The sequence below is a fragment of the Patiria miniata genome, unplaced genomic scaffold (assembly GCF_015706575.1).
Source record: "Patiria miniata isolate m_02_andy unplaced genomic scaffold, ASM1570657v1 HiC_scaffold_29, whole genome shotgun sequence".
NCBI lineage: Eukaryota > Metazoa > Echinodermata > Asteroidea > Valvatida > Asterinidae > Patiria > Patiria miniata.
In genome coordinates this window covers 8,142,871-8,200,370 of record NW_024037068.1, presented here as the reverse complement: position 1 = coordinate 8,200,370, position 57,500 = coordinate 8,142,871, and the positions used below count along the sequence as shown (strand labels likewise).

The 57,500-nt window shown below is 40.6% G+C and overlaps 3 protein-coding genes across 7 annotated transcripts in view; all 3 read right to left on the bottom strand.

Annotated features, from left to right (window-relative positions):
- The window catches only part of LOC119735576 (periodic tryptophan protein 1 homolog), a 21,581-nt gene extending 18,991 nt beyond the window's left edge, over positions 1 to 2,590 (bottom strand). Inside the window, exons 1-2 of the mRNA XM_038209337.1 lie at positions 2,462 to 2,590; positions 158 to 243 (exon numbers count right to left, since the gene is read on the bottom strand). Coding sequence (XP_038065265.1) covers positions 158 to 226 — 69 coding nt within the window. The 5' untranslated portion in view covers positions 227 to 243; positions 2,462 to 2,590. The remainder of the gene's footprint in view (positions 1 to 157; positions 244 to 2,461) is intronic.
- A 3,588-nt stretch (positions 2,591 to 6,178) lies between these two features.
- LOC119735712 (protein PTHB1-like) lies at positions 6,179 to 37,597 on the bottom strand. Of its 5 annotated transcripts, XM_038209600.1 has the most exons (24): positions 37,388 to 37,597; positions 34,465 to 34,621; positions 33,230 to 33,377; positions 31,548 to 31,612; positions 29,115 to 29,228; positions 27,546 to 27,799; positions 27,128 to 27,215; positions 26,052 to 26,147; positions 24,212 to 24,341; positions 22,949 to 23,130; positions 21,563 to 21,639; positions 21,006 to 21,035; positions 18,064 to 18,120; positions 17,420 to 17,522; positions 16,498 to 16,605; positions 15,601 to 15,741; positions 14,687 to 14,782; positions 13,135 to 13,307; positions 12,124 to 12,276; positions 11,095 to 11,277; positions 8,595 to 8,790; positions 8,130 to 8,226; positions 7,366 to 7,631; positions 6,179 to 6,494 (listed from the first exon to the last, which is right to left on the bottom strand). In XM_038209600.1, the coding sequence occupies exons 2-24, from the start codon at positions 34,574 to 34,576 to the stop codon at positions 6,337 to 6,339; spliced, it is 3,027 nt and encodes a 1,008-aa protein (XP_038065528.1). In that variant the 5' UTR covers positions 34,577 to 34,621; positions 37,388 to 37,597; the 3' UTR covers positions 6,179 to 6,336. The 5 variants fall into 5 exon arrangements, with proteins under 5 accessions (XP_038065528.1, XP_038065526.1, XP_038065523.1 ...); XM_038209598.1 differs by lacking the exon at positions 6,179 to 6,494 and having other exon boundaries at positions 7,299 to 7,631; positions 8,130 to 8,229; positions 34,465 to 34,627; XM_038209595.1 differs by lacking the exon at positions 6,179 to 6,494 and having other exon boundaries at positions 7,299 to 7,631; positions 8,130 to 8,229.
- Positions 37,598 to 42,995: 5,398 nt separating this feature from the next.
- On the bottom strand, positions 42,996 to 55,071 carry LOC119735144. The gene is made up of 4 exons (XM_038208845.1): positions 54,715 to 55,071; positions 46,208 to 46,279; positions 44,981 to 45,052; positions 42,996 to 43,669 (listed from the first exon to the last, which is right to left on the bottom strand). The coding sequence occupies exons 1-4, from the start codon at positions 55,069 to 55,071 to the stop codon at positions 43,283 to 43,285; spliced, it is 888 nt and encodes a 295-aa protein (XP_038064773.1). The 3' UTR covers positions 42,996 to 43,282.
- Between the last annotated feature and the right edge of the window lie 2,429 nt (positions 55,072 to 57,500).

The following is a 57,500-nucleotide window of genomic DNA, read 5'->3' as shown; positions in this document are numbered from 1 at the left end:
AGTTTGGCGGTTTTGAGACATCATCTTTCATTGAAAAAAAAAACTTTTTCATTTGGCCGACGCGCATGGCTACGGCGACGCGCGCGCATACCAGAAACCGGAGACTTTTTTGGGGGACCTAAACAAACCATTTTTCCCCAGCCTTATAAGTACACACCTTGTCTGGATTCTCCTTGGCTACACCGTGTGGCACCCATGCCAGGCATGTAATGATGCTGCTGGTCATGATTTCAGTACTGCAATCTATAAAAAACAAAAACAAAGATTGCTATAATGGGTAAATTACCCATAACAATTAAAATGCACTTCTTTTTTTTAAGGTAATGGCAGCAATTGCAAATATTCAAAAACGAAATACCACAACATTATGAGATATCCTACTTGATTGTAAGTACATGTAACTACTAGGAACAAGCATCCGGTGAAAATTAAATCATTGCCCCAAGAATAATGTCATTTTCAAGAAATGGGTCCGCCGCACACTTCAAAATAAAAATCAGAAAATCATGTCAAAGTATCTTCCTTTCATAACTTTGTAAAAAACAATCTGATGTTTTTGTTGGCAAATGGTTGGGTGGTTAGTTATTTAAAATGCCATGTCCAACATTAGCAATCGACTCGGACCCTACTATTGCCAGATCATGTCCCAATGTTTAAAAAGGGTTATTTGTAGGGTCCAAGTTACCAATACTCGGACTAGGCTAATTGCAGAATATTTCATCTTTTCTTGGGTCTGGAGGATTTTTTTGAAAGGGAAATAAAATCTGATATTGCAATGGGTCCTTCCCCTCTTCTCATGCTCCTACAAAGTCACATGATAATCATGATAATGTAAGCACAGAACCAGATGAAGATCCGCGATGGTAAAACAAGTCCAAGTTCCAAAAAACACTCACTGCGCATGTAACTTCAGTGCAGTGCCAGTTCAACGAAAACAATTGGGGACAGGTTCGCGGTCAAATACTGCACTGCCTTAAAATTCATATATAAATAACTAGGAAAAAATGTTGCCACCTGATGCCAAGTCATCTCAATGAAGGTCACTCAGTCATTGCAAAAATGATGAAAAGACATGAATCTGGGACTGAGAAACATTTCCAATTCTGTTAGGAAATACTTAAGTTATAACACCATTTTCTTGACTCTCCATAATCCATAAAGACTTTAAAGTCTTTGTACACAACCTCTGAAGTGGTGTCAGGTTGCAACATTTTTTCATATTTTATTTTTAAAACCTTGGAACATTATTGGGCTTGCCGGTACGAGTTTGCCATGTTTGCTAGTAGGTATGGTGTATGAGCATGACGAGTTGGTACGCGTACGATGTTGACCAAGCTGCGTATGAATTGGCGCTAGTTTTTGTTTCGTGTCAAATCAAATTAAACTTGAAAGTACAGTCGTTTTCCTAGTTCCGGATAGCAAACATCATTCAGGCTGCTTTCGGCTCAACTACTCCACGAATTCAAGTGACATTGATTAAAAAGTTTACCTTGAGTGACATGGAGGAGAGCTCTTTTTATTTTTATTTTACGACGTCAAAAGTACCGATGTCACTTTTCCTAGTTCCGGATCGGTTCAATCAGTTCCGAATCGATCAAAACTGCTTTACGCGGAAAAAAAAATCACGCGAGAAAATCTTTTTTTTTCAGCCAGAACCAACCAAATCAAGCATATTTTCTGATATTTTGGAAAATGAAATAATACTTTATCAGTGATAAAGTATTATTTCATTTTCCAAAAAAAGTTCATTCAAGAGAATTCCAGCAAATTTTAAAAAGAGAAACAAACGTAAATGAATTTGAAACTTTTGTCTGCAGCGCAACGGCTCAAACTCACGCACAGACCAAAAATCTTTGAGCCTGCCCAGCACAGAATACGTCATACAAAATCGATTAACGCGCGTGTAGTTGGGTCGTAAGTGCACGCGCTATCCGGAACTAGGCAAAAGCATACGGTCATTCGTTGACGAATTTTCAAAAATTAGAGCCTTTACAACTTATTTTGATTCAACAAGCATTTGATGGAAGAGTTTATACGACTGTAGTGTATGAACAAAATATTCTAAATCACACTGTCATGACTGTACAAGTGATATACTGAGGAGAAAATTTATCGTCGATTCGCAGCTCCCGCGATTTTCTACAAACATGACAAACCGTCCAAACATGTCCAAGTGCGAGTCAGAAATCTGGCCAAAATTCCTCTTATCGGAAAAATCTTTGTGTATCAAGGAGCTTACATTTTTCTTTTCAAAATGCACATCGTCAGAAAAAAAAATTATTGGAGACTAATCCAAAAGAGTTAGGTTTTTATTTGAAGCTATCCGGAACTAGGAAAAATCCGTAACTAAGAAAACGACTGTACAACATACAGAATACATTAGTCCGGAAATTGGGCAACCATTTACTAGCAAGAATAGGTTAAAAAGGAAATATATTTCATGATTATTCATAATACACACCGACTTATATGATCAATGAGGTTGCCATACACCACTTGACGGAAGATGTTCCTAAGTTTTCGGCACAATAAAGACAATTTCAGCTACCACGCAAGACACATCACGTCTCCACTCGTCGGGAAGTACAGGTCGTACAACACACGTGCAAACTATAGCTTACGAATCGATTATACTGGGTATTCCCGATTGACGACGAGTTTATCGAATTTTTTTTCGGTCAGCATTCATTTCTAGCGATTTCCAGTACCGAATTTACTTGCACGCGTCAAACAATCTAGAATCGATTCTATCGCTATGCAAAGTTTTTGGCAATCGGTTGTTTACCTCGTGTTCCTCGTGTAGCGCCCTCAATTTTCACAATTAAAAAATGACAGGCAAAAACATAACACAGAGAATAAATCTATGATTTTTACATTTCAGCAGCTGACGAATGTTATGATACTAGTAAAATAGGGCCACAAAAAATTATCGAATGCTAAAATTCCTACATTTATTCTCAAATTGCCTTAGAATGCAGAAGTATATAGCGTAGATTTCTGCAGGGCATGTCTTCGCGATCGACACACCTACACTCACCCCCCCCCTCTTTTCTCAAACCTAGATCCGCCCCTGTTTTATTCAAAGTAGTTCTTCATAGTAGTAACTTGTTGTAAATTCAGATTGGACTTGCTAACTAAATTGATGAAGATGAACAATCTGGGATGCTAAATTTTTTTCAACTGTTGCAGAGTGAACCCATGGCCAAAGGGGGATTAAGGGGGTGGGGGGGGGGGGGTTGGCAGCTGAGCAGATAGACAAAGTGTGTCCTCCGAATTTACATTTATTTTCAAAGTGATGTCTACAATCCAAATACTATGTACACACATCTTAAGTACTGCACACAATATAAACATTCAACAATTGTTCAAAAATTACCAAAGACAGTGTGCTCGGCCAAATAAAAGCTTTGAATGTGCTTAATGTTCAGAACACTGAGCTGAATGTAAGAATGCTGAAGAAAAAAATTATCCTTGTTACACCCCAACTATATTTTAGGGCGCAACTACAGCATCATTCCAAATATAGCATGGCCGGTCCGTAGTTTGGGTACAACACCCTTTAAAAATAAGAAAACAATAATCAATAGTTCTTATTTTGCTAATACGGTTGGAAAAGAAGATCATACTCAACAGAGCTGTAAAAGGTATTCGAATGCACTGAGAAAAATGTCAAATTTACCACACTAAGAACTGAATATAACAAATGTTGAGAGCAAGATTATGATATGCCACCAGCAAATGAATGCCTCAATTTTTCACAAGCTTAATTGTATTTTACACTTTATTCACTTACAAAGTACACTCCAAAACACAGCACAAGTGTGAAGGAAAATATCTTATTTTAAAGCCAGAGGAACGAAATTTGCTCTTTCCAACATTTCAATAAATTTCTTTTGAATGGACGGAAAAAAAGACAATTGCACACTCAGATTCTGGTGAACACGCACACAAATTATGTATCAAGGCAGAGGTATCTTCTTTTAAAGCAGCAACTTTATATGTTTGATACTGCAGAAATAGAGAAACAAAAAATACAAAAGCCCACTAGGTTAAGTTCCTTTCAGTCCCTTTCTGTTAGGTTGCAGCGGCTTATATAAACATTTTGTTCACATTAGAAACCATTTTTGCCAACTAGAAAATGTTTGAAGAACTTGACTCACCACAGTAAACACAAGCTAATACCATTGCAATTCATTTACCTGTTACGCAAGTCTTAGGATTTGTGACGAAAAGTACAAAACTTCCATTTTAAGAAAGAAGAAAAAAATGTCACTTCTAAAATCCAACAATCATATTTTCAAACCGTGTTCGAGAAATGTTGTTTTACTGTACACACACTAATAAAGACCAACAAATTTGGTCTCAAGATTTTAGAACTTGGTCCAAGTGATACCACCCCCCACCCCCATTTTCCAAGATTACTTTTGGCAACAGTACATTTTACACAACTTGGTATCATTTCAATGTTAGACTTTGCCCCTAACCGACGTATAAACACTGTATACTCAGTGTGTTACCCCCCCCCCCCTTCCCCCCACACACACACAAGTGAGAGTAAGAAAAAATCACTCAGGTGGGACTCGAACCCACGACCTCCTGCTTTCTAATGCAGATATCTTACCACTCGATCAGAGCTTGCCAGGATCGGCTGGCTGGTTGGAATCTGATGTGGGTACCGTAACATATTTTTAAAAAAATTCTTATAAAATCCCCCCCCCCCCCCCTGGACAGATGTGAAGATTTTGCCACACTCTGACACTAAACATGCAACAAATTTTGTAAAACCTAGAATAAATTTTACAACTGACACTGAATTTACTAAGTTATCACAATTATCAATGGAATACCTTTACATTGTGTTCACTGAATACGGTTTCTTCAAAGAATCATAAAACACTTTTCAAGTACTTTGTGAAATCACCTATTATGTACAAGCAGCAGGAAAAATATCCACTTTATACAGAATATATCTATCTCAACTTTATCATACATCTTCTACGATTTTCATCAAATTACAAACATCAAGGTTTTGATCAAAGAATGTGAAGTTATTTTGCTCTTTATACACATGCATAGATTAATGCATAAAACCACAGACATTTCAGCATGACAGAACCCTTCCTTATTCATATTGAGGACATCTTTCAAACACAGTTAGTCCTAACCCTGTGCATCCACAAAAATAGTCTCAGCATGCACCAAATCCTCTACTTTTGTGAAAGAGTTTGATGGGGATACAACACAAAAACACTGCCAAAACTGCAGTATGAGTCACTTGTGAGTATGTACCTTGCCTTGGTCAAGGCGTTCGTCAGTATTCGTCCGTACGCGGTAAACGATCGGCGGCATACCCTGGCTATACAGTGCATTAAAACTACAGCGCGAACAGCGACCTCATGCGGCCACTATTTTATGCAAATCATTTGGATCCTATTGAACGCCTTGGTCCAATCATCTGCGAAAGCTTATGTTTTTCTTTATTTTGTGCTAGATTTCCAGCGCACGACCTCATATGCGAATACAGGGAAGTGTAGGCGGGGCTAATATGTGGAGTGTCCAATCACACCTTGGTAAATCTCGACTTTATCAAAATCATTTGCAGCTATTTGCCCTCTGCGGACGTGTCAGAAACCACATTTTTTTGTGCATTGGTGCTGTGTGTAATGTGAGACATCGAAACACAACGTGGGTGTATGTATTATGTACAGTACATGTATAGTCGCCAGTACCGCTCGCTAACTATATGCAAGTTTCCATGCAACGATCGACCAATAAGAAAACATTTTTTAAGGTCAGCTTAGGCTATTAGCATAATGAGCACCACCCCCAAACCCTCACATGGATGATTGGAGCAAGGCGTTCGTCTGGATCCAAATGAGTTGCATAAAATAGTGGCTGCATGATGACATGAGGTCACTGTTCGCACTGTATTTTTAATGTACTGCATGCATAGCGAAGATATCCCGCCGATCGTTTACCTCGTACGAATAATGACAAATGCCTTGACCAAGGCTAGTAGCTACGTGAAAAATGTATCGTGCCAACAGTTCTACCACTCAGATATTTGAACGAAAATTGCTCAATGTTCTTCACTGGAAACTCTCAAAGATTAAACGCAGCACCCAAAGTAACAACTGTAGGTTTGCAGCTTCAAATTGAATCATTTCAAAATATGCTACAAAAAACTATGCTACTCACTTAACTGTGCATTTTAGATCAAAATACATCAAGATTTAAGATCAAAGTACATGAACTGTGCAAAGATGTGTACAAATTTTATTCTGAACCTGAAGTTTCTGTGATACGTCAAAGGAACCAGTTGTACTACTGATATGCTCACATCACTGACAAGGGCTCCGGGGAACCGGTTCCTCCAAAGAAGTTATCGTCTGGTTCCAGTTCCGGTTCCGGGTTCCTTGGGCTCTTGGTCTTCTTTTTCTTCTTTTTCTTGATTGGTTTCAGCTGCGGCAACGCTGCTGGGGATTCTAGTCCGTCTGAGGAAATTATTTAACAGAAAAAAGTGTTTATATTTTACTATTCATAAGATGGAACTTTGCGTCGGGGTGATGTAAATCAAATTAGGTTTTGCCCTTCACCGACGTATAAACACTGTATACTCAGTGTGTTACCTCCCGAGTGAAAGTTGGAAGTTGAAAGAGGTTTAGTTGAAAACATACTGCGCAAACTATTTTGTCAAAATTTGCCCTTAAATCGCTTGTAATTTGATACCTGATAACGTCATGATGACGTTACAAAGATTATAGCATCTTTGTAACATGGTACAAGTTCACACTAGGTTTTATGATCACAGCGTAAACCGTTTGGAAGAAATGTTGCTTTGTTTTGATTTCAGGCTAAAGTCTTCATTTTGAATTTACATAACTTTGACCTTCCGGTAGACCCGGAAGTAAAGGTCAAGCGAGTTCACATACATGACAAAAATGTTTATCAACTAATGGTCTATCTGATTACAAAGTTGGAATATAATTGATCACTTTGTCTAAGAGTTATAGGTGAAAATATTTGGCTACTTTTTCCTCTAAAATCGCTTGTAATTTGACACCCGATGACGTCATCATGATGTCAGAGTAATATTCACCACTTGGGATGAGGGTCAATAAATATTGAATGTTACAAGTTCATATCATAAACCATCTAGGAGAAAACCCGCGGAGAAGTATTGTCCGGAAAAAAAGAAGAAGAAAGAAAGAAAAATTAATCCTAACAACTCTAAAGAGTGGTCGGGTTGTGCCTGACCACTCAAAAAGCTTACTTTTCCCTTCTTGCACACTGTCATTTTAAAGAAAATAATGAAACAAAGTCATTTCATGTAGGTTATAGTGACAAATTTAAAACACAGCTTACCAGGTGCACCCAGTGGAGGTAACGATGTCCCCCTCACCCCTGGACCACCCAGAGAGGGCAGATCACCCAGCATCGTCCCACCGGCTGGCGATGATGGCACCTCCTCCTTGCTCAGGGTGCCATTTGTCTCGGCCCCCGGGCTGGGGAGGTCTTCTATCCCGGGAGGAAAGCTGACGGGTGGCTGGGAGTTACTGAGAGGGGCGGGGCTGGGGTTGGGTTCCGCGTCACCCAGGCCTGAGAGCTGGCTGCTCTTGCGGAAATCCAGTCTGAATGGGAAGGAATAAGGCTTGTGGGTTATTGTGAAGAGAGCATAAGAAAGTACAATAACACATCAACTAGAGCAGCTGGTGGTTGATTTGTGATGTAGCTTGTGTCGTCTGTGCACTAATATTACATGTTTCAATTCCTCCATACTAAGAAAAGTTGAAAACGGCAACATTCCTTCCTCTATTTACAGGCCATCTTCTTAATCAGCTGCATAACCAGTTCACGCTGGGAAAAGTTTGACAAGAATGGAACGAGGCGCGGGATTACTTTTCACTCGACCTCAATGCCAGGCAGGCTGAAGCCATCACCCTCGGGCAGCACAGACATAGTTCCGGCCTAGCTCGCTGCGAGCGGGTCTGTGACAGATATTTCTGGCCTCGCTCCCTGCATGTTTATCCGTCATCCGTTCCGAATACCGCAACACCTTTTTGCGTGTATACACATCATCCGGCGCGAACTGGTTAACAGAGAGGTAAACAATGTTTGAGAATGTTCACCTTTTGGACTTGTCTGGTGTAGTTGATTCAACACTGAAATCTCTTGAGGTTGATGATGATGGACGAACAACTCCTTCACTCTTCCCACTCCTTTTTTCTGCTTCAGAAGAAGTGGAAGAAAAAAAAACCTTTTGGTTTACTTTGGTATATGGAGTACATAATAGGGACAGGACGAAGATTTTTTAGAAAAAAATACTGACAACTTCTCTTCCATAAATTTAAAGTTTTTAAATGCTTATATTTTTTATAAAGACATTTCAGGAAATGTTTGTCAATCTGGTGTTGTTATTTTAAAATGGGCTATCTTTAGAGCACTTAAATTGATCAGCGAGCTTAAAAAGGACCTAAATTTTGGCCGAGTCCCCCAAGTAATGGGACTGAACTCTCCAGAAACCAAAGCCCAATCTGGAGATGAAAACGAAGCTTAGAAATTTCTCGCTGAAATTTTGATTTTGTTTGCCTGACCTGGTGCCTGTCCGTCCATGTAGAGTCTGGCTCCCTTACTGAGCCGCTCACACAGCTGTGAGATGTGCTTCTTGAGTCTGGTTGAATCAGACGGCATAATCAAGGGGGTCGGGTTAACGGCTTGGTCCAGGGCCTTCTTAGCCAGGCAGGTCCGCAGGAGGTTGCTGATGCTGGCATCCACTGCCTCCTCCCAACCCTGTGAGGAGGAAAAACCAGTGTTGTCAAGAGTTACTGAGTATTGTTACTCAAGTCGAGTCATTCTAAAAGCAGTGACTCAAGTCAAGTCGAGTCAGTAGGTTAACAAAGTAGAAATACATAACATATTTGCTCCAGTCAATTTGTGCCATTTTAGTGCCATCCTATTTAGTATTACAAACCGAGACTGGGTTCAGTTTCAGCATTTTCAATTAATTTCTGTTGTCAGGGATGATAAGAGTGACGGTGCGACGAGTTGCAAGCCCAAGTAAAGCTTACTATAAATGACACAAAGTAGTCATTACATTTCGCTGATTCTTGCCCAGTGGAGCATTTTTGGGAATATACAGGGAGGTTCATCACAAAAAAGCTTAGAGAGTAAGGATATATTATACAACGCCTAACTTGGTGGGTCGTTGATCACATGTCATTGAATTATTTGTCCCAACCCATGGCCCGGCTTCACCGCAAAAATAATAGTTCTATTCCACGGTAAATAGAAGTTCCATTGCACGGTCACAAAATTGGTGGCTCTGACCAATCAGATGACAAGGATTTCTTCAGGTGTTGTATAAAGCAAACAATGAATGTTTCACATTCTCGTGTATTTGTTCCTACCATTTCACTCATAAACATTCATTATTTGTATAATGGCAGTTTAGTCCTCTTTCACATATCTGAAATATGCAGGTACAAGTTCAGATGAAAATCCTAAAGGGGTGCTGAATGGGAAGACAGCAAGTGTTTCTCCTTGATTTTCTGTTACATGGGGACAATCTCAAGTAGTAATGACACAATAATGTTTGCTGAGAATGGGAACCTTTTTCATCAGCAAAAATGTAATACATCCATTGCCTGTACCTGCTTCCGAACTGGTTTTGCTTTTTTGAGCACATAAATCAAATTTTCACAATTCTTGGTTTTTACATTGAGATTTACAAAACACTGACATGAAATCTTTCTCTCTAAAATTAATTAATCTTAGCTTCAGTTAGTGTGACGCAGTTATACAGGTTTTCAAAAAAACGCCACAAAAAAAAAAGATTTCCCTTAGGCCAAAAAAAAAAGTCTCCGGTTTCTGGTATGGAGCTTGCCCCAAAAGTGGTGCGGCGACGCGGCTTTTTTTTTTTTTTTTACCTGTTTTTTTTTTTTTTTTTGGCTTCAAATGTCGGCTGATGACTGCAAATGGTGCCCGACTAAACTTAGTGCAAATATATGGGAGTCCAAAGAGGCCACATAAAGCTTATTCTCGATCATAACCCCATCTAAAAACACGTTAAAATTGTGCAGCAGCAGAATTCCAGTCGAACTAGTGAGTTTGGCGGTTTTGAGACATCATCTTGTATTGAAAAAAAAACTTTTTCATTTTGCCGACGCGCATGGCTACGGCGACGCGCGCGCATACCAGAAACCGGAGACTTTTTTTTTTGGCCTTAAATGAGTAGGTGAGAAATTTTTTCTCCAAAACTACTGTGTGAGGACGATGGCCACAGTTGTTTTCTAATCTAAAGTACACTAAGCTCTCAGCTACTGGTGGGAGAAATAAGATTTTTCAAAATCCGGTTATTCTAATTTTTTCATACACAATAACGGTTATCTGATTTTACTAGAAGCTCCCATTCAGTTCATAGTCACGCTAACAAAAAGTGACAAGTGAGGTGCCGCATGCAATGCCCTCCATGTTGAAAAAATGGGTGGGAACTCTCTAATCAGTTGAATGGGCAGGCTATTCATGAACCGAGAAGAGCTAGCCAGTGAATGCAGTTACAATCAGAGACTATATGGAGCAAATGGGCCTTTTGCACAAAGTGGCCATTTTTGTCGTGTTCCCTGAATGTATTTCACAAATTGTGAACTGCTGAATGAAATAGTGCCAGACTATTTATTCACTATTGCCTCACTTTCATTTTCTTTTTAAATGTGGCTTAAAACATTGGAGTTTGTTTAATCACAAATTCTAAATTATTCATCAGAGCAGACTGGTATTAATTTGTAACGTCATTGCTTTCATTTTTCTACACAAGTTCCAAAAATGAAGATTTTATCTCAATCTCAATCCAATATGGCCGACTCGTGAATAAGGTCCATTGGGGGATGTTCTAGTTGTTTTCTTTAGCTTGTGTCACAAAGACTGGAAGGCTTAAATTTTTAAAGGTTGGTTTCGAATATCCGGTTTCTCAGTAAAATCCAATTCGAATAGTGGAATTCAAACCGAATTTTTACAAAACCTGGATTTTTTTCCCAACACTAATCTGAGCCAAGTCACCACCATCTTATTAAACAAATTTAACTTTGATTGAGTTACCTGTTCGCCATCACAAGGCACGTGTGGCATAAGACTTGAATGGAGAATCTCCGACTCTTTATCGGTCATGTTATTGGCTAATTTGATGATGGTGACTATCATGTGGGTGGCACAGCTCAGGCCCAGTGAGCAACGCACCAAGGCCTTGTGGTTCTCCTCCACGCCGTCCGCTAACTTCAGGATCTGATACAAGAAAAATGCCAGGCACACATTTTACCAATAAGCCCAATCGGTATTCCAACTGTGCTTTTGCATAACAAGATTTGACAAGTGTTTTTTCTATTGGATAAATGCACACACGTCTATGATGACGTGGTAACCGAATCTGCATCCTGCAATTTTCTTTTATGTGATCGTAACGACAATGGAAACTTTCATTCGCACAAAGTTAAGGCCTTTAAAACTCATAAAACACTTATTGTCCAAACACTTTGTTCGGTCAGTGAAGTGTTTCAAGTTCATATTGGCACAACTCAACATGCACAAACCTGCCAATAACAAACACAACACTTTAACATGTGACTAAGCTGAAGACCGGAAGACTGAATCCAAACTGCAAGTTGAAACATTTTTAGACACTGTAGGACCCGAAACTGCCCTGCCTATTACTCACTGTAGCGCCCAAAACTGCTGAAGCACTCTATGGTTTTATTCATTCTTCAGTGAATAAACACAATGTAATACAATGTAGTACAGGTGCTCAAGGGTTAATGTACATTCAAAGTGTTGTACAAGACATACACACAAAATTAGAATCATACTCAAAGTTACCGGAGAAAATAATAAACAATGCCCAGGTAAAAGGCACACAAATCAAAGATCCCTTTTAGTTGAATGTCAAAATAAGTAAATTATCACATGAGAAAAATTCAAGACAGTGAAGTATCGCACAAGACAAACATGCACTTTTTCCCGAATAAATCCGCAACAGTCTCAGTCTCAATTTAGAGCATTGTAGGGCGACTCCTTGGTTGGAAGTCAATACAGCCAATCCTTCACAATTCCAATATTTTCTTTAAGGGTTCTTGCCTGTCTGTAGGTGCCGTCCAGCAGAGTGTCTAGGTTTGCCAGAGGTGACGGGGTCTTGTCCTTAAACCTGGTCAGTAAGCGACGCTGGATGGCCCGGAACTGACGAGCTCGCTGGTCCAGCAGCTCTTTGTATCGCTCGGCGTTTATCCTCAGCTGAATCAAGACAAGACAATGGTATTAGTTCAATTTACAACAGCGAAATATCCCAAATTCTGGCAACTTTTTGGTGCTGAAATAGCTGTAGCTTTTGAGGTTTCTGCCTGAAATGACGTCATACTTTGGCACATGAATATGGAAAATTGCATTAACATAAAAACCAAAAAGGCACCAAAATAGTCTTGAAAATGGCAAAATGAAAATTGAAAATAGGGATAAACAGGATTTTTACAAGGATTGCATTAAAGGTGGATTTTCAAGGATAATAATAAAAATAATACCAGAGTCTTATATAGCGCACGTATCTACCAACAATTGGGTACTCAAGGCACTGGTACTTATGTCTATTTTTGTAAAGACAGGTAAATGAAGTTTATGAGAAATATGAGACCAATTATGTAGCACCTTTTATAAAGGGTATACAAGGTGCTGCGGCGCATATTGCAGCCACTGCCAAAAGGCAGAAACACCGAGGTGAACCCCTTTTCTTAGCGATAAGTGTTACTGGGTTCTTTAACATGCATTACACAACACACGGGACCTGCGGCTTTACGTCCCATCCGAAGGACGAAGCAATAATGGTAAAGTGCCTTGCTCAAGAGCACAAGGACCATGTTCCCCGTCAGGATTCGAACCCGTGTACCACGGCACACGGGATTTCATTAAAAAAATTACATTGCATGGGCCCTTCAATGTTCTTCACATCAAATAAAGGCAAAGCTTTTATCATTGCACAGTGCCTGGCACAGGTGAACAGTAAACATTTAACAGAAAGGTTTTGGGAAGAAGTTTCCAATTTCGTCAAATTTCCCAAGTAGAGGCATTAAATCTTGTGAACAAAATGAGATGTCTGACCTCTAAGTGGGTATCGATGAGTTCAAAGTACTCCGTCAGAGGAACTATCCCGCCGTACGACAGCTGAAAGTCCTTGGCCCCGCCGCGACGCTGGAAGGACTGGATCCTGTCTAGGAATGACCTAATCACCAACCACATGGATTCAAAGACGTCAGACTGGAGACGATAGCGCTCTAAAGTAGGTCAACGAAAAAATTGAACAAGGAAACTTGAAACAAGATATAATACTCTTTTATCATGGGAATGTTCAGGGTAGGTCCAATTCAATTTTTTTTTCTTTACAATTTTGATACAGTTGTATTTAAGTCTTCAGTGAGCACACTTTCTCGGACCATGCTTTATCAGACTACACCACTTTTGCTCAGAGCATTTGTCATATATGACAAGTTGGGACTTTCTAAAAATTACTCAGACGTTGTACAAAATGGCATGCATATAGCGGTGCTGTTCTTGAAAGTTCTGTATCTGTAAGCTGTAAGATCAGGGCCCAATTTCATGGCTCTGCTAACCATAGCCCGACTGCGTCTGGCCGTACAGTACTATCGCAAGCTCTGTAGTACGGCCAGACGCCCGATGCTTCCACAGAGACTGAATTTTGTGGCCGCCGATGTAGCGATTTTGCTACATCTTTCGATCGCGATTATCTTTTCATCCAGGACACAAATTTCCAAAGTTAAGGTTCGTAGTCGTAGAGCAACTCATACCTTTTTGAAAAAACGTTGTTTGGTCTCAATATTTTCATCCATCTGGCCACAAGACGAATTTCAGTCATCAGATTCCACAAATATCGTCCCCCATGCGATCCCCCATGCGATTTCAAAATGGCGGCCGCGCTGTAATGTATGCAATATGCAGGCGCGCCCGCGCAAACTCATGAATATGCATAAACAGTCTGTGACGTATGACCTCGTGTTTTTGGACGTGCGTGCGGGGGGAAATTTGTGTCCTGGATGAAAAGATAATCGCGATCGAAAGATGTAGCAAAATCGCTACATCGGCGGCCAACAAAATTCAGTCTCTGTGGAAGCATCGGGCGTCTGGCCGTACTACAGAGCTTGCGATAGTACTGTACGGCCAGACGCAGTCGGGCTATGCTAACCACAGAGTTCCGCGCTTACGATCTCCATTTTGTGCTTACCGCGCTAGCAGAAAAATTCTGTGCTTACCCTATATTTAAAGCACAGAATCCTTAGTTACGGGATGTACACATGCACAGAAGCCAACATTCCTTGCTAACCCCTGAAATACACTTACTGTAAGAACAGAATTTCCTGCTGCAGTAAGCAGGTTTTTTTCGCTGACAGTAAGCAGAGCCAAGAAATTGGGCCAAGGTTGTAAAACCTTTTCTTGTGTTACTTAACAACACAAAGTTGAAAATGCTAGCCTCTGAAGCTACTTCTTTATTTTTCGGTTCAAGCCACTTCTCACCCTATGGGCACAGAAAGGTTGCACTATTAAACATCGTGTGAGTACAAGACAAGCGTCTTATAAAAAACTTACGATTACAAGAGGGGAAAAAACAGAAAAATGCAAGGAAAATTATTTGACTCACGGGATGACTTTGAAGCTAGAATGGTGACCTTAGGTCCGCCGATGATCTGAAATCCAAGGGCTTGGCCTGGCCCTCCTGCACTGGGACCAAGCAGATCTGCAGCCAAAAAAAGAGGTAAATTCAATAAATCTCAGACTTTCTGCTACAGTTTCAGGCTTGTGGAGCGCCGTGGCCTAGGGCCAAAAAAAATAATAGTCCTGCTTCCGGTTTCTCTACCTACCCTATTCTGACAGCCCCTACCCTAATTTTTTTATTGGAAAAATGAGAAAAAAAAACAACCCAAAACCATCAATTTCTACCTTTTACCCTTGACTACACGCAGACACCTCCATATGATCGTACACAAAAAAAATTGGCATGCCATGTAATCGGAAGCATAACTATTTTTTTTTTTTTTTGGCCTAGTTGTCTTCAGCATTGAATTTGTGGTTCTGCAGATTGTGGGTTTGAGTCCAGCCCGAGGTTATGGTGCATGTGCCCTTGAGCAAGGCGCTTTGTCACTCATTGCTCCTCTCCACCCAGGAGTAGATGGGTACCTGTGAGGGCAGAGTTGGTTACTGTGAGAGGTTGATTGCGGCCAAGAGCGGCGAAATGGCTGCAAACCAGCTGTGTATGCTCCCTGGGGAGTTGAGAAGGTTTCAGGAGTGTTGCTCGTTGAAACAGGGCAAAAAATAATTGTAAAGTGCTATATAAATGCCTGTTATTACTATTATTATTATTTAGGATTTGCCTTTTACAAACACCAAATCTTCATTCAAAGAAACATATACTCTAGTCGGAAATGGCAATGTTAAAGGGAAAGCTGATGAGCACTAGTGCTGGTTTTTGAATAAAAGACTGCTTTTGCTAAATAAATGGCGTCCTCGTTTTGGTTACGGTTTCATAAAGACATTTTCTCTGCAAGGAGGGCTTACCTGGAAAGACGTCATTCAAATTGGCAGCGTTCTTGTTGCTATCGATGGTGATTTTGTACGTTGCAGTTTTGACTGGAGGGCAGGGCTTCACGACTAGCTTCAAGGGGAGTTCAATCTTACTCCTGACGACCCGGGGTGCTCCTAATGGTGTCATGAGAAATATCCGTGTCAAACCTACGTTAGCAAATTGTTTTTTATCAAATTATGGGGGTGAGGGATGGGGGGTGGGGGTGGAAGAGGATAAAGGGGGAGGGGGAAGAAGGAAGGGGCAGGGGGAAGGGGCAGGGGGAAGGGGGAAGGGGGGAGGGGGAAGGGGGGAAGGGGGAAGGGGGTTGGCACAGTGGTACTTTCCTCCCTCTCCACACAAGCGACCAGGTTTCAAATCCCACCCACACTAACATGCGATTGTGTGGTTAAGGGCCCTGTTCCCTATAAGGGAACAAAACATCCACTTTTAGGTTAGGCAAAAAAAAAAAAAGTCGGTCTCTGGTCAGACCGAAGTTCCGGAATTGATACGGCGACGCGGTGGGTTTTTTTTTGGGGGGGGGGTGGGTATTATTTTGCTTTTTTGTGTCCTCATTATACATTGGTGTCCTCCATAATATGCCTTGGTGCCCTTTATCATTTGCCTTGGTGCAATTTCCCCATTCCTTGGTGCTCCTTGGTACAAAAATTTGAGGAGGTGCGGCAATAGGGGCCGCTGTTGTAGCTTCCGTGTTAATTTGAAGAAAAAAAGAAGGTTGACACGCATGATTAAAATCGACTCGCGCGCTCACCAGAGACCGAGTATTTTTTTTTTTTGGGCCTTATTGGACTTACCATACTAGTCTGTGACATTACAAACCAACAGGTATGCTGTAAATAGAGAGCAGGGTCTATATATATTTTTTTGCTCACCTTTTGATGTAGTGTATGTCGCCATTGCAGATGCTGTCAAACTGGCTGGGAGGGAGTTTCCTCGGAGGAAGAAAGACACGAGCACGCTTGTCGGAGCAGAGGAATCTCCTAGAAAAGACAAAAAGTCACGAGAGCAATGAGGAGGGTGATGTTACTTATTGTGCCAACAAGATTTTAATAAGGGAATAGTCATTCAATTGAGATATTTCATAACATTGCATTTTTATTTGATCGTATATCGAGGAAGAGGAGGAGGAGTCAACAAAGCAATAACAGAAGCTGTTATTTTAATGAAAAAAATCCTCCACATTCACTTTAACCAACACAGCAGCTACAAATGATTGTGAAGAAAGTTGAGGAAAGGATTAGCAAATAAAGACTGACACACAAAATATGTTATCAACAAGTCAGACCTTGTCTTTCTTTTCATGTAACTAATATTCAAATCAAATTAACACGACAGATTTGTGCACATCACAACTGACAACGGGTTGTGTGTATTCTACTGCATGCAACAAAACAACGCAGACACGTAATGTATCTTTCCCTGGTATTTACAAGTGTTTGCCTGAATTCAAAATTAAAGAGCAATTTGTTCTACTCAATACTGCTCCGAACTCAAGAAAGTTGACATGACTTCAGAAGGATGCAAGCCTGTCTATCCGGGGTAATTATAACAGTCTAATATTTGATTCTCTGTTTAAGTATACACAAACAGAAATACCCATTTTTTTAAGTGCAATCCCCATCATAAAAGTAACAACATGGGTTAACATATTAGCACCTGTACTTCATTGTACTACATTGTGTTTATCCACTGAAGTATCAATAAAACCATAGAGTGCCCTGTTTCAGGTGCTAAAGGGAGTAATTGGCAGGTTGGGCGCTACAGTTACTAAAGGAGTTAATATCTTTCACTCACCGATGAATGGGAATGTGAATGTACTCTGGTTGACAGATATCGGGTATGGACAGTGGATCAACAGACGCACGTTGGGTAAGCTGACGCTGGTCTTCAGAACCAACTACGGGAGGAAAAATAACCACTGGTGAGACAGCAAATCTCAATTTATGAATGCAAGCAATCACCATGATAAAAACACGGCAGCTTTTCTGTAACAAATACACCACAAGGGAAACCCTGACAAGATTCATTTCTAATCAATTTCTGGTTTGACCAAAGCAGGATTCGAGCCTGTAACCTGAGAACCAAACCAGTGCTGAAACACCTCAGTTATACAATCCACTGTTGGTAGCCAACACTTCATCAATTCCTTGGTAAAAAGGGGGGGGGGTGGTCAGGAACAAGTTAGAAGTTGTAAAACTCCATGCATGGAATCAAGCCCTATGTTCTGATGTCAGCAACCCTTTTCTTCACAAGAAATTTCCCATCTCTCTCTATTTTCAGTGTATAAAGACATAGAAAACCGGAGAGGTGACCAATGCTGTTTTCTCTATAGTAATGCAAATTCACCATTCTGACTAGGTACGTGGATCAAGTGGCCCACTGTTTGGTTGTCCCGTATTTCCCAATATTATGCAAATCTTTAGGCAAGCCACACCCACCTTGACAGTGATTGACGGGATCGGGTCATCATCCTCAACTTCAGTTTCCGTGGCACTCTAAGATTCAAACAAAGGAAGTGAATGGCAAAATGCGTTGAAGAATTGATGTGATAGAATATTATCTTAGGCAAGATATCACATTATATATTAACAAAACTTACAGTTTGAACAGGCTAGGGTAGAAATAAAAATGTATGTACCAATGAAAACAGTAAAACACAATAAATTGGAGAATCAAACAATGAATTCGGGCGATTCACAATGCAGGGCGCCACCAAGAGTTGCCCACGGAGAGTTCATTTTTCCCAGTGCATTGTGGGAGATGGTCGACAAATTCGCAGCGCAGGACATTTGAAATTGTTCATTTTTCCGGTCAGTAATTTCGTAAGCATATGATTTCAGTACCTGTTTGCCCATTTCTTTTTTGTTATCAATATGGTGTTTTTTGCAAGGCGGCAGAACACTATGCCCAAATCTATAACAAATTAGCTCATGTTTACTGACACTCATTCAAATTGGCCATGTTTTGTCGACCGTAAACTTAAAAACTGGACTCTCCACGGCAAGCTCTTGGTGGCGCACTGCATTGTGAATCGCCAGAATTGCAATGGTTCATGTGCACATACTTTGATATTATAATGAACAGTGAAGATATTGCTACACACAGGTACATGCCCTTAGAAATGTACAGTAGACTTCTGCTGAGCATTGTTGTGGGGTTCCATAAGTACTTGTGGCATTCAGTTGCGGCAACTCGGTTCGAATCCAAAACTTGTTCAGCAAGTGGATTGACCTTGCCAGTCCTATTGACCGCATCTGGGTAAATTTCCTAGAACCAACTTTCTTGGGTTTGCCTCCCATACAAAAACTGATATCTCCTTGTCTTCTCTTGATTGAGATTTGAAGGTTTGCATGGTGGAAAGATACTAAGACAAGATAAGTTTGCGGTAGCACCATGTGAATAAATCTCTTTTGTGAGTATGTGTGGTCCCTCCGTTTCTTTTCAGAACCACACATACTCACAAAAGAGATTTATTCACATGGTGCTACCGCAAACTTATCTTCTCTTGATTGATTCCTTCAAAGATTCCAGTGCGGTGGTAAAATTTACTTTCAATTTCTTCCTTCCCCGAATGCGAAGACTCGAGTTACATAAAGCATGATCGTTGCAGAGGGCTTCTAAAATGGTGGCAGGACAGCATGCATGACTGGCCAGCGTTTTCGGTACCAGTGCAGTGATTGTTTTGTTAACGTGGTGATGTGGTTGATGCTGAGGGGGAGTTGATGGTTGGTGGAGATTTCAAAAACTGAACAGAAACTGGCACTGCTTCTGTCATTACATCTAACTATGGAATAGTAGCAGCGTGGGTGTTAAGAAAGCACACACATGAAGTGCATCATGTACCCCTCCTCTTCTTGTGAGCATGTTTATTTCAGTTAATTGCTCATCACTGAGATTATAAGATGGAATTTTTGCATCGGGTGATATAAATCAAATTAGGTTTTGCCCTTCACCGACATTTAAATAGTTTATGCGGTACCTGCTGCTATGTACATCAGATTCGAACCAGCCAACCGATCCCGTTAGCTCGGTGGTCGAGTGGTAAGACATCTGCACTAGAAAGCAGGAGGTCGTGGGTTCGAGTCCCACCCGAGTGATTTTTTTTCCAACTTTCACTTGGGAGGTAACACACTGAGTATATAGTGTTTAAACGTCGGTGAGGGGCAAAACCTAATTTGATTCATCACTGAGAGTTGGTTTACATGACAGAAACCTGGATGCTCAAATAGGGAACTGTTTTCCGTTAATTCCCAAATTGCTGTGTAATGTACATTGCACACCAACAGAAGTGGCAAAAACACTTAACAATGCACACACAATATTGAGCTCTCCTTATAAGATATTACATTTTCAGATTTTTTTTTTTTCCTTCTTACTATAAAATATTCAAACAGCAAGGCTTGTTTATGTGATGAACTGTCAGTGAAATGCGTCAGTTTGCTGAATAATGTTGTGAATAATGTGAAATCCATGATTGGTGAGTTTGAGCAATTCACAATGCAGGGAAGTTGCCATGCATTTCTATCCACTGTCTTCATTGGCATTACTGTCAACATATTTCATTTAGCCCAATGTCATTCACCTTGCACTAGGTGACACGGATTCAGTAATCTTTGGATGCCCATGATTTACATGCAACTTGAATTTTTTTCTGTGAATAACCATTTCTCTATGAGATTTTCAAACACATATATGTGTTGTCAGCGCAATGACAACAATGAATGACAGCTGATAAACTGCAGGACAACGGTTGCAAGAAGTTGCCTTTTTGAGGCAAACTCTTTTTAACCACTTCACACCCGGACTATTTTTGCCGAAAATTTTGATTTTCGCAAAAGGCAAAATTTTGCAGCCAACTTCTGATATACAGCCAAACGCCACGAATACTGATTTGCAAGAGTAATTTCAACAGTATTTGAACAATATTTCTTGCCAACACCTCATATGTGTCAATACTCCGGGGTGTGCACTGGAGCGTATATTGTACAACAATAGGCCGTGCACAACAGCAAATTCAAGACCAACACACGGTCCGCCTCCACAGACTTCACAGACTTTGTGTGTGTGTGTACAAAAGACATGAGGGATTAGCGTGTTAAGACGTCACCCGAAGGCGAGTCGAGGCAATCTTGACGTCTTAACCCGTAAGCTGTGCCTATGCATAGAAACAGCCAGTGTGTGTTATCACGTCCTCCGACGCTAACTGGTTAAAAACACTGTGCTGTGAATCCCCCAAATAGTGTGTTTGTTGTGGCAGATAAAGCACCGACTGATTCTAGTTATATTTCATTTCCAGTATGATATCATGAATGTACAACCACATCAAACCGTGCAAAGTGGACATATCTTCCACTGGTGAACATGCTGTGCCATGCCTTACCCTCGCTCCCTCTGTAAAATACTTGTACACCTTTTGTTGCAGGCACATGAAAAAAGAAAGGAATTTACTAACAAAATGCAACACCAACAATAAAAACATTGAGAAGAGCCATTGAAGTAAAAGGAATAAAATCAGGCTAAAGTAAAACACAATTGACCTATCGCTGTTTGCGAGTTAGCCATGCCCCTTAGACAAATCCCTCAGACAACCCTATGAAATTTGTGTCCACTAAGTTTTGTTTGTCTCAGATTTCGTGGGTTCCGCATCCGCTAGTCTCAGATTTTGCGTGTTCCGCGTCCATTTGCATATCATGTAATTGGATAATATTCCACAAGCTGCGTTGACGCGATTCTACAGCGACAGGTCAATTTGCATTCAATGTAGTTTACATAACCTAACACGAAACTTTTTAAAATTTCTACTGTCAAGTTTATGATGAATAACATCATTTGGTGCACTGAAATGGCAAATAATTGTGTGCAGTGCTAATGCAGCTGGGTGTACAGTGAAAGAGAATGGATAAAAATGCCTATAAATGGCACACTGATGAGACTTACCGATGTGCTGTCTAGATTGGGCGGCACGGTGACTTCAATCTGAAAGTCTTCGTCAACCGTCTTTTTGGGTGCAAAATCTGTCATTTGACAACAAACAAACAAATAGAACAGCATGTTATCAGTTTTCCATGCCTGTCTTGTACGTCTTGCAACTGTATCAGACTTTGTGTACGCATGATAAATCCCACAAAATGAGATTTAAAGTCTTTTTGGTTACTATTTTTTTTTCAAATGCAACGGAAAGGATGCACTCAGATCTGACATACTAGAATTGAGTGAGGATGGTGTCATGTCTAACGTGACAAATTATGATGAAATTAACGAGAACAGGAGACTGATTAAAATTCACTTCAAATCGATATTAGGTTGAACAAAGAAACTTAGGTGAACAGGATTCTTACCTGAGACCTAAGATATAAATTTATTGACAAATTATGAGCAGACTGACCCTTCACTAATATAGGATAACTAAAAGATACCAAATTAATCCCATTTACGAGTATCACCAAACACAATTCGAGATGTGCACTCATGCTATATCCAAAAATATAAAAAGACGAGCAGAAAAAGAGATTTGCATGCATTTCTTGTAAACAGCAACAGCTTTGGCGAGTCAACCCCGACGAACTCAACTTCTGCGTTATGCTTACGCTAATAACCACAAGGTCATACAACTGTGTATTTACCTGCAATCGGGGACCCCCTATTGTCCCTCTTTTGTTTGTACTCTTTTGTTTGTACTTTTTAAGAAGACCTCCCATATATTTTGTACATGATGGTCAAATTGGGGACCTTTGGGAATAAGCCATTTGCGAGTTAAATTTGAATAAAATCTGGAACGCTGACTTAATACAATGCTTTGCACGTTTTAACCTAGCATTCTCCCGACCAAAGAGACTGTTACTATATCACGTGATTCGGGGCAAGCCTTATGCTAGCAACCCCCAGCTCCGGCATGGTCTGGTATGGTCTGGTGTCTTTGTGCCATTCTCACCCATTGTGAACGATGTATTGGTGCTGAGCGTCTCTTACGTAACTATGCAAGAGCTTGCCCCGAATCTTGTGATTAGCAACAGTGTCTTTGGTCTGGAGAATTCAAAGTTAAAATGTGCCAAGCATTCTGAGCAAGTCATTGTACCAGACATTTTTCAAATGTAAATCCCAAAGGGTATAGGTTACTCGCAAATGGCTTATTGGGGACCCTATTGTCCTCTATTGTTCAACGTCCCCTATTGAATGCAGAAACAAACTCATGGGTTCCAGTCAAGTCAATATGCCGCTGCTTTGTTTCATTATAGTCCTAGGCTCTCTGACAGCAGAACATAAATACAAAAGTTTCCAAGTCACTAAAGGGCTTGTTCTTGCATTTAATAACGAAATGTCTACCTTGTTTGGAGGCAGATTCTTTGATGGCCCTCTGTAGTTTCTTCATCTCCAAGTCTTGTTCCTCGTAGTTGATTTCCCTAGAGTCTGTGGACGGCGTAACAAACAGTGAGGGGTCGGTGCCAAGGTAGGAGCAGACGAGATGGCCTTGATCATCAATGCTCGTTATTACTCCCTTGAGATCTCTGAATAAAAAAAATCCATACCAAAAGTTGAAGGTGGAAACAACACTTGGTATTTCAGCAGAACATACTATTCAAATTTGGATGTATTCAAGGAACAGATGTGACAATTGTGAGGCGTTCTGGCAAAATGAGACGGAATTGGGCACAGGACGCGCTGTAGTTAAGAAAAATTTAGATTTGATTTAGGGGGTGATTTGGGGGGAGGGGGTGATTTTTTTCTTCTTCAATTTTTCAGATTTAGTGATACATGTAATCTTTGATACGTCTACTACACATATTTTAAGGAAATACATGTAGTATTAAAATCATGGAATAAGAGTGTTGACATATTTTAAGGAAATACATGTAGTATTAAAATCATGGAATAAGAGTGTTTTTGGGGAAAAACAATTGGCATCTTTAATTTCCACGTCTACAAATCTCCAAACTGTAAAGGCCATTTTCCTCAGTATTTTACCTTTTTGATATGCCAATAACCACAATTGGTCAAAAGAATGCCCAATTGAAGTGCAACAAGCAGTATTGTAAGGACAATTCTATTTTTTTCCTAATACATGTACCCGCAAACCCTCATTTCGACCTCTGCCCACTTTTATCTCATTTTGCCAGAACGCCTCACAGTCTTGCTTAAAACAGAGCTCAAAATTTATGGAAATAACGGAAAACAAGGGGTGGATATTCCAATGGCCAGTGGCAATTTCTGCAAAATTTAATTGAAGCCTACAAGATTTTTATTTTGTCAGTCAAACTGTAGTTACTCCAACTAGCAAATAGACAGAAATGCTCATTTGACTAAAGTTTATACCAATCCTCTAGTAAGACTAACACTGCAGGCAAGAACCTAATTCAACTGCAAATATTTTTAGAAAGTATCTTTATTTCTCTTTTTCCATGACTGCATCGAACATCTTCTCAGAATAATTGAGATTGGCAAACAGTGAACTAATTAGCTGTTTCATTGGGTTAGCAGTATCAGGGATGTGGGGATGGGGTTTTCAAAGTTCATTGACAGATACAAAAAAATTAAGAGTTAATTTTGTTGATATATGCTGAATTTTGTACTTTGCCTCGGGAAACTTACTGGAATTGCCCAACCCGAATCGACACCGGCACGTATTCCAACTTGGCCGCCCATTTAAGAGTTGTGTCTTGGTAGATCATGAGCTGGCGTGTGTGTGTGGCTACCATATAAGTGATGCTGCTCTCAGAGGCTAGTGGAATAAAATATAAAACAAAAAATATACAAATTTATTGAATTATAAGGGTTAAAAAATCAATTAGTAGCAGTTGTGATAAGGCCAAAAAATGGTATGCGCGCGCATCGCCATAGCCATGCGCGTCAGCAAAATGAAAAAGTTTTTTTTTCAATGAAAGATGATGTCTCAAAACCACCAAACTCACTGGTTTGACTGGAATCCTGCTGCTACACAATTTTAACATGTTTTTAGATTGGGTTATGGTCGAGAATAAGCTATATGTGGCCTCTCTGGACTCCCATATATTTGCACTAAGTTTAGTCGGGCACCATTTGCAGTCATCAGCCGACATTTGAAGCAAAAAAATCAGGTAAAAAAAAAAAAGCTGTGTCGCCGCACCACTTTTTGGGCAAGCTCCATACCAGAAACCAGAGACTTTTTTGGGGGGCCTAAGATGGAATAAGTATTTCTGATCATTAACCCGCGACTGGTACCTGGCCCCAGTGACCCCACAAGGCCTGCATCACTCAAACAGCACCGACTACCAAGTTCCATTCGACTGTCTCAACTGGTACAAGTACTCATAACTCCCTCGTACCATCAAGGAGTGGAATACTCTACCAGATTCAGTTGTCAAATCGCTAAATATTGACAACTTTGATTCAAACTGCCCAAAATCGCAAATACCCGGCTTTTATGCTCAAAGAAGAGCCCAGCCAGAAAACAAGCAGAAGCAGAAGAAACCCTTCATCCCTGGGAAAGTTTAGTCGAAAAGTCCGCAACTGCTCCAAAACTTGGCCTTATTTTATGGCTCTGCTTGCCGTTAGCCAAAAATCCCTGCTTTTACTATAAAAGAACATTCCGTGCCTACAGTTAGCATATTTCACAGGTTAGCAGGAAATTGTGGCTTATGCGCATGCGTACATCCCGTAACTAAGGATTCTGTGCTTACAGGTTTAGCACAGACTTTTCATGCTAGCGCTGTAAGCACAGAAAAACAATTGTATAGCGCAAAGTGTCGTGGTTAGCAGAGCCATGAAATGTGGCACGTTGTTTTTGGTGTACACTTTAAAGTGGCTTAAAGGGAACTTACATCATTGGCTTTTGCTGTAATTTTCAGAAATGAAATATTTGAGGGGTTAGTATAATAGATCAAATATTGTTACACTCACATGTTTGAAGTTTTGTGTTCGAAAATGCTGGAAAAACCAAGAAAAACAAAACTGTTCAAGTAGTCTGGTTCCCTGACTACACTAAATATAAAATGGATCAATTTACAGATGCCGGAAAATTGTAAGGTAAGGGTACTAGTCTAGCTGGCCTGCACCCGTTCATGAACATGTAACCAATAGCAAACAAAATTTGGACTGAATTAATGGTAAATTTGGAGCATTAGTTGAAAAATAGTTAGGTTTTCCAACGATGGTCGGCCGACCACCGCTGGAAATTTTTACAAAAATACAATTTTCTTGAAAATGACTTCACACCAGGTGCCATAATTTTACAGGATGCTTTAGACTGTCATTTACCAACATCCTATTAAGGTATTTCGCAAAAACTTGGTAGTTTTATTTTTAGATGTTTGCAAATGTTGTATATTCTCTTTAAGTAACTTTGGCTAAACTGTATCTTATCCTATCCTACAACATCCCCGAGCATCTTAGTTCACACTACACAAGGACGCAAGATTACAGAGGCACTCCTCCGGGCATGATAGCTACTTACATGTTCCATGTGGGAAAAAGCAACTGGGGTTGTATTCCAGCTTCTTCATGAATTTGAGTGCTCCAGTGTCCTTCAGGCAGACAATCGACCTTTCGCCTTTCGAAACAAAGAAACAGAAAACACCTTAAGCAATCTTTAAAAAGTTTGTCACTTCCATAAGCAAAGTGTCCCTTTTGTATAAGGTTTCTATTTCTACATTCAGTGGCGCACCCAGGATTTGGTTTGGGGGGGGCTCAAATTTTTTTTTTTACAAATTTGTTAAAAGTTGAATTTTTTCACAAAATTTTGCCCAAAATTGTTGGCCGCAGAAAAAAAAATTGGTTTTTTTTTTTAGGGGCGGCCTATTTTGACGTTGGTGGCGCCACTTACACCTCTATTATACTACTCGAAAGCAGGCCAATACATATCACCAAGGCCAAATCGTGGGACTAAAAAAAAAAAAAATATTAAAAAAATACAAAAAAAATTTACAACCTTTTGTGGGGGCTCAAGCCCCCCCCCCCCCTTGGATGCGCCACTGTCTACATTAAGAACCAAATGTCAGGATTTACCTTTCTGAAATACCTTGAGCAATAAGAAATATTTTAGTTTGCAAACACAGGTCAACAGATTTATCCATTAAACCAAACCCACTTCACAGGAGGGCAACAACATGTACACCTTCCCAATGCACCTTCAGCGACGCGCATCGTATACGCGTGCAGGCATGTCGGACCTTTGCTCTGATATATCCTAGCATGCAAATTTTATGCGACCCCGCGCGCCAGCCAATGGGTGTCGACTTTAGAAACTGTGACATCATTTCGATCAGAAATATGGACTAAGCTGTTGATTGGTCAATTTGGCTGCCATATGCTTGTAATGCAACAACAGGTTACGGAAGACCCAATACAGAAGGCTCCTGCTGAATGGTCAGAATCTTTAGGTCAGGACACAGTCTTGTCTTGCATAATTAATCGCCGAGTCTACGCGCATATTGTAGACGCTTGTGTGCAAGCGGATATTCCATAGATAGTGAATTTCCAACATCCTCCCAAATATGGTACTTGAAGGGGTAAGCAGTTCAAGACATGTACCGAGTATCACGATAGATGTTGCCCCTTGAGCTGAGACAGTCACAACTATGTCCAGAGCAGCTTCCCCAAGACTGTAAGACCAGTCCATCTGCATATTGAGAGAAAAAAATTACTATTTTTGAGTTTAAATGACCTAAACATTTAATCAATGAATGCACAGATTATGCACAGTAGATTCAAATGCACAGTAGATTCAAAGTAATCTACTGAAATCAAATGGCTGAATTTGGTAACACCCACGCGACAGGCTCTCGATCAATAGGAATGGGTAAACTGTCTTTACGAATAGTTAAGGGCAAACAAGATCTAAACCCTTTGCATAGGGCGAGCACTAGTTACGATGAGCTGAAATATCAGCTCAACGGTTTATGTTTATTCCCCTAAGGGCAATTCCGAGTTAAACTTCCTCCAAACATACCGTTATTCGCTTCCCCGAGGTAATCTTCTGTGACTCCTCTTTTGTTTTCACGTCCGTTGCCACGGCGAGAACCTGGTACTTGTAACTCTCCACCTGCCAGCTGGAGGAGACGGTGACGAAGGAGTCGGTGCGGGGGATGTACCTGAGGGGCCCCGGCAGGAGGAAACCTGGCAAGAAACGACTGAAGGAGAAGCTCTCTTGCTCAAAGAAGGAGACTGTGCCGTCCATGGATTGCACACACAGGAAATCTTTACCTATGATGGAAAAAAGAAAATTCCGGAAGCAAAAATGTGAGCATTAAGGGTCAGAAGCAACCTCACTTGCAAAGAATTGGCAAGCTATACTGTAAAAAAAAAATTAAGATTCACGATTCAAGATATTTTATCAGCACAATTTCAAACAGTGCAAATTACTTTCCTGGTATTACAAAGGTCTAAATAATGATTATATTACAAACAAACCCTTGAAAATCGATTCAGCACCCCATAAATCCATAATTTTGACACCAAGATCATCAAAATCGGCTCATTAGTTACTGACAAATGACATTTAGTGCTTTGATTATGCACACGGCAGACATCTTGGAAATATGCAATTTGGACATCGTGGGACTTTTTTTCGCAGGCAACATCAAATTTCTTTAATCAGATGTCCTACAAATGCCAAAAATCGTCTGGTATTTTTGGGGGGGGGGTTTTAGGGGGGGGGGGGGTGCATGGGAACCCATTTTTCCTGCCGTAGCACATGGCAGGGGAGAAGGGTTGACTTTTTGACTATCTGTGACTGTTCAGACAGCAGGAGGGCTAAAGAACTTTAGAGCTTCAAAGGTCCTCGTCATGGTCCTGACAAAAAAATGTGTTACCTTTTAATAACAAAAAATGTGTACCTATTGTGTAGAAAGGAAGATTAACTGCAGGATAAGATATGCAGGGAATTGATCAGAATTCACAAATTACACATGTGTGTACCTCTTTGAGGCAAACACTAGGTGGTGTTATGTATGGTGACTCAACAAATTAAAGCTATAGTCCATCATTTGTAATTTGTGCATTTTGTTCGTTTGAAGCAACAAAAGGGTTCAAAATCTAATGAAGGATACTGAACAACTAACCTGATGAAGTTTCAGCTAAGCTTCAGCTGTACATTCCGAGAAAAACAGCATTCTTAGATCTCAATTTCAAATCAAAAGTTACTGAATCATGTTTTGAATTGTTTTGAATTGCAGCTATACGCGACGTAGCGCACTGATCCGACGAATTATAACAACCGCACGCGCGTGTGCGTCGTTCCAATACTTGTGCGCGCTGCGCTGAATAACAAAACGAACTACTAATTTAAATTTTCCTACGGTGCTTCTTAAGAATCACCGTTGGAAATGCCTTCTTTCGTTGATTACTTCAAAATGACAGCTTCCCAGAAGGAATAATTTCACAGGGAGTTTAGTTCCCTTACTATCTTTCAACCAAGTTTGTTTTTCAACAATAATTACGCCAGTTACTTTTTGGATGGCTGCAAATGATGGACTATAGCTTTAAGAGAGTTAAGAGAGAAGCAAGGGATCCCCCTTACCTTTCACGCTGCCGAAGGGACCGACTACCAGGTTGAATGCTGTCCTCTGCAGGTTGTGCTCATACACCATCTTCATCTGATACTGACTGCCGTGCTCCACTGCACCCGCCGTTCCTAATCAATGGTGCGTGGAATAAGAGAACGATCAAATAAACTGCATGGTGCTTAGGAAGAAGGTTTGAGATAACAACACATGTAAATTGTTCTCCAACTTTGAAAGTTAAAGGTCGGTGCACCGTTAATAAGTGGAGGGGGTGCTATAATTATGTCAGAGGATGACTGTACTGTATGACTGCAATTTGCAGTCATACATTTCTTTATGCTAGGGGGCGCTATTTGCAGATGAACATGTACATTATGTACGGATAACAGGGGCACGTTTTGGCGCTGTGACCGTAAACATGTTTCTGGTTCGCGGCCGTTTTGGCGCTTCGGTTACACTGAAATGACGTCATTGTTTCGACCAAAGTTGAACCGAATTTTCCGGTCGGTTCACTTATGTTTCAAGATGGCGGAAAGGTAAACAAGCTTAGCAGACGACGTTACTTTTTACCATAAATGGGGTTTAAATAGTGGGTTTTTACCTTCAATTGGTACGAAAGTTGATACAGAATATCAGGCCCACTCTTTTTAGAAGTTTAGGGAAACGCTATAAAAAAAACTCCCACTTTTGCTTTGAATGTTATTGTTAATCATGTCCGGTCGCCGCGTGATTTTTTTTGGGGTTGTGTGCAGTCACCTAGGCAGTAACATGACGTCATGAACAATTTTCCGGTCAGTCGTTTTCGCGGTGCACAGGAAACATGTTTCAGTTCACGGCTGTGACGTCAGAAACATGTTCCAGTTCAAGGGCCGCCAAAACGTGCTGCTGCTTTTAGGTCATTTCTAACACAGTAACAATTAAGTACAATAACGGCTCAGCATCATCTGATCAGCATCATCTTTTTTAACACATCAGTGACCAGGGACTCTGAGGCAGTTTGGCCTTGAGACTTTTGACCTGATGGATTGCTACAATGGGCAGGCTTGTCAGTTTGACAAATGTTCCATGTTACTGCTTTTGGCAGAGTTTCTGGCCAAAATGTACCCTGGAGGGTAAGGGTAGTCCCACTAACTTTGTTTTTCTTTTTTATTATTTTTTTTCTTTTTTTTAAAGCATGGCAGGCAACTTTTTAAGGTTGGCAGCAGCTTTTGAAGCTTGGCGGGAGCCTCATAAAGCTTGGCAGGGCACCAGGTTATATTTACAGGTTGGAGAACACTGCATGTACATCATTGTTTCAATCTCAGTCGACCAGTATCAGTATAGCTACAAGACATCCCTCTTTGGATAGAACCACCCTCATGTTGTACAGGTGGATGTGGACATCCAAGAAATGTTTACATTGGCTTTTCTAGCTCCCAGACCTATGTTCTTGAAACTCAATGGTTTTTGAGTCTGGAGTGCTGAATGGTATACAAATATTGAGTGGCTCAGAGTGAAACGGGAAGAATATTATCGCAAGGTAAAATCTTGGCTTTTCCATTTCACGAGGCGAAGCCGAGTGAACTGGAAAAGTCCAGATTTTACCGAGCGATAATATTCCTCCCATTTCACAATTTAAAGCCACTCAATATTTGTTTTATATAACTGACATATAGATCCTTGTCATTTGATATATTTGAACTTTTATTTCACTACAAAATTGATGGGAAATGTATTTCTCTCTTCCATGCCACCCGTTCACGAAAATGTTTGAACCCCACTCTGTGGCGCTGGCTCTTTGGAACATACGAGCTACGCGCAACGCTGAACGCGCACACCAGCATGCCTTTGCACACAAATTCCGCGTCTTGGAACAAGAATGATCCTAACTGTTCAATAGTATTTCCCATTCCCCATGGGCAGACTTTTTGAGACCCGGCGTGAATGTGAGTAATAAGGAATGTCACGTGATGTGAGTTCCACCAATCAAATGACAAGGATCTGTATGTCTGTTATATAATAACACATAGCAACCCATGAAAACTGGTGTACAAATGAATAGATGTTTCCATCGGATGACGGCAGCCAGCCCCCACCTATGATCATCAGGAATACTAAGTTTTCTGATGATTTTTCTTTTATACTCAAGATCCAGCTGCTGAATATATATTGTGTCCTTGAGCTAGCCACTTTACCCCTATTTCCCTAATACACCACCCAGGAGAGTAAATGGGTTCCGATGTTAGCTGGGCAGTTACCTGCAATTGACGGGCACCCCATCAAGAGGGAACAGAAATAGTCTGTCAATTAGGCCTAATACCAAAGGAATAACAGATGATTAGCCTCATTATCTGTTCCTTTCTGACTCGGCGTTTAGTGGTCGCTTGTGCTGTTTCCTCCATTTATGACTCACCAGCATGATCCGTGAAGATCAACCATTACACAACAGAGGAAGAATGTTCTTAGCTCACCTGAAACACTGTAAACGGTCAGTTTTCGCGGGTGTAGAACTGCAAGGTGAAGTTTCTCAGAGACACTGGAATTTAGAAAGAAAACATAGAGAATCCACCATATCGTCAACACAGTTCTGGGTTCACTTCAAGTAGAGCCTCACTGAAACCATTCCCAGGAGTTATGAAGACTTAACTGGCTCATCTGATTGCGACATTGCCTGTACGAGTTTGCCCCCCCCCCCCCAAAAAAAAAGTATTAATGTGAGGTGTGATACAAAGATTGCCTGTGAGTTGCTGGCAGTTTTGTTTCCTTTAAAAAAATGAAACAAAGCTGAAGCCAGGATCGAATCTGAAGCTGGCAAACCCCTTAACCCTCTTTTGTTTGATCAATCACAGAAAGTCAAAAATTCAATCGTGTTCCCCTGCCATGCCTTTTTACACAAGCTAATCACCAACACTCAGATCATATTTCTTATAGGCACTGTGACTAGGCAATTTCCATCAAAAGACAAAAGCAGGAAACTTGTAGGAACAGTTGGTTTATCAATCTCCTACAGTCAAAGCGTAGCAATATCAGGTTTCATTGCAATCCCAGCCAGTCAATCCTGCTTTAATTAACCCTTACCCTACTAGACCCTCCAACGCATGCCAATTGTGCCTCAAGAAAATCTCCTATGTTTTTTGCATGGCCCTCCAATATCTGCCATATCATTTCAAGGGTAACTGGACAGGCATTCCAATACATGCCACAGAGAACAATGAGAGTCCTCTGATAACAATCAAGTGCCCCCAGCTGGTCAGTATCAGGCACCCTCCAGGGCCTCCAACTCCTGCCAATTGGAGCCTTCACTGCTACATCAAAGTATCCTCCGATAAACTGCAGCTGGAGGGCATTGGCATAACCAACTGACATGCAGTAAACTACCCTCAGAGAGTAAGGGTTAAGAAAGCAGGAAGCACTCAACTGTGAAAAACAGTCACTTGATTTATTTTGACTGCTGGGCTGGCCTTGTTAAAATTGCCACCAGAGAGGGAAGTGTTAAGGCCAAAAAAAAAAAGTCTCCGGTTTCTGGTATGGAGCTTTCCCAAAAAGTGGTTCGGCGACGTGGCTTTTTTTTTTTTTACCTGTTTTTTTTGCTTCAAATGTCGGCTGATGACTGCAAATGGTGCCCGACTAAACTTAGTGCAAATATTATGGGAAACCAGAGAGGCCACATAAAGCTTATTCTCGATCATAACCCCATCTAAAAACAGGTTAAAATTGTGCAGCAGCAGGATTCCAGTCAAACCAGTGAGTTTGGCGGTTTTGAGACATCATCTTTCATTGAAAAAAAAACTTTTTCATTTTGCCGACGCGCATGGCTACGGCGACGCGCGCACATACCAGAAACCGGAGACTTTTTTTTTTTGGACTAATGGAAGCCTTTATAATGTAAACTTTGGCCTCATACTGGTAGATTTGATTTCCTAAATAAGAAAATCAATGTACAGAGCCATAATCCCCTAAATCAGATCCCTTAAATTCTCTTGAAATCATAACTCTTAGACGAAAGCAAAGTTTGGAAAACCTCATAAAATAAATCCTTGCTTGTTTGTCTCTTTTTTTTCACCCAACTGTTAACTTGTACCAAACAGACAGGGCAAAAACAAACTGAACTCTAAATGAGCCAACGCTGAATGTAGTGGCTTTGTTTACTTACGAGACAAATCGCCCGGCCTCCGCCTGCAGTATTGGCTGTGGTAACTGCATCTCTAACAGTACAGCTTCCGCCTTGTTGGCCTCGCCTTGGGAACCTCGCGGCTGGTAAATACGCAGCACGCCATTAAAGCCGCCAACAATCACTTTATCTGTCGGATGGAAACAAGAAAAATTCTATTAAAAGTAGTTAAGTGGAAATGTCTTACTACACGTAGAGGGGTCCTGAGTATGAGTCCCAGCTCAATCAAGCTTTATTATTATTATTATTGGTTTATTCAAATTGAACTTGTAGCCAAAGGCTAAATTGCATCAATTTTTACAATAAAAAACATCATATAAACATTAAAAGACATAACACAATTGAAATACTTCCTCAGAAAAATAAACATGTTATACACATACACAAGACACCACAAGTTACTAACAATAATAAAATATATTAAGATAAGTACAAGAGCAAACAACACTACACGATATCAAAACTCAACACAAAAATATATATCTAAACAAACACCCCCCCCCCCTTAGAAAAGTGGATGGTTGCTAAAATACAACTTAAGAAAAAACAACACCCGAAATTGCACTTTGGAATATGACTAAACCATTGTAGGTGGTTCCTGCCTTGAAACAAAACAACAAATACATGTAAAAACAAATGTAACAATTACCAGAACCAGCACCAAAAATATATATGCACACACCAATACGTTGAAAACACAGGCCCCCCCCCCCCTAAAAGAATGGATGCTTACTAAAATACACCTTCAAAAAATCATTAGGCTAAAAACTTTAAGATACATGTACATATAGCACTGTTACTATTGATGGCGAGCAGGCATAGATGCCTTTTAGATGGACCAAATTATTTTGCATTTAAGAGGCCAATTAAATAAGGAATAACACTGTTTGTATATCTGTTGGTCTTACACCTCTAGAGATCTTTTGGCTGTCTCTCAAGTTGTATTGCACCTGATCGCCCTGCTGTTTAGGAAGCCAATCTTTGAAACTGACAGATTTTCTTAATTCAGTGGCAAATTTGACATTCTTTCTCACAAGTTCTCAAAGTCAGTGGAGGAAAAACCCAATTTTAGTGGTTAAGGCCAAAAATCCATGTGTCCGTCAAGCATCCAGCGCAGTACGCACTGCAGGATGCAGACGTATCAGTTTATAAAATCCTGTAATTTAATGTGAGATTTTTTGCTTATTTCTGAAACAGTGATGTTCATCTGTCTTTACCGTGGTGGTTGGAATTGTTGTCGATGTTGGCCACACACAAGCTGCCCTGATCAAAGCCATCATCTGACCCTATGGTGTGAGACCACCAGTCCCGTGCCTTGAAGAGAGACATGACTTCGCTGTTGACTCAAATTGGTGTTGGACAGCTTCGCCTGCACTTAGAGAGGAACAAAGGTCCTTTTATTCATATTTTAAAAAGTTAGAATCACAAATAAAGCACTGCTATAAACTTGTACGGCATTTGTACAGCTATTTGCATATTTGTGTTTGTATTGTCTTGCTTTCCACAACATCGCACCAGACGAAAATTGAAACCACTAGCACACCTGAAAGCGGTATGGTACCCACATACATCACGCACGCTGCATGAAGGTACATGCACAGGACTAGTGGGTGGAGCGATTTCGAAAATCTATTGTGATCATGCGATGCTTTCATTTGTATTCATGATACGTACAGAAGATATGCACAACAGCCATGGCAATGGATGATTTCTGGAGAATCGCCGCCAAAATTATCCACAAATTTCATATTTTAGTCTTTCTTGCTCTGTTCGAAGTCGATTAATCACTTCATGAATAACCGCTGCATGGCATGAGACATTAACCCTAACTCCCTAGGCCTTTTTGCTAGGATGAAGCCTCAATCCTGCAAAATCCTCCAATTGGCCTCATGGAAAAATAGCATATAGCCTCAATCCTGCAAAGTCCTCCGTTATTTCTTGAATATGGTCCATGGAGGGGTGACCACTGCCTGAATCCTGCAAAATCCTCCGGCTATGACTGTCAATAGGCTGAGGCAGAGGCAGTGACATCCTGGAGCAGTGCGGAGGATGTCAAGTATAATCAAGGACTAAATGTATGCACGGCTGAGCATAAACAACACAAGGTCCGGCCCAAGACCTTGACACAGTGCGTACTCCGAAATCAGCAACGCACTTTTGCCATGTAACCTCAATCCTGCAAATTCCTCCAATTTGCAAAAAGGATTTTGGAGGATTCAGGGCGGTTAGGGTTAAGGAATCTGGGTTGGGATAATAGAGGGAAAATTGGCCATTTTTGTAATACACTGGGGATATACAGTCGCGATAACAGGGAGTCAGGAACTAGGGCAGCTTTTATGGGCAGAAACCAGTTCAAGCTAGTTCCCGACTCCCTTTTACCGTTCGAAATGCACTTGTGTTTACAAACGTGATCCAGTCTTCTCATTATCATAATCAATGCATCGCGCTCAGTAACGGAATCACACTCGGATACAAGGACCATCGATTGTACGCTGGGCATGAAGACCACATCGCGTCGTTCAAACAAAACATTAACACGATACAGAAATTTAACATGTTCATGATTGCAAGGGGAGCTCTCGGAATTGAACGGGAAATTTCACTCTTCATCTGGATCGAAAGTAAACTTTGGTACAACCATCTTAATCATCGATGTCTAAATGTACCTCAGGTGGCCTATAATAATAAGAAATTTATAAAGCGCAGACAATCACAGAAAAATCCACCTCAAGGCGCTTAAACAAATAATAAACAATATATATTGTAATTTGTAGGCCATTTTGAGGGTGAAATCTATGTTTTTGTTGGGCAATGTTGGTTTTTGGGTCAAGGACAAAATTGTGTTGCTCGGCATACACGGATTAGCTTGGACCCTACTATCGCCAGACCATGTCCGAATGTTAAAAAGGCGATAAGTCGGGTCCAAGTTACTCGGACTAGTCATCAACTGGGAAAGATTTCCATATACGAAGTTCACTCAACACCCTGTGTACAAACCCTATGAGATTGGACTGAAAAATTCTAAGTGTTTTCTAAGGAAATGCTTGTATTTTCTCACTGCTCAAATTGACTTTGATGACATGAAATTGCTATCTGGGGGCTTGTTAGTCAATACAGAGGAAAATTAGTGAACTTCATAAATGGAAATCTTTCCATCAACTGAAAAAAAAATGCATTTTCTAAGTAAATTCTTCATTTGAAAGTCATTTTGGAAATGGTAAAACACTCTCAGGACTAAAACGAATCGCTCCCCGGCCCCCCCCCCCCCAAAAAAAATGCATATTTTCCAAACAAACTTGGGGAAAAGTTCCATACTCGGATGTCAATTTATCTGCTGCCAAACATATTTATTGTCACCTCACCTTGTCATTTGAACCAAAACAAATCCAGGAAGCTGTGTAAAGGCGAAAAAAATGTACTCAAAATGTGTTTTTAGAGCACATTTTGGATGCATACGTCGTGCAGAACTAACTTGAAGCAGCCGGTCAAAACTGATTGTAGTGGCTGAAAAGACAGCGGTACGTTATACACGTGACATCAACAACCATGACGTCGCATGAGCCTGCCAATGATAGTTCAATACGTCTTATGAATATTTATTTTCTCATGAATATTTAGTTTATTTCAATGGATACTTCAAATACGTCCAAAGATTGATGATTGCAACAGCGATCGTGCGCGGCCTAGCGGTTAAGAGTCTCGTGTATCAAGCAAGCGTCAGAGGTTCGAATCCCGATGAAGTAACTGACTGATTAATAAATAGAAATTAAGGAAAGTAGAGGGTGAGAGTAGAGGACGGAAAGTGGAGGAATAACCATAAAAGATGTAACTTTTGGCGCTAGAAAATTAATTGAAAAAAGTGACGTCCGAGTATGGAATTTTTTCCCAAACTTGACCCGGTACATACAGACATGACAGAGCTTAAGTAAGACTGTCAGACTCAGAGGCACTCAATCTTTTGCGTTCCTGGTAACAATAGCACTGTACAATGCTGTATGTATGTAAAACCGGCCAACACCGTAAACGCATACTGGCATAGGCCTAAATGCATGAAATGAAACAGACATTGACAGTGACACAACAAATTGACAGAATGATCTGCATATCTGGCGCTGGCAGGACAATGTCGGTTTTTCTCACCTCAAAACTCCATTCTTTCTTGCATATCAGGACACCAGAACACAACTGTTAAGTTCCATATAAGCCAGTTTCCGCATACAAAGTAATTTATCAAATCTTAATTGAAATAAAGATCAATTTTCGACCAACGTCATTTTCAATTCTCACGTTGCCTGGAGCCGCAGTAAACTATTCACCATTTTGTGTGAGATTTTCTGGAACAGCGCCCTCTTTCCCTGTGCTTGGCTTGAGACATTTTTGAAACTTCGGCTTCGCTTCGGAAGATCGGCTTCATCACTGGCTCCATAGAAATTTTACTCTTAAAATTTGGCACGTCATATAATAGATTTAGATGTTTTTAAAAGCAAAACAACGACATACATACCTCAAAGTCGCCATATAACTTTCCTTGAAAAGAAAATGTATCGAAGCCAATGTTGGAATGAAATAGATGTTAAAAAAAATCCCATCTATTAATGTAGGAAGTATGGTATCCATTCTATTTTGGCCAAATTTACATCTTTCAAAACATTAGTCAGCGGGGGGGGGGGGGGGAGGGGTGTCCCGCTACTGATCTTGTTTATTATTATAATTATTGCCGCCATTGCAGATCATTACGTGGAGATATCATTTTCCCAATCGTATCATTTTCCCAATCGCTCCGTATCGTAATCTAAAAGTGCCAAACAGCTTTTATCAGCAAAATGTTAGGTCCCGTATTAAACGTATTTTACCCACACGCCGTGAAGTTTTGTCAACTTTATTCAATTTTTAAAGCCAATTACCGCTAACTGAATTCATGTTAGTAATATTGGAGGAAAACTGGCACGGATAATTTATTCATATTTTTTTTTAATGATTTGTTAATGTACCTCCAGAAATTTAATCTAACCTTAGGCGGCCCGCTTTAAAGTGGAAAACTCTGAATTATTTTCAAAGAATCGCCATGATATTAAACAGTAGAGATGAAACAGGCGTCAAATCTAACTTGCCTTTTTTGGCAAAGCTGATGTGTCGCTTGAGCCTGTGATGAGCATGGAATGAGTGCACAAAAATGCAGCTACCCATTTTACGAGGTGGACTTCGGAAAAGTGGATGAAATTTGTCTGACTTCTTTCCACCTTTTGTTCTTATAGCCACAGGTGTTTGTTGAAACATGGAGAAATAACGCAAGGCGGTTCCGGGCTTGTCAAGAGAAGTTGCATGGGCCTAGCAGATTTGTGCTCTTTTACTTTTCCCTGTTAGAAATTCCCTCTTTTGCGGCCCAAGGGTGTCGTCGGAGTTGGTTACTAGTACGGTAGCCCCATAAATGTGGCCAATTTTCTGGACTACCTCAGTAAATAAAGGCCACACTTCCACCAAGTAAAAAAACATGTAGAACTTTGTCAATTTTTTTGATTTTCATATTTAGGCTTAGTTTGTAGTTTATTTCAAAAGCATACTCACCCTCTTCATCAATGCAAGATGTATTAAACTGAAATTTTGTGCACTGATTTTCCACAATGTGTGTCAGAGGTGTATTGAATATCATGAGAAACAGTGCACCAACAAAAATAATATGATCGTAACAATGCAGTGTTTTACACGCGAAAAATCCACATTGACTTTCATTCGGATTGTATTTGTCGCGCTTAAAACACTGTATTGTTACGGTCAATATAGCTTTATTGTTTGATGGTTTCTCATGAAATTAAATCTCCTAATGTTAAACATAATGACAAATCAGTACACAAAATTTCAATTTAATACATATTGTATTTCTGGAGTTGTTGCCCCCCAAACGAGTTCTGTGGTAGATAATTATCGAGACCAGTATTTATGTGGCGCGCCCTCTACTGACAGAATATTAAAGTGCGAGACTAGCCGATGCTGCACTATTGAACAAAATTAACAACTCATTTTGTATTAAACTGAAATTTCGTGCACTGATTTTCCACAATGTGTGTCAGAGGTGTATTGAATATCATGAGAAACAGTGCAACAACAAAAATAATATGATCGTAACAATGTAGTGTTTTACAGGCGAAAAATCCACATTGACTTTCATTCGGATTGCATTTGTCCCGCTTAAAACACTGTATTGTTACGGTCAATATAGCTTTATTGTTTGATGGTTTCTTATGAAATTAAATCTCCTAATGTTAAACATAATGACCAATCACTACACCAAAATTGAATTTAATACATCTTGTATTTCTGGAGTTGTTATCCCCCAAACAAGTTCTGTGGTAGATAATTATCGAGACCACTATTTATGTGGCGCGCCCTCTACTGAAAGAATATTAAAGTGCGAGACTAGCCGATGCTGCACTATTGAACAAAATTAACAACTCGTTTTCCGATGAACAACTCAAGAAATACGAGATGTATTAAACTGAAATTTCGTGCACTGATTTTTCACAATGTGTGTCGGAGCTGTATTGAATATCATGAAAAACAGTGCAACAACAAAAATAATATGATCGTAACAATGTAGTGTTTTACAGGCGAAAAATCCACATTGACTTTCATTCGGATTGCATTTGTCGCGCTTAAAACACTGTATTGTTACGGTCTATATAGCTTCATTGTTTGACGGTTTCTTCTGAAATTAAATCTCCTAATGTTAAACATAATGACCAATCACTTCACGAAAATTCAATTTAATACATTTTGTATTTCTGGAGTTGTTGCCCCAAAACGAGTTTGGTGGTAGATAATTATCGAGACCACTATTTATGTGGCGCGCCCTCTACTGAAAGAATATTAAAGTGCGAGACTAGCCGATGCTGCACTATTGAACAAAATTAACAACTCGTTTTCCGATGAACAACTCAAGAAATACGAGATTTATTAAACTGAAATTTCGTGCACTGATTTTCCACAATGTGTGTCGGAGGTGTATTGAATATCATGAGAAACAGTGCAACAACAAAAATAATATGATTGTAACAATGTGGTGTTTTACTCGCGAAAAATTCACATCGACTTTCATATTCGGACTGCATTTGTCGAGCTTAAAACACTGTATTGTTACGGTCAATTTAGCTTCATTCTTTGACGGTTTCTTATGAAATTAAATCTCCTAATGTTAAACATAATGATAAATCATTACAGGAAAATTCAATTTAATACATCCTGTATTTCTGGAGTTGTTGCCCCCCAAACGAGTTTGATGGTAGATAATTATCGAGACCACTATTTATGTGGCGCGCCCTCTACTGAAAGACTATTAAAGTGAGAGACCAGCCGATGCTGCACTATTGAACAAAATTAACAACTTGTTCTCCGATGAACAACTCAACTTAAAGTGCTGCCTTTTTCAGATGTCTATTTTTCATGAAATTCCCAGATTCGTTTGCACACGCTTGCATATCAAAATTTCAACATGAAATTTCACGAAAATTAGTGACCCTAACTCCATATAGGGGCGATTCTGCAAAATCATAAAAAAAGACTGTTAAGGCTATAAAAAAACAAACAACGGAACACGACATTCAGGAAACAACAAGTAAGCAACATCAACTTCTGAAATTTTAATATCAAAAATTGAACATCATGCAGCTTTATTGTAATGTACAAGCAATGAATGGCTTATACTAATGACACTACACAAAATATCTTTCTGAGGAATACAAATTCATGCAATTACAAGTTAAGATACAAATAAATTGATGTTTATATTTTTTAAAGTGGTCTATTTCTATTCAAAGAATTTTTTTTTGGACAAGATTTATGTTTTTTAAGTAACACATCGAGTGGCAAGTTTCCATGGCAACTGGTATATTTTATTTGTCACAATTTTGACAGATTTATTGATTTACATTTTTTTTTAATGTACCAACAGCCAGTGCACAAGGAAGCCAGTATCATGGACTCTTTACATATGGAACTTATTATGATTTTGAGCACATCTCTCCGGTCTCTTGGATAAAAATATCCAAATTGCAAACATCGAAAAATAAAACAAGTTTTTACGAAATACCTTACTAGGATGTTGGTAAATGACAGTCTTAAGCATCCTGTAAAATTATGGCACCTGGTGAGAAGTCCTTTTCAAGAAAATGGTATTTTTGTATACATTTCCAACGGTGGTCGGCCGACCACCGTTGGAAAAACCATTTTTCACCTACCGCTCTAAATTTACCATTTTTTTTTTTTCAGTCCAAATTTTGTTTGCTATTGGTTACATATCCATGAACGGGTGCAGGCAAGCTAAACTGGTTCCCTTACCTTACTATTTTCCGGCATCTTTAAATTGATCCATTTTATCTTTAGTGGAGTCAGGGAACCAGACTACTTGAACATTTTTGTTTTTCTGTGTTTTCCAGCATTTTCGAACACAAAACTTCACACATGTCAGTGTAACAATATTGATCTATTATACCAACCCCTCAAATAGTTCATTTCTAAAAATTACAGCAAAAGCCAATGATGTACATTCCCTTTAAAACAGAATGCCAACTTGATTTTGTACTCGCTTATGAGAGGAATGCGACAGGAGCCAAAAACTGGCTAAAAAAAAGAGGTGTTTTTAAGTGTTTGTAATTCCAATTTTAAAACAGGCGTCATACTCGTAGAACAATCTACTTGTCTCCTCAAGTTTTTTTTATCAGTCCCTTGCTAACAAATCTGACTGAAAAAAATATCAGCTTGAATATCAACTGGAAACCAGGGGAAAGTGAACTACAGCCTGTCTAAAAAAAAAATGGTACAATCGAAAACGATTTTTTTTCAATATTAAATCTCAACAGAGGTAAGTCGTTTTGAGCATCACATTAAAGAAAAAAGACCAGGCTTTCCAATACTTTTTGTTTCATCTCATTTGCTTTTGTCAATCCAGAGATAACTCCAGTTTACTGCGGAACACAAAAACCGAGTTTGTGCCACTTTCTGGGTGTGAGCTTCAAGACAGCATGGCACAAAAGTACTCGAAACAACTCTGCCCATGCATAAAATTGGCACAAAATCGATTTTGGTGTATCGCACTAAATTTATTATATCTCTGAATTGACAAAAGCAAATAAGATCAAACACTATTGGAAAGCCCAGTCTTTTTTTCTTTAATATTATGCCAAGTAAGAATGACTTATTTTGAAATTTCATATTTAACCAATTTCATTTCTGATTGTACCATTTTTTTTAGACAGGCTGTAGAAATGAGGTGATCAATGTAGGTTCTTTGATGTCAAACCATCCATCTTTAGCCCCAAGTACAAGCTTAAAAAGATGGTGAACTTGAATAAGAACATTGTGTGCAAAGTAAAATATGAATTGGGGATGGTCAGTGAGAAAGGCAGTGCCAGTAACATGGGTCTCTTTACACGGACCATTACACTCTGACCTCTGTCAGTGACAATAGTGAGTTACCCTATGTGTCCAAATCTGTTAGGTTACAATTTGTGACAGGTCTGTAAACTGGCCTCATATTGGCACAAATTGACAGGTTGGAATGGCCGCTACACAATCTGTACCAGTGTTAATGGTCAGCCTATCTATCAAATCACTTAACCAGGCTTTGGCGATTATATGGTGGGAAAGATTTCCATATAAGAAGTTCACTCAACACCCTGTGTACAAACCCTATGAGAGTGGACTGAAAAATTTTAAGTGTTTTCTAAGAAAATGCTTGTATTTTCTCACTGCTCAAATTGACTTTGATGACATAAAATTGCTATCTGGGGGCTTGTTAGTCAATACAGAGGAAAATTAGTGAACTTCTTATATGGAAATCTTTCGATATGGTGTAATCCAAAGGGGTTTCTGGTAGTTGGTGACCATCCTGTATACAAAAGCTATGGAGAGAGGTAGGGGTTAGGTTTTTTTGGACAGTTTGTGATAGTTACAAGTATAGGAGGGTTAGCTATTCTAATCTATAATACATGGCATACAAATAAAAACAAAGAAGGCTAAGAAATATCTCGCAAGGGAGAGGGATTAGATGTCAGGAGCTTGCATCTTGAGCTTCATGTCTTCTATCTTCTTGTAGTACTCCATGATCGCCTCACTGACTGAGGATGGAGATTCGTCTTCGGCATTCTCTACCTCGTCTTCAGCAACCGTCTCATTCTCATCTGATATAGGTCCGTGGCTCTCCTCTGCCCGAATGGTCTCGATGATGGGCTCGTAGACCCACTGCGGGGCGTCTGTGCCCCAGATGAAGTCCAGGTGGTCATACTGCGGGATGTAGATGCTCTCCCGCAGGTTCCTCAGTCTTGGGATCAGGAGCTCAACGTCCTTGGGATCGGCCAGCCAGTCCTGACCTCCCCAGTACAGAGAGACGGGGACGGAGATCTTCTCCGGGTAGTACAGCGGGGGAGTGGTCTGTCCATGAGCAAAAAGAGCAAGTCACAAAGGTTAATTGAATATCGATATTAAGGCATCTCTGGAATAAGTCATAGACAAGTTTATCTCCGATAGGCCAGTTGTATTGATTACCAGTTCCAGGATTCCAAACCTTTTCTTCGGGATCTTCCTGCAGTTAACAGAATCCTGCAACTACTCACCTGATATAATTGACCTGTTGTAGATAATGTTCGCAACCTATTCCAAATATATTTAATTACATGACACCTAAATGACTGTTTTAACTTGTACTGACATCTACAGCCTACATTCAAGTCACTGGTAGTCTTGGACTCAAGGCTTCATTTACTATTCCTATTTGCTCAGTTAAATCCACAGTGTGATTCAATTTCAAACTTGACGATACTGACACATCAGACTTGATGCCAAACTAGGAAGAACTGTACAACAAATATTAGCTGAATGACTGTAACTAATCCCCAACAAAGTCCAATATTAAATAATACACATTGTCCAAATAAACCAAAGTTTTGGTACAATATAAAACAACTTTTCTTTAAACATGAAAAGGTGACTGCAGTAGAAGAACATTTGTCGACACTGTCTTGTCTAGTCACATGACGCTAAAAACATGCTAAATGGAAACTTGACAGGTTTAGTTTTAATAGGTTTTCATAAAATTACAACAGACTTACTTCCAACTTCAGGCTGGATAGCTCAGTCGCAGTAATTTAAACTTGCAGTTTTAAAGATCCCTTTTTAACAATTTCAGGTTCATCAAATACTGCAGTCTTATAGCAGGGCCAAACAGGAGTTTTCACAAGTCAAGCGTAAGTTGGACAAATGATCACCCTTATACTGCTAATTCAGCAAATAGAGTTAGCAGCCATTACCAAGGTAAAACAACAATTATGTGTATGTCCATCAGTTTCTTAAAAGTGGAGGCATGGAGGCATTTTAGTAATCACCTTGTTCAAAAGGAGCCTTGCGTTTCTACATATACCATTCATGTGTAAGCCTCTTAGTACATGTATATATAAAGATCAGTGGTTAAACCCAAGATATGACTTGTCACCCAACTGGTTTATAATGTTGAACTCTTAGGCCTAAAAAGACAGCCCCTACCCAAATCTGTTTTAGGGGGAAAATGAGGACAACCCCGACAACCATCAATTTACTACTTTTGACCCTTGACTACGCGCAAACAACTCCATATGATATTTAAAAAAAAAATAAACCCAAACATTTCATACCTTCCTACCCTATTTTCAAATACCTTGTAATCGGAAGCAGAAAGATTAATATTTTGGGGGGGTCTTATCCACGTACTTGATTGTATCTGGCCATGTTCCTCTTCTTGGTACCATAGTCATACATCTGGAATTCGCCAGAGGACACCATCTTAAAACAAACACAAACATGATTCAAATCATTAGGACCAACACGGAAAAATCTGACCATTCACCACAGATCTGTCTACAAGCTGACCTTGGCACTTTTTTGTCTATTTTTCGGAGAAAAACAAAACAATGTGTTACTCTGCTGACAATTTATGGGCTGAGAAAACATGAAGACTCTTTCTTCCTTCATCTGTTATCTTTTACACAAATGTTCTGCCTCCTCTCTTACACTGTGTGGAAGGAGAATGTAAGGGTTTTAATTCTTAACAGTCGTATGAACAATCTTTGTGCAATTTTGCAAATATCCAGTTATCCACAAAATGTCTGCAGCAATCCAAAAGAGATGAATTATTATGTTAGTTCCAACCACAGAGCTATATTAAATTTCTAAAGCGCTAACACCCCATTCTTGCGCGCTGAGATGCTTTGAAGCCATCCTGGGCGCAGACATTTTGAGTTCATGTGCGTGTTTGTAGAACACAATGAAATTAGATGGATTGAATTTTGAAAGTGTACTCTAAATGTGACGCGCTAGGCGCGTCATGACGGTTTAAAAAGTCACGGTTAAACATCTGCAGCGGATATGCGCGCGATGCTTTGAAGCCATCTTGGGCGCAGACATTTTGAGTTCATGTGCGTGTTTGTAGAACACAATGGAATTAGATGGATTGAATTTTGAAAGTGTACTCTAAATGCGACGCGCTAGGCATGTCATGACGGTTTAAGGCGCGTCATGACGGTTTAAAAAATGACGGTTTAAAAAGTCACGGTTAATCATCTGCAGCGGATATGCGCACGTGTTGCGCCGTTTGCTTAGAGCAAAATCAAACGCTCATTTGCTGATCATGCTTTCAGGTTTTGGGTGCATTGGCTTCGATAACGCACCGGTATGGAATACAAACGCAGATATGCAAATAGCCGTAAAATAAAACATACAAAATTTGAGTTCCAGCAGGCATCACTTTGTACATGAGTCAACGCTCTAGTAATTTAATATACATGTAGCTCTATGGTTCCAACTTATCAAACGCATTGTACATTGTGAAATAACAAATTAGAACATTGCATGTGTCCATCTTTAACCATGTACCTTAGTTATTCTGATAACCACTTTTATTATTTGCATGTTTTTATGCACTAGAACATCAAGAGTTACCTGAGCGAAATGGATCATGTCTTGAACTGAGGTGCCAGCAGGTGAGTGGGAGAAATACACAGGAAGTCTGGACTGTGGGCGCAAAGCAAAACCGGAGAAATGCAAATGTTAGACCAAAAAACACTGATTTGAAACAAGATTAAAAATATGAGTACGGCCATGTCAAATAAAACGTCAAATATTTCAAAGCTGCAGGCCAAAGCATTCGTGTTTAGGCATGAGAAATGTAATTGTACCAAGTGATTTCTGAAAGGAGTATTTTGAGTTTTAACCAAATCAGATTTTGACCCTAATGATCCAGAAATAAATCCCCGAGAGATTTCAGCTAACTACAGTCAGGATCCAGTGAGCAAATAAACATTTTTGGCTTTTTCAAAATGTCCCCAAAACTTCAATGTTTTCCATAGCCGGCATCATCGAAAAAGTCAGTTTTTGACCCAAAAATCCAGATCAAAAAAAATTGCTCAAAAGTTTACACGAGGTGCCTAGAGGCCAGAATTGAATTCCCTGAAGAGTTCAACTCATTAACATTCAGTATCCAGTGAGAAAACAAAACTTTTTGGCTTTTTATAAAATGTCCCCAAAACTTCAATGTTTTCCATAGCCGGCATCATCAAAAAAGTCAGTTTTTGACCCAAAAATCCAGATCAACAAAAATTGCTCAAAAGTTTACATGAGGTGCCTAGAGGCCAGAATTGAATTCCCTCAAGAGTTCAAGTCATTACATTCAGTATCCAGTGAGAAAACAAAACTTTTTGGCTTTTTACAAAATGTCCCCAAAACTTCAATGTTTTGCATAGCCGGCATCATCGAAAAAAGTCAGTTTTTGACCCAAAAAATCCAACTCAACAAAAATTGCTCAAAAGTATATACGAGGTGCCTAGAGGCCAGAATTGAATTACCTGAAGAGTTCAACTCATTACATTCAGTATCCGGTGAGCAACAAAACTTTTTGGCTTTTTACAAAATACCCCCAAAAACTTCAACGTTTTGCATAGCCGGCATCATCGAAAAAGTCAGTTTTTGACCCAAAAATCCAACTCGACAAAAATTGCTCAAAAGTTTACACGAGGTGCCTAGAGGCCAGAATTGAATTCCCTGAAGAGTTCAACTCATTACATTCAGTATTCAGCGAGAAAACAAAACTTTTTGGCTTTTTATAAAATGTCCCCAAAAACTTCAATGTTTTGCATAGCCGGCATCATCGAAAAAGTCAGTTTTTGACCCAAAAATCCAGATCAACAAAAATTGCTCAAAAGTTTACACGAGGTGCCTAGAGGCCAGAATTGAATTCCCTGAAGAGTTCAACTCATTACATTCAGTATCCGGTGAGAAACAAAACTTTTTGGCTTTTGATAAAATGTCCCCAAAACTTCAATGTTTTCCTTAGCCGGCATCATCGAAAAAGTCAGTTTTTGACCCAAAAATCCAACTCGACAAAAATTGCTCAAAAGTTTACATGAGGTGCCTAGAGGCCAGAATTGAATTCCCTGAAGAGTTCAACTCATTACATTCAGTATCCAGTAAAAAAACAAAACTTTTTGGCTTTTTACAAAATGTCCCCAAAACTTCAATGTTTTCCATAGCCGGCATCATCGAAAAAGTCAGTTTTTGACGCAAAAATCCAGATCAACAAAAATTGCTCAAAAGTTTACACGAGGTGCCTAGAGGCCAGAATTGAATTCCCTGAAGAGTTCAACTCATTACATTCAGTATCCGGTGAGAAACAAAACTTTTTGGCTTTTTATAAAATGTCCCCAAAACTTCAATGTTTTCCATAGCCGGCATCATCGAAAAAGTCAGTTTTTGACCCAAAAATCCAACTCGACAAAAATGCTCAAAAGTTTACACGAGGTGCCTAGAGGCCAGAATTGAATTCCCTGAAGAGTTCAACTCATTACATTCAGTATCCAGTGAGAAACAAAACTTTTTGGCTTTTTATAAAATGTCCCCAAAACTTCAATGTTTTCCATAGCCGGCATCATCGAAAAAGTCAGTTTTTGACCCAAAAATCCAACTCGACAAAAATTGCTCAAAAGTTTACACGAGGTGCCTAGAGGCCAGAATTGAATTCCCTGAAGAGTTCAACTCATTACATTCAGTATCCAGTAAAAAAACAAAACTTTTTGGCTTTTTACAAAATGTCCCCAAAACTTCAATGTTTTCCATAGCCGGCATCATCGAAAAAGTCAGTTTTTGACCCAAAAATCCAGATGAACAAAAATTGCTCAAAAGTTTACACGAGGTGCCTAGAGGCCAGAATTGAATTCCCTGAAGAGTTCAACTCATTACATTCAGTATTCAGCGAGAAAACAAAACTTTTTGGCTTTTTATAAAATGTCCCCAAAAACTTCAATGTTTTGCATAGCCGGCATCATCGAAAAAGTCAGTTTTTGACCCAAAAATCCAGATCAACAAAAATTGCTCAAAAGTTTACACGAGGTACCTAGAGGCCAGAATTGAATTCCCTGAAGAGTTCAACTCATTACATTCAGTATCCGGTGAGAAACAAAACTTTTTGGCTTTTTATAAAATGTCCCCAAAACTTCAATGTTTTCCATAGCCGGCATCATCGAAAAAGTCAGTTTTTGACCCAAAAATCCAGATCAACAAAAATTGCTCAAAAGTTTACACGAGGTGCCTAGAGGAAAGAATTGAATTCCCTGAAGAGTTCAACTCATTAACATTCAGTTTCCAGTGAGAAAACAAAACTTTTTGGCTTTTTACAAAATGTCCCCAAAACTTCAATGTTTTGCATAGCCGGCATCATCGAAAAAGTCAGTTTTTGACCCAAAAATCCAGAACGACAAAAATTGCTCAAAAGTTTACACGAGGTGCCTAGAGGACAGAATTGAATTCCCTGAAGAGTTCAACTCATTACATTCAGTATCCAGTGAGAAAACAAAACTTTTTGGCTTTTTACAAAATGTCTCCAAAACTTCAATGTTTTCCATAGCCGGCATCATCGAAAAAGTCAGTTTTTGACCCAAAAATCCAGATCGACAAAAATTGCCCAAAAGTTTACACGAGGTGCCTAGAGGCCAGAATTGAATTCCCTGAAGAGTTCAACTAATTACATTCAGTATCCGGTGAGAAACAAAACTTTTTGGCTTTTTACAAAATGTCCCCAAAACTTCAATGTTTTGCATAGCCGGCATCATCGAAAAAGTCAGTTTTTGACCCAAAATCCAACTCGACAAAAATTGCTCAAAAGTTTACACGAGGTGCCTAGAGGCCAGAATTGAATTCCCTGAAGAGTTCAACTCATTACATTCAGTATACAGTAAAAAACAAAACTTTTTGGCTTTTTACAAAATGTCCCCAAAAACTTCAATGTTTTGCATAGCCGGCATCATCGAAAAAGTCAGTTTTTGACCCAAATATCCAGATCAACAAAAATTGCTCAAAAGTTTACATGAGGTGCCTAGAGGCCAGAATTGAATTCCCTGAAGAGTTCAACTCATTACATTCAGTATCCGGTGAGAAACAAAACTTTTTGGCTTGTTGTAAAATGTCCCCAAAACTTCAATGTTTTCCATAGCCGGCATCATCGAAAAAGTCAGTTTTTGACCCCAAAATCCAGATCAACAAAAATTGCTCAAAAGTTTACACGAGGTGCCTAGAGGAAAGAATTGAATTCCCTGAAGAGTTCAACTCATTAACATTCAGTTTCCAGTGAGAAAACAAAACTTTTTGGCTTTTTACAAAATGTCCCCAAAACTTCAATGTTTTGCATAGCCGGCATCATCGAAAAAGTCAGTTTTTGACCCAAAAATCCAGATCAACAAAAATTGCTCAAAAGTTTACACGAGGTGCCTAGAGGACAGAATTGAATTCCCTGAAGAGTTCAACTCATTACATTCAGTATCCAGTGAGAAAACAAAACTTTTTGGCTTTTTACAAAATGTCTCCAAAACTTCAATGTTTTCCATAGCCGGCATCATCGAAAAAGTCAGTTTTTGACCCAAAAATCCAGATCGACAAAAATTGCCCAAAAGTTTACACGAGGTGCCTAGAGGCCAGAATTGAATTCCCTGAAGAGTTCAACTAATTACATTCAGTATCCGGTGAGAAACAAAACTTTTTGGCTTTTTACAAAATGTCCCCAAAACTTCAATGTTTTGCATAGCCGGCATCATCGAAAAAGTCAGTTTTTGACCAAAAAATCCAGATCGACAAAAATTGCTCAAAAGTTTACACGAGGTGCCTAGAGGCCAGAATTGAATTCCCTGAAGAGTTCAACTCATTAACATTCAGTATCCAGTGAGAAAACAAAACTTTTTGGCTTTTTACAAAATGTCGCCAAAACTTCAATGTTTTCCATAGCCGGCATCATCGAAAAAGTCAGTTTTTGACCCAAAAATCCAACTCGACAAAAATTGCTCAAAAGTTTACACGAGGTGCCTAGAGGCCAAAATTGAATTCCCTGAAGAGTTCAACTCATTACATTCAGTATCCAGTAAAAAAACAAAACTTTTTGGCTTTTTACAAAATGTCCCCAAAACTTCAATGTTTTCCACAGCCGGCATCATCGAAAAAGTCAGTTTTTGACCCAAAAATCCAACTCGACAAAAATTGCCCAAAAGTTTACACGAGGTGCCTAGAGGGCAGAATGAATTCCCTGAAGAGTTCAACTCATTACATTCAGTATCCGGTGAGAAACAAAACTTTTTGGCTTTTTATAAAATGTCCCCAAAACTTCAATGTTTTCCACAGCCGGCATCGTCGAAAAAGTCAGTTTTTGACCCAAAATCCAACTCGACAAAAATTGCCCAAAAGTTTACACGAGGTGCCTAGAGGCCAGAATTGAATTCCCTGAAGAGTTCAACTCATTACATTCAGTATCCAGTGAGAAACAAAACTGTTTGGCTTTTTATAAAATGTCCCCAAAACTTCAATGTTTTCCATAGCCGGCATCATCGAAAAAGTCAGTTTTTGACCCAAAAATCTAACTCAACAAAAATTGCCCAAAAGTTTACATGAGGTGCCTAGAGGCCACAATTGAATTCCCTGAAGAGTTCAACTCATTACATTCAGTATCCAGTGAGAAAACAAAACTTTTGGCTTTTTACAAAATGTCCCCAAAACTTCAATGTTTTGCATAGCCGGCATCATCAAAAAAGTCAGTTTTTGACCCAAAAATCGAAATTGACAAAAATTGCTCAAAAGTTTACACAAGGTGCCTAGAGGCCAGAATTGAATTCCCTGAAGAGTTCAACTCATTACATTCAGTATCCGGTGAGAAACAAAACTTTTGGTTTTTTACAAAATGTCCCCAAAACTTCAATGTTTTCCATAGCCGGCATCATCGAAAAAGTCAGTTTTTGACCCAAAAAAATCCAACTCGACAAAAATAGCTCAAAAGTTTACACGAGGTGCCTAGAGGCCAGAATTGAATTCCCTGAAGAGTTCAACTCATTACATTCAGTATCCGGTGAGAAACAAAACTTTTTGGCTTTTTACAAAATACCCCCAAAACTTCAATGTTTTGCATAGCCGGCATCATCGAAAAAGTCAGTTTTGACCCAAAAATCCAGAACAACAAAAATTGCTCAAAAGTTTACACGAGGTGCCTAGAGGACAGAATTGAATTCCCTGAAGAGTTCAACTCATTACATTCAGTATCCAGTGAGAAAACAAAACTTTTGGCTTTTTACAAAATGTCTCCAAAACTTCAATGTTTTCCATAGCCGGCATCATCGAAAAAGTCAGTTTTTGACCCAAAAATCCAGATCGACAAAAATTGCCCAAAAGTTTACACGAGGTGCCTAGAGGCCAGAATTGAATTCCCTGAAGAGTTCAACTAATTACATTCAGTATCCGGTGAGAAACATAACTTTTTGGCTTTTTACAAAATGTCCCCAAAACTTCAATGTTTTGCATAGCCGGCATCATCGAAAAAGTCAGTTTTTGACCCAAAAATCCAACTCGACAAAAATTGCTCAAAAGTTTACACGAGGTGCCTAGAGGCCAGAATTGAATTCCCTGAAGAGTTCAACTCATTACATTCAGTATCCAGTAAAAAAACAAAACTTTTTGGCTTTTTACAAAATGTCCCCAAAAACTTCAACGTTTTCCATAGCCGGCATCATCAAAAAAGTCAGTTTTTGACCCAAAAATCCAACTCGACAAAAATTGCTCAAAAGTTTACACAAGGTGCCTAGAGGCCAGAATTGAATTCCCTGAAGAGTTCAACTCATTACATTCAGTATCCGGTGAGAAAACAAAACTTTTTGGCTTTTTACAAAATGTCCCCAAAACTTCAATGTTTTCCATAGCCGGCATCATCGAAAAAGTCAGTTTTTGACCCAAAAATCTAACTCGACAAAAATTGCTCAAAAGTTTACACAAGGTGCCTAGAGGCCAGAATTGAATTCCCTGAAGAGTTCAACTCATTACATTCAGTATCCAGTGAGAAAACAAAACTTTTTGGCTTTTTACAAAATGTCGCCAAAACTTCAATGTTTTCCATAGCCGGCATCATCGAAAAAGTCAGTTTTTGACCCAAAAATCTAACTCGACAAAAATTGCCCAAAAGTTTACATGAGGTGCCTAGAGGCCAGAATTGAATTCCCTGAAGAGTTCAACTCATTACATTCAGTATCCAGTGAGAAAACACAACTTTTTGGCTTTTTACAAAATGTCCCCAAAACTTCAATGTTTTCCATAGCCGGCATCATCGAAAAAGTCAGTTTTAGACCCAAAAATCCAGATCGACAAAAATTGCTCAAAAGTTTACACGAGGTGCCTAGAGGCCAGAATTGAATTCCCTGAAGAGTTCAACTCATTACATTCAGTATCCGGTGAGAAACAAAACTTTTTGGCTTTTTACAAAATGTCCCCAAAACTTCAATGTTTTGCATAGCCGGCATCATCAAAAAAGTCAGTTTTTGACCCAAAATCCAACTCGTCAAAAATTGCCCAAAAGTTTACATGAGGTGCCTAGAGGCCAGAATTGAATTCCCTGAAGAGTTCAACTCATTACATTCAGTATCCGGTGAGAAACAAAACTTTTGGCTTTTTATAAAATATCCCCAAAACTCCCCCCCCCCCCCCACAGAAGTGTGGGACGAGTCTACGAGTGATACTTACCCAAATAGCTACTACATATGCATATTTATTCAGCCGACAGGCTCAAACGCTAAAAGATTTAATCAACCACCGAGCGCCCTCTCGGGGCCTACCCATCATGCTACGTCATGAATCCGCCATTATACTTCCTCTTTTTCTCGCGCACTAAAGGTGAAAAACCATCGTAACGCGAGCCGAGAGTGGGGAGGAGGGCGGGAAAGCTATTTGGGTAAGTATCACTCGTAGACTCGTCCCACACTTCTGTGGGGGGGGAGTCTACTTCATTCACTTACCCAAATAGCTACTACATATGCATAGAGTGGCACCGACAATCGGTGGCTGGGTAGGCGAGACGCCCTGGAATCAAATGGTTAAACAACAGTATATATATATATATACATAATGATTTAGACCATTTAGATTGAATATACATGTAAATGTATTACCTGCTTAGTTGGTCTCCTGGCCAGGCCGGGAAGAACTACTGCGCAGGGTAGGGTTCGTAGACGAGGACTGGTGTTGTGTCAGTACCGTCTTCCCTGTGTTCCCTCCAGTCTGGAGTACATCACGTAGGTAGCAGGATGTGAATGTCGTGGCAGACTTCCAGCATGCTGCTTGAGAAATCTCTGAAATAGGGACTCCCCTAAAAAATGCCCAGGACGCCGCTACGGCGCGTACGTCATGGGCTCGGACAAGGCCTTGGACAGAAGCATCCTTTTTGGATGGCCAGTCCGCATTAGCAAATTTGATAGCAGCTACTACCCAACGCGCAATGGTGTCCCTTGAGGCGGGGCCATGTGGCTTTATGGTTGTAATAAAGAGCTGCATGCATTTATCCCTGAGTGACTTAGTGCGTGCCAGATACCATTTTAGGGCGCGCACTGGGCACCATAATTTGTCTGAGGGGATAGAAGAGGTTGACTCTATTTTTGGGAGGAAAATATCAGGAGGGCTGAAACTTGCCGTCTGATTTTTCGTCAGGAAGGACGCCTTTGGGATCAGGCGAACCCCACCTGGTTCCCAGCGGATATGTCCCGAATCTAAAGTCAACGCATGGATCTCGCTGCTACGCCTAGCGGTAGCCGCTGCGAGCAGGAAGGCCAACTTTATAGATACATGAATGAGGGGTGCTTGGCCCAAGGGCTCGTATGGAGCCTTGGCCAAAATGTTCAGGACCTGACCTAGATCCCAGGATGGGACCAGTTTCCGGATTGTAGGTCTCTCGTTGAACATTCCCCGGAGTAGGTTAGTGATTGCAACATTAGAGGAGATAGATGAGCCATCAGCGAAGCCTTTGTGAATTGCTGCTATGGCTGATCGATAATTTCGTATTGTTCCTACTGACAAATTGGCTCTGAACAATGACAGTAGGAATTCCGAACAATGGCTTAAAGAAGCACAGAGCGGATCCACAGCCTGTTCTGCGCACCACCTACTATAATGTCGTAGTCGACTGTCATAGATTCGTCTTGTTGAGAGACGACGTCCCTTTGCAGCCAGAGCTGCAGCGTCTTCAGAAAGACCTGCTGCTCGGTAGGCACGCTTGACAGTGGCCAGCACGCTAAGTGGAGATCTCCCGGAGATGGGTGTCGGAACCGGGACTGAGGTTGAACAAGTAGGTCGTGACGATCTGGGAGGATTAGTGGGGAGCCCACTAGGAGCCTCACCAGTCGCGGAAACCGAGCGGCGGCGGCCAAAAGGGGGGCGATCAGCAGGATCTTGCACCTGTCTCTCTCCAGTTTCCCGATGACCTTTGTAAGGATTGAGATCGGGGGGAAGGCGTAAGCGAACATGTTTGTCCAGTCTATTGATAGTGCGTCCGAGGCCCATGCATGAGGATGATGGGCTCTCGAACAGAACACCGGGAGCTGAGTGTTGACTGCTGAGGCGAACAGGTCTATGTGTGGACGACCTAGGATCGAGAAGATCTGATGTACGATCCTCCTGTTCAATGACCACTCCGTGGGAACTACTTTGCCTCTGGAGAGAGAGTCCGCTATGTCGTTTTCCGCACCAGGAATGTGAATGGCACGTAGATCGACTTTGTGTCTGATTAGCCACTGAAACATTCCCAAGTCCGGTAGCACAGCTGGGGTGATTTTGTACCGCCCTGTTTGTTGATATATGCTACCACTGTCGTGTTGTCGGTCTTGATTAGAACAGACCGACCCACTACGTCTGCCTGAAAGTGGTGTAGGGCATTGACTACAGCCTGGAGTTCTAGAACATTGATATGTAGGGACCAAGTGTTGTCGTCCAAGTGCCTGCAGCTTGTCGAGGGGGAAGGGAGGCTCCCCAGCCCTCGTTGGAGGCAGACACTGATGGCAACCCCAGGATCTGGGGGCCCAGTGTGTTCCCCTCTCATCCCGCCCGAAATCGGCAGGATTGCGCCCGGATCCGGCTGAATTAAGCCCGGATCCGGCCGGATCGCGCCCGGATTCGGCCGGATTGGACCCGGATCCGGCCGGATCACACCGGATCCGGCAGGATTAGACCCGGATTTTGGGCCGGAAATGTGGCCGCCGGGAGTGACCTCTGAGTCACCATTGGGGCCCGATCTCCATTGTTGTTGTTTAGTGAGGGCTGCTAGCGAAACATGATGTCCTGGAAAGCTTTAGAAAGATTTCTGTGGATACACCTTTGTTTTTCTTTTTCCGATGCGTCGACTTAAGGGGGGAATCCCCTGAAGAAGACGGCGCGGCCTTGTTGTCCTTTTCTTGCTTGGGTGACTTGATTCACTGGATAAAAACTCCGATAATATCCTGGGAATTCGGAGCATTGATCAAAGAATGATGTTGACTGCGAGTCCGTGGCCCGAATGGGGGGAGGAGGCAAGTCAGTCAGCGCGAGTCCTGCCCATTCCGCACGGGTGGAAGCAGGATGCTCGCTCGGAGCGCGATGAACGCGCAGACGGGGCCGGTGAGGATTGAATCCTTTTACCGCTCCGTGACTGGTCGTCCCCGAGAGTTGTGGAGCCAGCAGACGGGGGGACGAGGCTAAGAAATTCCCGCGAAACCACGGGAAATCGACGCCGGGTTGCTAGGTGACGACGATGTGTCCGGGGACCGGAGGCGTAATCGAGCGACTATTGGTCCCTTTTGGGTCTTACCCTTGGGACCGCCCGGTGGCCTTGATGTGGCCTTTTAACCGCGGAACCCTTACGGCTGGTCGCCTGGGGGGCCGTGGTTACACGGGGAGTTTTATCTCCAGTATCCTCACGGTGTTCCATACCGTAGGACGTATGTTTGATGCCGGTCAAAACGCGTTAAACACGGGATGACCGTTACAAACTACGGCGATGTCCTGCGTGGGGGACTCACTGCTATCTCGTCTTTTCGTACTATTGTACTACTGAGATATTTGCAGTTGAGAACAGGCGAGGGGAAGGGAACGACCGCTGGTCGTTGTACCCCACGGAATTTCTCTTTAACGCTCGGCGAGGCGGCCGAGGGAAGTGAACGGCCAGCGGCCGATATACCCACGAATATCTCGCCGCTATCTATTGTCACCGCACTACCGAGATAGCTTAGGACGGACGAGGGGCAGGAACGACCTCTGTCGATATACCCGACGAAACGTCCTCTTCTAGCTTACTAGCCTCCCCGAGCTAGCTGAAACAGTCAGGGGGGAAGGGAACGACCTCTGTCGATATACCCCCACTGTACTCGTCTCGCTAGGCCCTAGCTCACCGCGAGCTTAGGGGAAACGAACGGAGAACAGGGAACGGCCGAAACCGCTATATTCTTCGAAACGTTTCGCTAGTCCCCTGAAACGGCCGAAAGTCTGACTCCGGAACAGGGGCCCCACGTGTGGGGCGACTAGCAGACCTTGTGGAGAATAACCGCACTTCTCTCCGGGGATATACGAAGCACTGTCTCCCCTAAAGGTCTTTACGGATTTCTATGGAGTCATAAATAATGCATGCTTTTTTTTTTTTTTTTTTTTTGACAAAGAAATATTATTATAAGATAACTGTACAACAGAAATAATAATAATAATCAGGAAAGCCGACTCGGCTAAAATGGGATTGCACTCGATTCCCAAAGGGAGAACCCACGATGCCTACCCGGCACTGGGCTAGCCCGCCCTCGGTGCCGACCTGGCCCGCCGCACGCGCGGTGTCAGACAAAGGCGGAAAGCCTGCTACGCCACGTGAAAGAAAAACGAAAGCAAAATGACTCCAAAAATCACTCCAAATGAGAACTACTTAACTCAAAACAAA

Bases quoted from the DNA above. Each gene is read 5' to 3' on its own strand.
- LOC119735712 (XM_038209600.1), bottom strand. From the start codon at position 34,576: ATGTCTCTCTTCAAGGCACGGGACTGGTGGTCTCACACCATAGGGTCA. The intron at 23,131-24,211 runs GTAAGTTTCCCG...TTTTTTATTCAG, and splicing joins ATTCGGGTTGGGCAATTCCA to AGATCTCAAGGGAGTAATAA. The intron at 14,783-15,600 runs GTAAGCCCTCCT...TTTTGGCTGCAG, and splicing joins TTTGAATGACGTCTTTCCAG to ATCTGCTTGGTCCCAGTGCA.
- LOC119735144 (XM_038208845.1), bottom strand. From the start codon at position 55,071: ATGTTCGCTTACGCCTTCCCCCCGATCTCAATCCTTACAAAGGTCATC. The intron at 45,053-46,207 runs GTAACTCTTGAT...GTTTGTTTTAAG, and splicing joins ACATGATCCATTTCGCTCAG to ATGGTGTCCTCTGGCGAATT. The intron at 43,670-44,980 runs GTACGTGGATAA...GCTCATGGACAG, and splicing joins ACATGGCCAGATACAATCAA to ACCACTCCCCCGCTGTACTA.